Genomic DNA, 68,605 nt, shown 5'->3' with positions numbered 1-68,605 from the left:
CAGAGCCAAGGGAGGGAGGGCAGAGGGTGCCTCCCCCAGGGACAGGGTGGGTGAGGGTTGAACAGGGACCCCAAGGCAAAGGAGACACATTCCCAGCAGCCCCTGGGGAGGGCTGGGGCTGGGGCTGCCTCCCGCCTGGCCCAAGAAGGAGCAGGAAAGTGTCGGCTGGCAGGGCCCTGGCCCCGCTGGAACCCAGAGGTCAGCTCTCGGCTTCCTCCCTGGGATCCCGCAGAAAGCAGGGTCCCTCCCACCCCCCCGTGTTACACCATGTCCTTCCCTGGCTGGCACCCCCTGGGTGTCCAGGTCCACAGCAGAGCTGCGGCCACGAAGACGTCCACGGCTGTGTCCCGCTCTCTGCCACCTGGGGCTGTCCCTCTGCCTGCAGTGCCTCTCCGGGTCATCACCCCTTTCTTCAGGACTCTCACCCCAATTCTGTGCATGTAGCTGTCCTGTCAATCTTTGTACTTAAATGCAGTGCCCAGACTGCATAACCTTCAAGTCCTGTAAAACCTGGGTCCCCAGGGCAGGAAAACCTCCCCTGACCTCCTCCTCCCTGGCCCCCAAGTAGCTGAGTCGGCCTGTCTGTATTAGGCCATTCATTCATTCATTCATTCGAATATTAGGGAGCAGCCTCAGTGTGTGAGGCCCCTCTCTGAGGACAGATTAGGGGACAGGTCAGACAAAAATGCTGGCTCTTCTGGACACGCACCCACTGGGCAGCACAGGCCACTGACAGACTAATTACAGCTGCATGGCAACAAGCGGAACCCAAGGCAAGTGTGGGTTGTGCAAAGTGCCAGGCTCCGTGGGGAATAACAGAGGGCGGGGAGGGAGCGTTCGGGGAGGGGCTGCGGTTCTGAGCGGAGGGAGATCAGCGGTGAGCCGGGGGACACCAAGGGGGACAGGGGAGAAGGCTGCGGTCTGTGCAAAGGCCCCGAGGCAGCGGCCCCGAGGACTCAGGCATCACCATGGCGCTCATCAGACCAGCAAGGAGTCATTTGTCCGACTCCTGTGAGTTCTGTCTTCTCCACTGGGGCCTGTATTTGGTTCAGTAAATAAGTGGGCAAAGAATGAAGCTTTTTAGCACTTGGAAGGGAGGGAGGGGCTGGCGCTGCTGCATGGGGCCCCCTCCTGGGACACCCCTGCTGCTCGCAGGGTCTGAGGGGGGCAGCTTCTCCAGAGATGGAGGGGCTGGCATGAGGGAGGGAGAGCAGAGCAGGAAAAGAACAGGGAAGGTGCCAATGTGACCCCTGGGGTGCAGCCTGTGCAAGCCCCGTCCCGCACTCCAGAAATAGCCATGAACTTGGGACATGAAACAAGAACGTGGGGACCCAAATAGTTCTGCCCTCCTGGCAGGGCTGAGTGAGGACCAAGGTGGCGCCTGCACATAGTAGGTGCTTGTGGGAGACCCCGCCAGGTGCCCAGCAGGTATACCTTGGTTTGAGGGGATTCAAACCTGTGGCCTGAACAGCGAAAGACTGGAAACACTTCAACCCAGGATGTGGACAGCAGCGTCCACCGCACACCACAGACCACGCTGCCACATGGAGCTCCATGTGGGTGCAGTGAGGGGCCTTCAGGTGTATGTCAGGCAGAGAGGCGGGCGCCTGGCAGAGCTGGATTTGGGAGAAAACAGACATTGGCAAGATGCAGTGCCGAAGCTGCAGGCGCAGGACACCTCAGGAGAAGAGAAGCGAGCAGGGGACGGGGTGGGCAGGACTTTCCACTTGAAGCCCCACGATGTGGCACAGAGCAGTGAAGTGCAGATGGGCGGTTCCCTGCACCAGGTGCTATCGCTCTCAGTAGCTGGGCTGCAGCTGCCGGCAGCTGGGGAATCTACTAGACTGGGGTGCAAAGGAGGCAGGGACCACGGGGCTCCCTGCTTGGTGGGACTGTCTGTCCATCTCCCTTCTCACGGAGCCAACCATCATGGCCACCTGCCTCCACCGAAGAACAGGGCGTGTCCCCTCCGCCAGAGAGGAAGCGGTAGAGGCCGCCCGCAGGGTGGCAGGTGGAGGCCTCAGGGAGGAGTCAGACGCTCTGCTGGGAGGCGAGGCGGAAGTTAGAAAGGAAGTCGTGAAGGCCGTGGGCTCCTGACGACAGAAGCAAGTGTGTTGGGGGCGGAGCACCATGGAGAGGGGAGGAGATGCCGGGGTGCTCCCAGTCAGCCCCTTGCTCCCAACTCCCAGGAAGCTGCTCTTCCAAAGCCAAGCAGGACGTGGGGGTGGAGGTTAATGCATTTGTCCCAACCTGGACTCCTACCCACCCCACTAACCTCCACCCCCTCTCCCCACCACACCCCTGCCCTCCTGCCTCCCTGCAGTTTCCAATCTGGCCCAGTGTGTCCAACCCCAGGGCCTTTGCACGTGCTGTGGCTTCCTCTGGAAGCTCGTCCCACTGTTGCCTGCTGGTACGACCTCTCTAGCGAGGCTTTTGCTGGCCCCACCTCTCACCTGAACCCGCGTGGCTCTTCCCCACTGTCCTTCACGAGTTCATCACCTGGTGATTCTGAGACTTGTGTTTCTAGACTGGAGTTACCGTGAGGGCACCAGCCTCTCAGCTTCCTCCCTTTCCCTGCTGCACCCCAGTGACCAGCACAGAGGAGAAGCTCAGTATTTGCAGAGGAACAGACTCCTTGGGGCTCAATGGGCTGTCGCTTAGGGGCAAATCCTTCGTAAATGACAGAAAACCCAAGTCAGACTGCTACGGTGAGCAGAATAATGATCCTTCCAAGGCACCTACGTGCTGATGCCCAGACCTCAAAAATACACTGAGTCACACGCAGGAGGTAATTTGCAGATGTGATTAAAAACACGAACCTTGTATATAGGGAGATTATCTTGGATTATCCAGGTGGGTTCAATTTAATGATGAGCCCTTAAAAGCATAGAAACAGCTGGCCAAAAAAGGGGCAACAGAAGGGAAAAATGGGGGGATTTGAAGAGGGAGAGGAATTGACCCACTATTGCTGGAGAGGCCACATGGAAAACACGAGAAGAAATGTGGGCAGCCTCGAGGAGCCCCCACTGACAGCCTGCCAGGCATGAGGACCACAGTCCTGCAGCCATGAGAGCCTGAATCTGCAACCTGAATGAGTGGATTCTTTCTCAGAGGTTCCAGTAAGATGCACAGCCTGGCCAACACCTGCATTCCCACCTTGAACCCCTGAGCTCAAGAGCCAGCTGGATCGTGCTCCATTATTTGACCTACAGAACTGACATAATAGAAGAGAATTGTTTCAAGACTCTAAGTGTGTGATGAGTTGGTACTAACGTGATAGAAAACAAATACATTGGTTTAATGGGAAGATAATTGACTGGTTCCCACAGATCGAGCTTCAGGAATGGCTGGATCCAGCACTTAAAACACGCCATCAGGATTTGTTTTTTCTGCTTCCTCTGCTCTGCTGCCTTCTAAACCAGACTCATGCTCACCTTCCATGGGGTCATCCTGGCAGCTTCATGCTCTCACCCCCTGCCCCCAGCTGAAAAGGCCCTTGCCTCTCCCTCTCTGCCCCCAGCATCAGGCCCACTGTATCTTCTTGGCTGTAACTGGGCCACGTCCTCACTCCCGACCCAATCACTAAGGCAGGAGCAGGCAAGGCTGTCAGTGGCCAGGTCTGGGTCACGTGCCCACCCTGCCCATGGGGACAGAGCTGGATCCAGACCCACCTGAGACCCAGGACAGGCGTAGGGAAGGGCTGATTCCTCAGGGGGACTCTGGGCACAGGGAAGGGGCCGGACCTCACAGAGAGTTTCCCTTGCTTGGCCTTCTGGAGGTGAGCACGGTGCAGGGTGACCTGGGCAGAGGAGCCTGAGACACCCCCAGCAAAGGTGACCCAGAACCTCCAAAAATTCCCACCAGCCAAGCCCCACAGTCTCCTGCCCCAGGGCGGGTATTCCAGACTTGTGCCCTGGCTGACCGGGAAGCTGGCATGCCCAGAAGCAGGCTCGGCTGGAGCAGAGTAAATAAGCCGATATTTATACCGCAGCCCCATCGGGGACCACGGGGCTCTGAGGCAAATATGGTCAAAAGCCAATTCCGCGGCCCTGGGAGGGGGTGAGGACGTCCCAGGAGGAGTGGGGTCCCCGCTCCATACCTCCTGGGTGCCTCTCTCTCCCAGAGACTCAGGTGGGGGGCAGCTCCCGCCTCTCATCCACTTACACCCAGGCCGGCCCCCACTCCTGCCCTCCCCAGGGCAGCTCCAGCCTCGTGGGGCGCACCTCTCCCCTTGGCCCAGAGAGCTCCGCTGCCTGGGTATGCTGCCCCCCGGGCATGGTGAGCAGGGGTCGGGGAGCCCAGCACCAGGCAGAGTTGTCGGGAGGATGCAGCCGGGAGAACCCAGGCTGCCCCAGGAAGAGGAGGGGGCAGCAGGCCAGGGGAGGGGGAGAAGCAGGAGGGATGAGAGGGGCTGGAGGCAGCCCCCCCACTGTGACGCTCAGGCCCCGGGACCCTTGAGGAAGTGAGAACAAGGGAGACAGCTGCGCAGCCAGGGCGAGCTAGCGGGGTCAGGCCGGGCGGGGAAGCAGCGCAGAAGGGGCCCAGGATGGCATCTCGGGGTGGGGGCAGCAGGTGACGCGTGAGCCAAGAGACCTGGTGCCTTTGGAGCCAAGAGGCGGCCGGCCACGGGCATGGGGAGGGTGGCATCTGAGGGGGGCAGGCCAGTTCACACGGCCGGGGGGTAAGTTCCAGGGCAAGCCCCAGAGGCCTCCATGCCGGGAGCAGCAGGCCTCGAGCGGCCTTCCCGACAGATGAACAGTCACGGGGACGCGGGACCAGGCGGGGCGAGGACGGCTGGACCCCGCCCAGCCCGGGCCTCAGCGGGCAGCCGGGACGCTGCTGGAGCAGACATGGCTCCGCCCTGCCGGCCGTGGGCGCGCGGGACAGCAGCCCCGCCGCAGGCTTCGCCCTCCGTCCGCTCGGCCCCGCGGCGCACAGCAGAGCCGCGTTTCGAGAAGAGCAGAGCCGCCTTCCAGCCTCCCCTGCCGCTCCCCCTCCATACACGCCGTGGATTATCTTAACGAGCTCCTTTACTCGGGGCTCCCCCCGCCGCCACCACCTCCACAGCGTCACCTTTGTAATCGAGACAGTGGCTTTCTCTCTAAGGATCTGTAGGTGCCCCCGCCCCGGGGTCAGGGTCCCGCGGGAGGCCCACGAGTCACCTGGCCTGATGCATCGGTCCAGCCGGCTGATGGGCCGGGCTCTGGAGGGGGTGTCGCCCCATCACCGATCTCCAGGCTGCTGTGCCCCGGCGTGGGCACGAGGCTGGGGGGCAGGGCTGATAAGCACAGCCGGGCACTTATCGGCCCCCACAGGAGCCGGGAGGTATCTGGAGGGCCAGGTGCCCAGCCCACGCAGACACCGGCCCCGGCAGCGGCCTTGTTTTTCTCGCTGTATCTGGATGGTCCCCAACCCAGGGCCCGGGGGCTCCCAGTTTCGTGTTTACATTTCTGGGGGACAAACAGTGTGACTCAGCAGCTAGGGCAGGGACAAGGGGGGCATGCCTGTCTGGCTTTGGGGTGAGGATAGGGAGGAGCCCTGGGTGGGGGTGACCAGAGCAGGGCAACAGGCAGCCTCCAGATTCGGGGTTCTCTGGCCAAATCCTGACTCTGCTCCCTGATGTCAGGCTTGGCTTTCGGGTCGTGAAGTGGGTGCAGCCGCAGGTGTCGAGCCAGGGAGAGAGGAGCCCCGACGCGGGCAGGGGCAGCAGCCTCAGTGCCGGGGAGCAGGGAGGGGCTTCTCGTCTCACTGGAGACTCAGGGACCTTCCTGAACAGGTGGGACCCCGAGAGGCCACAGGCAGGCGGGTTCCGCAGGAATGGGGTGCCCTCACCCCCACCTTCCACCAGTTGGTGGCCCTTTCCAGCTGCAGTGTGACCAGACGCTCCAGGCGCTCACTCTGCACCAGGCCTGGGCGAGCGCTCCCCCCGGTCACCTCCTTCCGCCCAGGGCAGCGGTGACCTCGCTTGCGGGAGTGAGCCACAACTCGGCCAGGACGGGCGGTGGTGCGGGAGCGGCAGAGCCGGGGGCTGAGCTGCACCGGGCCCCACGGCAGCCGGGCCGGTCACCTGCCCAGAGGAGGCGTGCGGGCCGGAGAGCCTGGCCAAGGCCCTTCGCCTCCAGCTCCCGGAGACCAACATGGCCGGGGGCAACAACAGACCCGGGCCGGGGTCAGTCACTTCCAAACAGGCCACCGCACGGCTCAGCCACCCCCTGTGAGATGGGCCGTCCACCAGGCCTTCCGGAAGGGCTCCTGAGGAGGACGGCCCCGCACACGCGCCCATCGCCTGTCCCTCTGGAGGCGCCCCGGCCCCAGGCCCGTCCACCCCCGAACAGCCAGCCCAGAGCACTTTGGGCGTCAGGCCCTGCGATGGCCGCTCCCCGGGCCTTAGCGTGCCCATGGGGGAGACGCGCCAGGCCCACCCCTGACGCCGAGTCGGGAGCCCGGGGGCCTCCGCGTCCGGTGTGTGAGGGGCGCGCAGGCAGCAGACCCAGCCCGCCTCCTGGGTGACGGTGGGGGGCCGCGGGCTCCAGCAGCCATGTTGTCCCACGACCCGGTCTCGACACAAGCCACGCGCTAAGATGGCGCCATGGGAAGCTGGAAGGGGCCTGCGCTCCCCATGCCCGGAGCTAGCAGCCCCCGGGCCGCCCACTTTGGGCTTATTTCACGTGGGAAAAATAACTTGCCACGAGCCAAGAACTACTGTTATTTTGAATTTTCTGATGTGCGGTCACTCGGTATAATTCTAGGGAATGCAGGCCCTTGAGTTCGTGGATGTCCAGAGTCTTGGATGCAAGTTAAACCAGCTCAAGCAGAAGGGGAAACCGACCAGCTCTCGTGACGGAAGTCCCAGGCTAGCTTCGGGCAAAGCTGGATCAAGGGGCCCCCGATTACATCACCCAGGCCCTGTCTCAGCTCTTTTCCCTTGCGCTGGCTGCTTCTCTCCACAAGCACAAATCACCCCCCACCCCCAGCAGCCGGGTTTATCTGTCCTCAGCATGGCTTCCTTGGCCGCTTCCGTGCCCCTGCGTCCCAGCAGATCCAGAGCTGACTCTCCTCGTCCCAACCGGGTCTCGTGCCTCCCCCTGAACAGTCAGTGGCGTGGACATGCTGATTGCTGGAGCAGGAGAACCGGGGGACCGAGGGTGGGCAGGGCAGCTCCCCAACGGACATCCAGGGGCTGTTACCCGAGGAAAGGGGTGGACACTGGGGAGGCAGGACCTGCGGGTGCCACCCGGGAATCAGCCTCACCCCTGCGAGGAAGAGCTGAGGCTCAGCGAGGGCCGTGGCTAGGTGAGCCCCCAGCTGCCTCCCAGGTGTGGGCAGAGACACGGAGGTGACATTGTGTGGCCCCCACACTCCCCCACGCTGAGATCCCCGTTGGGGTGGCCTCAGAAGTGCCCTTCCTGCCTCTCAGGCCTCAGTTTGCTCACCTGGAAGGTGGGATGGGAAAGAGGCTTGAGTGAGGGAGGCAGCTGGGCTGCCAGAGCCCCTCCTGATGGGCTTCCCCACGCACGGCAGCCACGATCCCTGCAGGTCCCGCGGCCTCGGCCCGTGCCCAGGCTCTTCCCGGCAGCTCAGACGGCAGCAGCTCGGAGGACCCTGGCTGCCAGGCACGATGCTGCGCGCTGAGGGCCTTCACTGCCCATCCCCATGTCCAGAGGAGGCAAATCGGCTGTGCCTGCAGGGATTTCAGGGGCAGCCAGGCCTGTGGGGGCCCACACTGCCCCTCAAGCAGACTCTGCTGGGAGCCCCACCAGCAGGCAGCCTGGAAGGTGATGCCAGGAAGCTGGGCCTGGAGCAGGAACGTGGGGCAAGGACGCAAAGGGTAGGGACCCCGCATCACCGAGGCAACAGGAGCACCATCCCACTGGGGAACACTCGCCCCCTATGTCTCCCCGAGGGAGAGGGAGCCGGGGTGCTCCCGGTGCTCAATCTGGTGCTGACCGAGCTCCACAGCCAGAAGGAAAAGCCTGGAGCAGCAGGTGGCAGCATTCTGGGGCAGGGGGCCTGGCCCTGTCACGCACCCCCACCCTCCTGCCCACCTGCCCCCCACCCTCCTTTCTTCTCTGCAGGAACTGCCCGGCCCCATCTCACCTCCCAGCACCACCACCAGCCCGGCCCATGCTGATGGTGTATCTGTGCGTGTGTGTGGGGTCTGCTCACGTGTGTGTGCACAAACATGTGTGTGTGCACGTGTGCCTGACTCCCTGGGTGTGTGGGAGCAAGACGCAGAAGGACCAGGGTCAGAAAGGAGACCCAGGCAGGGGAGGAAGGAGCTGGGGTAGCCCCGCCCCCCATAAGGACACAGTGAAGGGACAGCATGCGGATGCCACCTTGTTCCCCTTCACGGGGAGGTGGGGAGTCGGGGCGGCCTGCAGGGGGCTGGGCAGGACTGCCCACATCAGGCCATGCCCTTCACCTCCAGGCAGCTGTCCCCCAGGGTCTGGGCAGTGGGCCCTGCTTCTCAGAGTCCCCATCTGGGCACGCGCCTGGCCAGGCAGCACTGCCCTGGTGGCAGGTGGTCGCTGTGCCCTCGCTGGCAGGGCGTCTGTGCAGAGGCCAGCATGCCGCCCCCGGCCTCCTGCTCTCTGCTCAGGGCGGCCACTTCAGAAGTTCTCTGGTCCTGGGTCTGCTGCTGTTCTGAGCCTCAATCCGGGGACCCACAAGGATGTTTTTGAGGCCTCCCAGCCTGTCCCAGAGGCTGCCACTGGCTGATAGGGACAGGAAACACGCCGGCCTCCAGATAACCCTGGCAGCGCCCACACCCTGCCTGGTCCCCCAAGTCCTTATCGGCTGCAGCAAATGTCTCCTGAGCCAGGAGCCTCACACTGGCCTCCCTGACTCTCCAGTGTTTGCAAACTAGACCCAGCTGGCGGGCGAAGGCAGACAGGGCTTCCTGGGAAGACAGGAGAATGTGCTGGCACCATCTCACCTGACTTGACCCCGGAACCGACCCTTCCCTTGGGCTGGAGGGCCCGGACTGCCCAAAGGGGGGCAGGGGTGAACTCTGTACCTGCCATCTCGCAAGGCCGCATCCCCCTGGGGCCGCATCGCCCGCCTCCGGGGTCAGGGTCTCCTCACCCTCACAATCAGGCCGTGCTCAGCCTGCCCGTCGGGCGAGTGCACGAGGCCTGGAGTCCACGGGCGTCTCACCCCATCCACCACCGCCCTGAACTCCTAGCACTCCCTCCCAGGCGCCCCCAGTCACGCTGGCCTTGCTCCACGCAGCTGCCCCAGGGCCCCTGCGCTGGCTGGTTCCTTCAGCGCTGAGCAGCGCCTGTTTGCGTGTTTGCTGCGTCTCCCCACTAGATGACCAACCTGGTCTGTCAGCACGATCTGGCCACCCCGGGTCCTGCCAGGCGCCCGGGGCCCGCTTCCTGGAAGCAGGGAATGAACGAGCAGCTGGAGGAGCGACGATGCCCTCTCCAGCTCCGAGCTGCGGCTCCAGCGGAGTTCTGGAAGGGGCTGGGGAGACCCGAGGTTGGGACCCCTCGGCCGCAGACGGGGACCCTGCCAACGCAGACCTGGGCCCACCTGGCTGCAGCACCCCAGGGTGGCCGGCACAGGCACCTGCTGCTGTGCCTCGGCAGCCTCCAGGGCGTCCTCTTTTCTCTCAGCAAACTGCCCCCTAGACCACAGGGCGGTGGGGGAGCCGCAAACCCGGGTGCTTGCCGGGCTGGGCGAGTACGCAGGAGTGGGGCCCCGGTCCTTCCCGCCTCAGTGGGGGGTAGGGGGGCCGTGTCTGCCCTGTCACCGGGTTCTCTAGGCACCCGACGAGGGGGGATCCAAACCCCAGCTCTGGAGCTAGGAGGGCGGGTGACAGCGGGGCCCTGGCCCGGGCGGGACTCCCCACGACCGCCGAGGGGCGCGGATTCCCCCGTGCAGAGAAAGACAGAGCCACCGCTTTAAAGAAAACAAGTTTTATTTTTATAATCAGAACATTCTAATAAAAATATTATTATAATATTAGCTACCTTTATTTCCTGGGCCTTGACTCGGCACCGAGCGCCGGCGAGAGGCGAGGCGCGTGCGGGCGGTCGCCCCGAGACCTCCCGTTTCCCTGAGGTAGGTCCGCAAGAAGCCCCCAGCTCCCCGAGCGCTCCGGGCCCGCCCCCCACTCCCTTGCTGCCCCGCCGGGAGCCCCACGGAGGCCTGTCCGACCCCTCGCCTGCCCCCTCCACTGAGCCCCCAAAGGCGGAGGGCGGGTCCCTCAGCTGGGGTGCACACGGCGGGGGAAGGGCAGGAGGGCACGCGGGGTCTCGCGATCCTGCACTCTGACCCCACCCTCCCGCGGCCCCGCCGGGCTGGGGGCTCCTGTCGCCTGGAAACACGCCCCGCGCCCGGGGCCGGGGCGCAGGCATCGGCAGAGGGGAGTCTCTCGAAGTCGAGAGTAGGCTTTGGGTTCGGGGCGGCGGGGGTCTCCACTGGAAAAATAGACTGAAATTCTGAAATCGTGTTCGTAGCAAAACATTAACGATAAGGAAACGGCCGGGCGGTGGCCGGCAGCCCCCGTGCCGGGAGCCTGGGGGCCGGAGGGGGCCCCTGCTCGCTCTCTGGGTTCTGGGGAGTTAAGGCACCTCGGGGCCGGGGGGCGTCGGGGGCTGCAAGAGCCTCTGCCGGGCGGCGGCCGGGACAGGGCGGGGACGGCGCCGAGCAGGCTGGTGGTGGAGGCGGCGGGGCGCGGCTGTGGGGCTCGCGGGCTCCCAGCCCCTCCACGCGGCGAGTCCTAGAGCGAGAGGCTCTCCGGGCCCTGCACCCGGCGGCCACGCCTCACTGCATCCTGTCGGGCTGCAGCTGAGGAGGCTGGTACTGCACGAGGGTGGCGCCCGTGGGGGCCGCGGCGGGCAGGGCCTGGGGCAGGGCGGCCGGGTAGCCGTAGCCCACGAAGCTGGCGGCGCTGGCGGGCGAGGCGGCGTACGGGTACGGCTCGTAGGCGGCCGGCGGGTACTGGGCGTAGGCCGGGTTGGCCGGCGGGTACTCAATGTAAGGCGAGGACAGTGACGGGACTGGGGTGGCCGGGATCACCACGCTGGGCTGCACGATGGCTTGTGGGTAGATGTAGTGGGGAGTCAGCCTGTGGGGCGAAGCAGAGAGGGTGGGTCAGAGAGAACAGAGCTGGGGAACCAGAGCAGGCCCGGGGTGGAGCAGAGGAGCCCAGTGCGCTGGGTGGTGCCCTCGGGCTGCCCTTCCCGCCGTAGATCGCCTCGACAGAAGCGGGGTTCCGGGCACACTCTGCACGGGCTCCGGCCACAGGACCTGTGCCCCGGCGGGTCCCGCTCCCTGCGCGTGCCTGCCCAGCTGCCACGGGCTCCTGCTTGCCCGCCAGCACTTAAATGTCTCATTCTCCCTGGCACCCGGGGGGCCCATGGTTAAACAAGAATTGTAAGGCAGAAGGTGCAGAGCATGAAATCAAGCTCCTGGGCCCGTCTGAGCAGGGGTCCCTGAGCCACAGCCCCGGTGACAGGTGCTGAAGCTGGCCCTGCCAGTCTAACACCCGCCAACCAACAGGGGACACGCCATGACTTCCTTGCTGGCCTTGGCTGCGGCCCCAGCCACAGCACGGGGGTGCCAGGAACTCCGCGAGTGACAGTGGACGATGGGACAGGTAGCAGCACTGAGACGGCGGCGGGGAGGGGGGCGATGTGGCCTGAGGCCAGCCCACGTGCCCAGGGTCTGAGCGACCCCCTGAGGCGTGAGCCCAGCTTCCGACAGGAGCGCTGAGTGTGGAGGGGAGCAGCCAGCCCGAGCCCCACAGCGACACGGAGGCGTCAGCCTGGGCGCCAGGAACCCTCCGCTGGTCAACCCCACGTGCTGCTGTGGAGACCCATCCCAGACAGGGAAACTGAGGCTCAGGAAGACGGCATCGGCACGTACCTGCTCTGCCCACCAGCTGCGGGGCAGCCTTGCGCTAGCAGCTCACCCTCCTCTCTGGGCCCCACAGCGCACAGGTTCCAGCCGGAGCCGTGGCCCAAGCAGGCTGCTTGGGGTTGACCCCATGGCCACGGGCATCGTGTCACCCCTGCCCTTGTGCCTGAGTGGGCTGCACAGGACAGAGACGCCCTGGAACCCCGACATCCCCCTCCACCTCTAAGACTGGCCCAGGACCCCCGCCTGCCCCACTCCACGGAGACGCTGCTGGGAAAGCCGCAGGAGGGCACTCCCGGGCCCTCAGCAGGTGCAGAGACGAGCACGGCGTGTCGGAGGGCAGTCGGGCAGCAAGCTGGCCACAAGGAGGCCCCCACAGCCCCATGCCTCCCTCCACGCCGTTGGGAGACCGTCTGAGTGGACACAGCACCGCCCGGGCGGACGGTGACGCCGGGTGCAAAAGACTCCAACGCGGATTTACACCCGGCCCGGGTCGCTGACGAGGAATCATAGGACACTGCCCCTTTGCCGGGTTCAAGAGCCGACGCCCTCCCAGGTGCGCCATCCCGCATGAAGGGACGGGAGGGTGGCCGGGTCTGAACAGCTCTACGAGGTGCGGAACTAGGGGAAGGGGCCCTGGTCACAACAGCCCCAGAGCAGAAACAACCCGGTGTCCACTGACTGCGAACAGCTCAACAGACGTGTGTGTCCAGGCTGCGGAACATCACTCAGCCACGACAAGGAAGAGTCAGATGCCCGCCACGGGGGCAGACGTCACGCAGGACGCGCCCAGCAGACACAGGCCACATGCCACGTGACCAGCATGGCCTGTCCAGAGGAGGACACGTGGCCGCGGCCGCGGCAAGGGTGAGGGCACCGTCTCTGGAATAACAAAGTGCTGAGTCAGGGGGCGGAGACGGCCGAGGACCGTGACCACGCTTCGTGCCTCGCACTGCGGGGCTTGATGGTGTTTGAGCCCCGAGAATGCACTCTCTCGGGGGCGGGCCGGGAGGGAGCCTCCTGGGAGCGCGCAGGGCTGGAGGCACCCAGTCTAGGTAGGGCTGGGGGCAGAGGACGGGCACTGCGGAGCCCAGCGGTCCAGCAGCAAACATTTCGGGGGGAATCTGGGGCACACCTGGCCCACTGCCCAAGGGTGCCCCATTCAGATAGCTCCTACACCATCACCCTCACCAGTCTCTGACCTTCCAGGCAGCACCCCAGCAACTTCCATAGCAAATACCCCTGCAAGCAACCACTGCTGTGTTGGCCAGCAGGCTGGGGGCCCCCAGGACCCTGGTTCAGGGGCTGCAGTGCCCACTGCCCCGGCCCCCTGCTCTGGGCTCTGCCTCATGTGAACAGGTGCCCCTTGAAGAGAGTCAGACCTGGATTCAAATCCCACTTTGGCCCCCCGAGCTGTGAGGGTGTCTGAGGTGTGCCCCCCGTGTCTGAGGTGTGCTCTAGACCCACACACGGCGCTGAGTGACCCACAGGCCCGGCCTCACGGAGTGAGATTCCAGGAGAAAGAAGCGGCTGTGAGCTGGAGAGCTGGGACTGGGGGGTGGTCAGGGGAGACTGCTTGGAGGAGGGGGCACCTTTACCTAGCTTTGAGGAGACAGAGCGGCCGTGGGCAAGAGGCTGAAGCCAGAGCAAGCCCATGCTGTGGGGGTGAGAGGTGGTGGCCAGGCCCCCACGCCACCATCCTGTCCTAGCTGCCTACAGCGCCTCCAACACTCAAGGCCATTCCCTGTGTCTGCAGCTGCCCCTGCCTCCCCTGGAGCCCACCCCAGGGAGGCCCTCTGACCACCCTCCCTGGCCCCCACTGGACCTCACGGGAGCTGGGGAGGGCCTCACCCAGGGCCCGGAGGTGGGAGGCTGGGCACAGGCCCCACGCCAAGGCCGAGGAGCAGGCAGAGCTCCACGCGAAGCACCCACCACGGGGCGTCCAGCACGCCGTCCGGGTATCCTCTGTGCCCCCACCGCGTGAGCCCCACCAGGGTCCCAGCACCCTGAAAACATTCCTTAGTGTGAGGCTACAGAAGCTCTGGGCCCAGAACTTCTCAAGTGTGGGTCTCGGACCCCAGGACACATGCTAAAAAGGCAGACCCCCTAAGGACTGTGACGGAGGCCGGAACCTGCCTCTGCCAGGCCCCTGACACCCTCCTCCCAGCTGAGGCGCCCCGGGCCCTTGCACCCCTGCCTCAGGCCTGGCCCTGGGTGTAGCACGGCCCCGGCTGCCACTGAGCTGCCAGGGGACACTGAGGCCAGGGCCGGCCAATCATTTTCTTCCTGGGCAGGAGGGGGCGACCTCAATTCCTGACCCATGGGGAAAGTGGGCGCCTGTATCTGTCTACCTACTTCCCTCAAGCAATCTGCCTCCCACGCGGGCTGCGAAAAGCCTGGAACAACTTCCGAAGCCCCTCACAGCCACAACGGGCGCTGTCGCGACCCCATCTCCCGGAGGGGAGGCTGAGGCTCACAGAGGCTCGCGTGACATGGATCACTCACCACAGGGGCTGAGTAACTCTGCCCCGCCCATCTGCCCCCACCGTCCCTGTGCCCACCAGGACTGGCCAGGACCCCCCGCACCCGGGGGACACACACGGACTGGACCCCAAGAGGAGGCACCCCAGACCCAGCTGAAAACACGGCGGGAGCAGGCTCTGCCGCGGGAGAGGCCGAGGACGGGCAGACAAGAGCAGGTGGACCAAAGCACTGGCTGGGGGGGAGGGGAGGAAGCTGCAAAGGCCCAAGGGGTGCCCCCGCCCCCACACCTGCCCCTCAGCTCTGCCCCCGACAGAAGATGGAGCGTGAGGCTCAGCTTCCTCATTTGCACAAGGGGCCCTGCAGAGGTAACTCAGGCAGCCAGGACGGGACGCCTCTAGACCCGAGGCTCTCAGGCAGAGCAGCCGTGCCCCAGGGGACACCGCGTGCCTGCGGGGGCCGGAGGCGGGGACATTTCTGGCCCTGACCATGGCGTGCTGGCACTGGCAGGGCACGCACAGGACGGAGGACACGCACGGAGAATCCTCCAGCACCACCTGGGGCAGGGGCCCGGCCAGAGGCAGGCGAAGGGGATCTCTCGGGCACATGCATGAGCACACGCGTGCACACACCCGTGGGGTCACACTGAGCTCTCCAGTGACAAAACACCCCTCACACCACAGCTGGGCCTGCGCCCCCCCGCCCCTGCCCCCAGCCTGCACATCGCGACAAGCAGAGGCCGCCTGGCACTGGGGACGGGCGTGTGTGCCCGGCAGGCTCCGGCACACGCCCACACCCTGGAAAGGTCAGGATGCCTCCGGCCTCCATGGGCCTGCTTTTCAGGTCCCTGGAAAGGCCACAGCCTGGCAGCACTGTGCCCACACAGGGTGCCCAGCCAGGGTGGCAGCCCCTGCCCCGCAGCTCATGCCCACCCATCTCGGGGTGCTCCTCACTCTGACTCCCTGGCTTTCCCTCCTCCTCCCTCCCCCGGCCTCTCCTGGCCAAATCTCCATCCACCCACCCCCGACACCCCGTCTGCCTTCCCTGCCCCAGTCTGCAGCCAGAGGCACCTTCCTACGGACGCCCGGGAGACCACGCCCCTCACAGGCAGAGACCCCACTGTCCGAATCAGCCCAGAGCCAAATCCAAACTGCTCCCCACCCCCCCACCATGGCCTCCCATAAAACCAGGCTTTAACAGCTTCCACCCTCCTCACGCCTGTCAGCCAGGGCTCCCTCCTGTCCTGCAGACTCAAAGCCCTCTGCACCCGCCGCGGGGCCTCTGCACCCTTCGTGCCCTCTGCTGAGAGGGAGGCTTTTCCTCACCGCTCAAGCCTGACCTTTGCTTCCTCGGGCCTTCCCTCACCGCCCCGGTCAACACCAGCACACCGAGCCCACCCGGCCTTGTCTGCTTCTCGTAAGAAAGCACCTTGCAGTTCACCCTCTGAGCTGTGGTCCTCCCTTGGCTCTGACCTCCGGGCTCCAAGCACTTAGCGTGGCCTCTGCTGAGGGCCGAGGGCCTGACGCTGGCCCTCCTTTGACAGCCGTGGTCAAGGCGTCCCCTCCCCAGGGCCACCGGCTGCTTCCTGGGCCAGGAGTGGCAACTTCGCCTGGAGCAGCGGCTGGGACAGGGGCAGGGGTGGGGGGTCCAGTCATCTGCAGCTGGGGAACCCCTAGGGAGGCAGAGGCTGGTGGCCCCAGCTCAAGGTTGACTCTGGCCCCTCCTAGACGCCGGCGGTCTTGCACCGCCTCTGAGGGCAGGGCCGGCCCCGGTGCTGCCTCCGGGATTTCACACCGTGCACCCCAGAGAATTCGGCAGTGTCCGTACATACCCCCATGTTGGCACCCGCGGGAGGACATGAATACCCCCAGCAGTTTGGGGTGGACAGAAAGTCCCCCTTTCCCGGGCCGCCGTCCTCGGCCGCGGGGAGGCTCGCCGGCAGACAAGGCTTGGGGGTGAGAACCTAAGGGGACATGAGGCCCCGCTCCTGCTGGGACAGGCACCGCCATGACAAGCAGGGCTGGGGTCTGAGCCCAGCCCTCTTTCCTCGCAGCCCACCACTGAGCCCCACTTCTGTCCCGGGGAACACGCAGCCACAGGGACGGCCTCGCCATCCCCCGAGGGCTCAAGCTCCAGCTCAGCGCCTGCTGGGGTCCCACGTTTCCTCACCCTCCACAGAAAACCCTCTGTCCCTCCACCCAGAGGCCGGCACTCGTGCCCGACGGCCCGTCTCCCAGAAGTGCTAATGCCACCTTGCGCGCAAAGCCCAAGCAGAGGGTGGCAGCGGGTGAAGGTGGCACAGACAGGCACGGACGCCCACGACGACCGAGGGGCTACAGGCTGGCCTGGAGGGCCACCGGGGGTGCTGTGAGGCGCAAGCAGCCGGCCGGCACCCACCGCTGAGAGGAGGCAGGCGAGGTCGCCCACACGGCCAGGGTGAGCACCACACAAGAGCACCCCGCTGACTCAGCCAGATGCAGAACCAGGGGCCCGGGACGAGAACCCCACGTTCAGGCCCTAGATTTGCCTCTCCAAGTCACGTGGCCTTCTCCGGCCCGTTTCCCCAACTGCAGATGAGGGGGCCACAGGGCCCGCAGAGCCACACTGGGGTCCCCGGAGGCCCCCGGGGCGCTGGGCAGCAGGGTGTGCAAAGCGGCAGGCAGGAGAGGGTGCCCAGGCGGGCTGTCCGCACGCTCAAAGCAAAACTCTCAGAAAAGAAATCGGCCGCGACACAGGCCTCATTTTCTGAATGCAAAGCCACCTCCGAAAATAAAAATGAAAAAAGCAAATGAGCCATTTTCACTTTTTCTGATGTCTGGAGGCCGCGCCCACGTGCTGGAGGACCGGCGCCGGCTGCCGCTCCAGGCTCCTGGGCGGCTGAGGACGCAGGCCGGGGGGCCCGGGTTCCGGGAGGGGCTCGGGCTGCGTCGGCCACCAGGCAGCTGGCAGGCCCAGGACAGCACCAGCACTGACCCTTCCCAACCCCGTCTTCCGCTCCCTCCACACTGCACCCCACACCAGCCTCGTTTAGTCGCTGCGGACAAGCCAACCTTCCCCGCTCAGGCCCAGAGTTCCAGAACCTTCTTGGACGCCTCTCTTTCATGCATTCTCGAACACAACTGAAATCCCGCATTTCTCACCTTGGAGCAGAGCCGCAGACCCCACGGCCTGCCTTGGGGGTGGGTCACTGTGGGGTCCCCCAGCCAGGCCGCCTGGGGAGGCTCTCAAGACTCAAGTTCCTCCAGCCCCCTCGCTCAGAGCCCTTCGCCACTCGGAACAGAACCCCGAGAGCGGGGCCCTGGCCTTCCGCCAGCCCGGGCAGCTCGGCGCCCCTGCCCCGCACAAAGCAAGTGGTACCCATTGGAAGGACGGACTCCGGACAGTTCCCAGCACAGCTTCCTCCTCCCCCCACAGGAGGACATCCCTGCACACGGCACAGCACCGTCCCATCCACGCGACGGACAGGGAAACTGAGTCATGAGGACGCAGGGCCTCCCTGCACACCCAGGAAACGTGGTGACACACACCCACGCTGGCCCGTCTGTGCTGGGCTCTGCCCTGACTCAGGCCCTGGCCCCTGGGCCCAAGGCTTGGGGTCCCCCCAGGAGCTCATCCTCGGAGAGGAAACCGAGACCCGCCCCTGCAGGCTGGTGTCTGTTACAGCCTCCAGCGCAAACAACAGGTGCGCAGGCCGCTCGGGGCGGCCACGCCAGCCTACGCCTCGCCCCAGCGAGCTCCCAAACAGGAAGCCACCACGGGGCGTGCAGGGCCACCCCGACATCAAGCAAAAACAAGTCACGTGGTGCCATACAGGGACCAGGGCACCACTTCCTCCCAGCCCCTCCCCCAGCCTCTGACCTCACTTCCTGGCGTACCCCTGGGGTGCTGGTCCCCCATCACACCGATCCCCTCACCTGGGTTGATCTTTCTACTCTGCGTCATGATTGCATGATAGAAATCCAAGAAGGTGCCAATCCAGTGCAGACATAAGGGGGACCCTCCCCTAGAGCCCCCCAGGGGTGACATCTCACGTGACCCAGCAGGTACAAGACTGGTCACCTGACCCGGGCACCCGTCTATTAACGAAGCACCAGGCCTGGGCCGCCACCACCACGTGCTAAGTCGCTGGCCTGTCTCGCTGTGAGTCTGTGTGAGCTGCAGGACACACCGCTAAGAGGCCCGTGCACTGCCGGGGGCCAAGCAGGACTTCCTGCCCCACTGCCCGGCTCACTGGGTGCAGGACCACCTCGGCCAAGAGCGTACAGGCCGATTTCCCACGCTGGCTTCCTCTCAAGCAGGTGCCCCGAGGTGGGTGCCCTTGTCTTACTCAAAGGATCCCAGGTGCAGGGCCTGGCATACAGGTGCTCAACACACGCCCTGTGAATGGAGGGTCCTGGGAGCAGCTCCTTCCTCCCTGCCCAGCCCTGCACACGCCACGCTTGCAGAGACCCATGTGACGCTGCCACCTCCGGCCAGGCCCTCTGCCTGGGTGACACCCCCGCCCCATGCACATACCGTGACCCAAAGACAGGGCAGCAGGGACCTTCAACGGGCGGTGTGGGGTCCCGTGTGGGGTCCCTGAAACTACAGGCCAAGTGGGGCGTGCACATGCTCAGAAGAGAGTCCCACAGCCCCTGACCTGCCCCGAGGGAGGGGCTGCCTCGTAGACACAGGGAGGGTGTCAGCAGCATGAAGGCGCCCAGGGCCTGCCGCCACAGGGCACAAGGGCGGGTCAAATCTCCAGTATCCTGGGGCCCAGCTCAGCCCTGAGAGGGGGCCGCATCAGCGTCTCTAGCACAGAGGGGCCGACGGGCCAAGAGGAGGGGCAGGGCCTGACCCCTGGGGTCCTTGCTCCAGTACATGTGGACCTGGCCCCAGCAGCCCCTAGACCCCCGTCCTGCTGTCTGGGACCCTGGGGCCTGGCTGCAGGCCTGGCACACAGCAGGGTGCGCAGTGAATGGGCATGGGGCCCACTGCTAAGGTCCCTGTGCCCAAAGCAGCAGCTGGACCTTCAAAAATAACCCGAGGAGAGGCTCCAAGTACAGCCAGGCCCAGGCGTGGACAGGCACCCTGGCCACCAGGAGGCCGCTTCTGCCTGGATCCAAGCCCCTCCAAACTACTCAGCGCGGCTGCCTGCCCCAAGCTGCTGTGCCCCCGGGGCCAAAGAGACCCTCCACTGAGGGCCGATGACCGCGCTGGCCTCCTGCGACAGGCCACCTGTCACCAGTCACACAGGCGTCCCAGGACTCAAGCCTCGGCCCCACCCCCAGTTACAGCACAGGGGCCCGTGGGCCACGCTCACTGCACTCGACGGACACGGGGCGGGGGAAGCCGCGCAGAGAGCACAAAGCTTATAGCGTCTGGGTGAGTTTCTGTGCTGACGCCTCGGACCCACCGGGGAGAGGGCCCAAAAGCGGGCCAAGGCAGCCAAGGGGCCAGAGGCCCGGCGAGATCTGCCAGGCAGGAGAGGAGTTAACTGGCTCGGAGACCCTGGCCGCTGCCAGCCTGAAGCTGACAAAACCGACCGCTGAGTCAGGCTGGCCGAGCCCTGGCCCAATTGTTTGCAAAGACAAAAGGGATGGTGACGACCCGGCTGGTGCTGGGGCACCAGAGACAGCTGACCCCGGCAGCCAGGCCGGCCGGCCCTCTAGAACGGCACCCGGGGCCCTGCAAGGCTGGGTGGGAGGGGAGGCCCAGACAGGCTTCGGGCGCCAGCGCTGGCGTGCGGGGCAGGCCCCCGGCTCCCCGTCCCTGCTTGGGTCCCCAGCCCTTGGCAACCAGCAAATACAAGTCACAGGCCTCCTCGTCATCGCGGCGGGTATCGGGTGGCCGGCCCGCAGATTCGGTTACAAAACACTCGCCTGAAGTCGGAGCACGCGGTGGCAAAATCCATCACCCGCACGGGGGTGGCTTTCAGGGGACCACGAGGGAAAGGTGGGGGCCCTTCCCACCCGCCCAGAGAGCAAGCGGTTCCGGAGCCAGCCCGCCCAGGTCCCCACGCCAGCCCCGTGGTCACCCGACAGGCTGCTGACCCTCTGAGCCTTCCCTGGCCCGTGTCCCCTCTGCGGCGGGGACGGAATCTGTGCAGCCTCACTGGGCCGCTGCGCGCGCGGCTGCACACACTGGCCCAGGGTCAGCGGTTCTTGTTCCTGGTGTCTGCGCGAGGGCACGAGACGCTCAGGAGGATGTGACTGGTCAAAATGGAGCCAGTGGGAAGGGGGCAGAGTGAGGACTTGAACCCAGACCCGGCTCCAGAGCTCAGGCACCGGCAGCCACCCTGGGAGGCAGCTGCCATGGACCCAGCGGGGCGGGATGAGGCTCCTGGTCCTGTGCAGCTGCCCCAGGCCTTGCATGGACTCTGGGGACGGAGCCAGGCTGGCAAAGAGGAGGAACAGGCTTCTCAGGTTTGGCTTGAACACCAAAAAGGAAAAAACTGGGGAGGCCACAGGAAGATTAGGCTGTCCCCAAACACTTCCCGAGACACTGATGCAGCAGAGCTCAGGGCAAGAAGGCCACCCCGGGGCTCCCTCTCAGGACAGGTCGAGCTCGCACCCAGCTGCCCATCTGGGCGGAAGGCGCTATGTGCCCTCAGATGGCACATGGCACGGCTGCAGGAGGGCGACGGGGCGCCCTGGTCACCGGCCAGCCTGCCCTACTGGGCCCAACCTGCGTCGGCCCTTGGTTCTACTGCCCGAGACCCTAGTTCTATCTATGGCACATATATGTGCGCACGCGTGCACACGCACACACGCCCCTTGAAACACAAAATCCACAGCCCAGGATAGAACTCTGAGAGTTTAAGGAGGACCAGTGTCCTAAAAGGACATTCTATGCATAGTTTTATGACGGTCCCCCCGGCCCCCAGAAGAAATCCCCACCCGGTCAGCATGTCCCCAAGCTGAGGCGCAGCTGACATCAATCACAGGCCGGGAAGTCAGTCTGCATGGCAGGCTCCTTTGTGCCCCTGGAGTGTGTGTGTGTGTGAGTGTGTGTGTGTGTCCTGCCCCAAGCAGCTGCCAGGCCTTATTAGATCTTTAAAAAAAAAAAGGCAAGGGGGAGGGGGCCTTTTTCGGAGGAGGAGGGTGGGCCGCTGCTCAGCCCGTCAGACAAAAGGCCCAAGGCCGGGCTCGAGCCAGGACATCTGGCCCCAATCCCACCTCACCTGCTGCAGCTTTTATAAACGTGGGACCCCAGGTGGCAGGGACCTGCTGCCGCCCACTGTTGGGTGCTGGGGCAGCAGAGGGGTGCCCCAAGGATGGCCCAGAACACTAATTCCCAAGAAAGCCAGCCAGGCTGTCTCTGCGCCAGCCCCAATTCACAGGAGAGAAACTGAGGCACAGACAACTGCCCGATGGGGGTGGGGAGCCAGGATGTGAACCCAGGCAGGCCCTGGTGCTCACCCCCCATCTCTCTGGGGCACAGCCTGAGCCAGGCCAGAAACTCAACCCATCTCTCCATTCTCCTGGCCTGCCCCCAAATGCAAACCCATTTCAGAGGGGCTGGAGAGAGTGACCGTTCACACACGCAGTAAAGGGGTTGCAAGGGGTAGGGGCGCGCAGGCTTGGGGTCTCAGGTGGAAGACTCCCTTGGACCAAGGGGCACCCACACTGGGAGATGCGGGAAGCCCACGGCCCTGCCTCATCTGGTCTGCAAGGACCCCCCGGCTGGCCACACCCACTCACCCATAAGTCCGCTGGATTAAGGTGGGGTGCAGCTGCTGCACACCGACAGCAAAGCCTGAAACGAGAAAAGGTTTCCAAGTTCAGCCTCATCCAGGAAAGTAGAACCCCCACAGCCTAAGCAAAAGGGATAATCAGCTCCCCCCCATCACATGAACCCCACAGCTCTCGGCTGAAGCAGGCCGAGACCCAAGGGACCCGGTGGGAGCTGGCCTGGGGCCCAGGGCCAACTTCCTCCCTCCCTGCTCCAGGGGGGCAGAGGGCCTGCTGAGGCTCCCTCTTCCCCGGTCCCATCAGCCCACGCCAGAGGAGCCAGGGGGTCCCCTCCCAGCAGGGGACAACTGCTCCCCAAGCCGCCTGCGCTCCAGGGGGGGGCCCCCCCACCCACAGACACCAAGGCTGCACCAGCTGCAGGGGAAGGGCAGCCGTGCTCACCCGTCTGCAGGCTCCGCGGCTTGGCGCCCAGATAAGCCAGGTTCACGTTGGCCTTGCGGCCGTCGATGTTGGGGTTCGGGTCTTTGCAAGCCCTCTCAGCCGCCGCCCGGTCCACCATAGTCACCTGGAGGCGCACAGAGCGTCAGGAGCGTCCCAAGGCGGGGTACCCCTGGCAGGTGCCCTCCAGCCCGGCCTGGGCCTCCGCAGACCTGCCCCCGGACCCGGCCCCTCCCCGCAGGCCGGGAACCCTCCCTGCTGGCAGACAGGGAGGCGTCTGCTCCCCAAGGGGGGGGCGCACCCCAAAGGGAAGCGAGGACCCCTCAGGGGAGGGTTTAGAGCCACTGGGGGTGGGAAGCGCGCCTCCAGCGTTCTCTCCAGCGCAGGCTCACCCGGGCGGCCCGCGGGAAGTACGGGGGGGGGGGGCGAGAAGGCCCCCACCTGGCCCTCGGAGGAGGCCTGTGCCCCCCACTCGCGTGGGCCAGGAGCCCCACCTCCGCAAGCCGGCGGGGGGGCGGGGGGCGGCCTGCGGGGCGGGCGGGGGGAGGGGCGGGCGGGGGAGGGACGCCGGGCCGGGGGGGCGGGGGGCACGTCCGGGCGCGGGGGGGGCCGGCGCGGGCAGCAGGTGCCGGGCCGGGCGCGGCGGGCACTTACGAAGCCGTAGCCGCGGGACTTGCCGGTCTGGCGGTCGGTGATGACCACGGCCTCCTCGATGTCCCCGAAGCCCTCGAAGTACTTCCTGAGCGAGGCGTCGGTGGTGTGGTAGGGCAGGCCGCCCACGAAGATCTTGGTGAACGTGGTGTCCCGGTGCGCGCCGGGCATGGCGCCCGGGGCCGGCGGCCGCGGGAAGCCCGCGCTCGGGGCGCCCGGCGCGGGCTGCAGCAGCATGGGGCGCCCGCCGCTACGGGCCCCGCGGGGCCGCGCTCATGGGGGGGCGCGCGCGGGCAGCAGGGGCGGCTCCGAGCCCGGCCCGTCCTCTCGGCCGCTCCGCGGGCGCCGCTGCGCTGCGCTGCGCTCCCGGCCCGGCGCCGCGGACACTCCGCGCGCCGCGCCCGGCCCCGGGCTTTGTAGCCGCCCCGCCCGCCCGCGCGCCGCCCCGCCCCGCCCGCGCGCCCCGCCCCGCCCCGCCCCGCCCCCGCGCGGGGGCCGCCGGGAAACGTAGTCCGGGAAGGCCGGGGCGGGGCGGGGCGGGGCGGCCGACTCGCCCACTGAGGCCCTACTACGTGCCCGGCCCCGGGAGCGCGCGGCGGGAAGACGCGGCTGTAAAGGGCTCAGATCGTAGATCGCGTTTCCGGAATGGGGCGCGGTGTCGCGGGGTGGGGGGAGGCGGCACTGTGGGGGAGTCTGTCTCTGGGGCTGCCCGGGCCAGGCGGCTGTGGACGCCCAACAGTGGCAGGAACGTTCCCCGGGGCCTCCCGCGCTGCGGGGTGGGCGGGCCTGGGCGGGCCCGGGGTGCCCCAACAAGCCACATCGCCGGCCCCGACGGGGCGCGCATCCGGTCAGCGGCGCGCAGGGTGCCCAGCGTGTCCCGCGCCGGCCTGGGCGGTGGCTCCAGGCTCACCACCTGCTGTCGGGGGTTCCCCAAAGCCGTGGGCGCCCCTCTGGGGAAAAGCACGCCCAGGGCGTCGAGTCCCCCGTCCCCAGCCGCAGAAACAGGCCCCGCCGGGCCTCCCCGGGGTCCGGCGCGGCCACGAGGAATCCACAGGACCCCGGGCCCCAGCCGCGGGGGCCGGCTCAGGCCTCTGCGCGCCCCCCAGTCCCCGGGGCCAGCCCCTCCGCCGGGACGCGGCCGGGAGAGAGCGGGGGCTCCCCCCCCACACCCAGGTCTCCTCGGGGGTCAGGCTGCGGTGTGGGGCGCCTGCCTGGGGTGGCGCCGGGCGGGCCGAGGGGCCCGGGGCGGGGCGGGGGGCCTGAGTCCTTGGCTGAAGCAGCAGCTCCCGCCAGACCCTCGGCCCGACGGCCGCACCCGCGCGCGCGGATCAGCGCCCCCTTCCCGAGGCCCGCCCAGGCCCCGCGGCCGAGGCAGCCCCGGGCCCGCAGCAGCCCGCGGGACCCGCCCTCCGGCCGCCCCGCGCCTCCAGCTCCGGCCGCTCCCCGGCGGCGCGCGGGTCTGTCCGGGTCCTGCCCCGGCGCGGCCGCGGGCGAGGACAGCGCGCCCCCGGGAAACTGAGCAGGGCGCCTGGCCTTGCTCCCCGGGGCCAGGGGGGCGCCGCCGCGGAGCTCGGGCCAGCCGGGCCCTGCGCGCCCCAGCCCTGACCGACGAGGCGGGGCCGCCGGGGCCGGGGCGGCGCCCCCAGACTCCCCGGGAGCGCGCGTGGCCTACAAGTCCCAGCGCCGCCCGGGCGCCCCGCCCCGCCGCGCCGGCCCCTCGGCCCGGGAGCCCGCGGGGGCGTCCGCGCAGCACGTGGGGTGCGGGGGTCCGAGCTCGGCGGCGCCGGGGGGGTGCCGGGGGCGCGGGGGGGGGGGCCGGGCGCGAGAGGACGCGGGGCGGGGCAGGGCGCGCGGCGGGCCCTAGCCGGCTGGGGAGGGCTGGGGAGGGCTGGGGAGGGCTGGGGAGGGCCGGGGCGGGGATCCCCGCGTCTTCAAACGCGAGGCCCGGCTGGGGCCCCTGGGCTTTCCTCTCCAGCCGCCTCCCCGCCCGCCGGGTGCCCTCGGAGCACGTGCCGACGCCTGCCTGAGGCTCAGCCGTTCAGGCGGCGCAGGGGCCAGGCCAGGGTGGGGGTTTAGGGTGCACCCCCACATGCCGCAAGTCAAAAACTAACATTCCCCGCGCCCCCATTCCCCCCACCCCAACTTACAATTTAGAAGGAGAGAGACAGCAGATGAATATTAATTTTTATTTAGGTCAATTGTTCCAGGCAGGTGCCGAGAAGGGCGCAAGCAAGAGGGGCGGGTGAGGGCCGAGGGGGCAGGAAGGCTCTGGGAATCGGGAGCCTCGGGAACAGCCCAGGGAACAGAACGCCAAGGCGCAGAGGCAGGGGAGGGCTCCTCGAGGGCCGCTGCTCTGCTCCCTGCAGTCACCACGGTCAGCCCAGCCTACAGAGGGAGGGGACTTGTGAGTGGGGGGCAGCCGCCAGAACCCGGCGGCCCCTGAACCAAGTGCAGCAGGTGGTGGGAGTCAGCCCACTCACAGCGCCAGCTGGGGGCTCCCCGCCCCAGCCCCCTCTCAGGTGGTGCCAGCCACCCCACCTGCAGCCAGTGGCCTTAGTTCCTGGAGGCAGCGGAAAGTGGTTCTGGGCCTTGCTGGTGACCGTGCAGCGAGCTCGTGACTGCACCTGCGCCGGGCCCAGAGACAGGCTGCTTGTGCCCGAGTGCGCTGAGGCCAGGGCCCCGGGGCCCCTGCACCCTAGCACTGGCTGCGACTCACTGCATGTCCGTCCCGGGGCTCGCCTTGGATCTCCAGGCCGGCTGCTTCCACGTGAGCTTCCTGAGGCTTCCATCTCTGACTGGGGGGCCCTTGGTCCGCCGCGTGTGTGACCGGCTCCAGGCTCTCCGTGGCAGGCTGGACATAGTCTCCCAAGGGCAGCTACTGCTTGGACTCTGGTCTGGGGAGCACAGACGACATCGCCACAGTCTGGCCTGTAAACGCGCCCTCTCACTTAGCTCTCTTTGTCTCACGCACTGTAAATAAACCCTGTGATTGTTGTTTTACCCCTTGTGCACGCTTTTGAGTCATGACCCACTGTTGTAATTGCTCAGGTGGGGACCCAGCAGCTGGGCCGTCCCCTGGCCCCCACAGCTCGCTTGGTTTCAGGCTGAGGCTCAGACCGGTTCCCCCAAGGCCGCTGAGGGCAGTTGATGTCCAGCCAATCCCTGATTCCATCTTGTCTTCCCCATTTTATTCTTTGCACGTGGCCTTGTCTCCCTGTTTTGAAGATAGGGCAGGTGGGACTCAGAGCGCCTAAGTGAGGGGACCCTACATGGAAGTCTGTTGGGTTTTCCCGAGCACATCAGCTTTTTGCTAAAAGAGACAGTGGCAGCTGATACAAGTGCCTCATGATTCTTTCTGCCCTGAACATAAATGGGGTGTCTGGAGCTGTGGCAGCCATTTTGTGGCCATGAGGCAAAGGCCAAGGAACTCTGACACCAGTCGTGATATCACTAAACCCGTGGGATAGTTGATAATGTCTGCAGGTATTTTTGGTTGTCACAACTTAAGGGACTGAATGCCACCTAGCAGCCATGCTGTGGAGGCCGGGGACGCTACTAAATATCCCACGGTGCACAGGACAACCTCCTGCAATGAGTCAAAGGCTTCACTTTTGACAGATGCCTTGGTGTTTAAGGTGAGTGTTAAACGCTCACCAAGTGTAAATTCAAGACTGCCAAGCTATTGCAGATGTAAGATGTGCAAAAGATGTTTTCAATTGTTTGCTGTAAACGGCACATGTGGGAGGGTGGGTGTGGGGCATACCTGACAGACGTGCAGCCTTCAGCAGCTGCGGGGGGCGCTGGGGCGGGGTGGGGCGTGCGTCCCTGGGAGCCGCTAGTGTGACCGACATTTCCTAGCAGCCAAATTTACATAAGTATGAGCAGGTGAAATTCATTTTAATACCCAAATATTATCATTTCTTGGTGTGATCAACATAACAATTAGAATTTACATTCTTTTTGTGTGAAGGCTTTGAAATCCGCACATTTTGCACTTGTATCTCCGTTCTGACCAGTCCCACGTAGGCCTGGAGAGTTCCAAGCGCGAAAACTGGTCTGAAACGTCCCTGTTTGCCCCAGCGCCTGTCCGGACGGAGTCTGTGCACGTTTGCAAGTCACCACTTCACAGACGAGGGCACGGGTGACACCGGGGCGCGGGGAGGTGAGGGAGTGCCAGGACCCCTCTCCAGGCTGCACGGCTTCAGCGACCTGCCTGCCGGTACCCACCTGGATGTTAAATCAGGAGTCAACCTCAGAAAAACTGTCACCTTCAGCTTTTCCTAAGGAGCCATCGATCTTTCTAAAGATAAAAGTGCGTGATTTTTAAGAATATTCTTCTAGCAGGATAATAGATGCTCCAGTCCATTTTTTGTGTTACAAGCTTAGTAACAACAGCCAAGCGAGAGCCAACACCTTTCTTTTTTTTTTTTTTCCACATAGAAGAACTGGGGTGCAGGCCAGAGGTGCGGGGGTGAGAAGATTCACCAGAGACAGAGTGGGGAGCAGGACAGGCAGACTGACTGAAGTACACTGCTGAGGGGAGCAATGGGTGAGACAGGAGGGTCTGCCGCGCTGCGTGGGTCGGCTCCAAGGCCAGGGATCGGGCTCAGGCTGTAGTGGTGATAACGCTGAGGCTCAACCCTTAGGCCCCCAGGGAGGCCCCCACTCTTCATTTAAGAAGTTGAAGTGGGTGGAATTGAACACAGAGCTTGCTGCCGGGTCCTGGCCCCGGGGTCGCTGGCGCCATCTGCTGGCTGTGTGGAGACACACCTCCTCTGGGAGACTCCTCTGGCCAACCGCCTCCAAGCAGTGGGGAGTCCCCTGCAAAAGGAGCCTCCCGCGGTGGCCACCCCTGTCCTGAGGGGACAGTGGCAGCGGGAGTGGAGACTTGGGCTTTTATCGTGGGGCAGCCACACACTTGGCAGATTTTACTGAACACCGATACCCACCTTTTTCGATAGCTGCTTTCAAGGGCTCCCACTTAACGGGTGAGGTCCCAGAGGCTCAGAGAAGTGTCAGTCCCGTGCCGAGGCCTAGCTGAGTCCGAAGAGAGCCCAGCTCAGGCGTGTGTTAGCTGTGACGTCCCTCGGGTACCTCAGATGTCACTGCTAGTGTGACCCTCCCGGGGGGCGAATGCAGGAATAGTTATGACAAGTATTCGGGGCAGCTCTACAAGGTGACTGTCGGGACCTAAGGACTCTTCCTAGACAGAATGGAGGTAACAGGGACAGAGAAGGGGAGCGGCCTTGGTGGGCACCCTTCACCAGCTGGGCGTCCGGGCCTGCCGGGGGGCTCTGGGGTTGTTCCTCCTGGTGAGCCGGGCACACTTTGTTCCACCGAGTGCCACCCACAGTGTCTCTTGTCCAGGCCATGACCGATGACGCCTCCCCTGCAATGGCTGGGCAGGCAGTGGTCAGCAGGCCCCCTTGACCGGAGCGGATCCCACAGGCAGGTGGGCTGTGGGCGTGCGCACCCCGGCACGTGAAGCCATTTCCACGCTGTTCCCATCATGTCCCCCAGAACACGGTCACACAACACGAGCTGGAGGAGTGCAGCTGCCAGGCCCAGGTCCAAGGCCCCGGATCCACGAGGACGCCAGCATCACCTCCCTGCGTCATTCTCACCATGGAGAGGACCCGTGGCCGCACCCCCAGGGCAGCGGGCAGGTGGGGGCCGGGCCTGGGGCCGGGGGCGATGTGTGCCTCCCCCCAGACCCATCTGCCTTTTAGGGAAACAGGAAATGCTGCTTCAGGTCGACAACTCCCGCAGCCAGACAGGCGGGTGGGCAGCAGGCTCGCGCCGGGGCTCCGGGGCTCCGGGCAGGCAGGGAGCGGGGCCCTCCATGGGGGGTGGGCACCAAGGCCCAAGTGGGGCTTAGGGCCAAGTTTTCAATTTGCCACTTCCGAGAGCTGCGCCTTCGGGAACGGGGCCAGGAAGACCCGTCGAAAGGTTAGAGACGTAGTGATCTTCTCAGACCGAGCCAGTCTCTAGCCTGCGAGCAGCTGCCAGACTGAAGCTGGTGAATCCACTCCCACCTGAAAGGAAGGAGCAGCCGAGGTCACCAAACCTGGGCCTCTCTTAGTCTTTCCCTCTGTTTCCCTGACACGTGCACATCACCTCACCCCAGGACCGATGCCTCAGAGGAAGGGAAAAATTAGCTGTAATTTGAAAATTCTTATTTTCCTAGTGCACCTGAACGTATTTCTCGAAAGTAAATCTTAGGGCTAAAAGCCAGAGTTGAGGGGTCTGCTTTCATTTATGATCCGATTACCAAAGTTAAAGTGCAGGGAGTCTTTTCCAGTAGAATATTTTATTTTCATTGATTTTTATGGGCAGCCAAGACACCTTACAATACTTTCTAGACCAGCTTTTCACACAGCAAGACAGTTCACATACCAGTCCCACAGTCCAGCCTAAGCAGCATCTGGTATCACAGAATAGAAGCAGCACAGAAGTCAAATGTTAAGCTGAATTGCATGTGCTATTTGCTAAACAGGAATTTTCAATCACATGAATCAAAAGAGCAATACCCCGGAACTACCACCGCCGGGGAATGAGTTATACAGCTGCTGCCCATGCAAGGGCTGGGGCTCCTCCAGCCTGAAAGCCACACAGACGGCACCCGAGGGCCCTGTCCCTCGTCACCGAGCCGAGTGCACAGGGGTGGAAGGTGGGACAAAGGAGGCAGAGCACACAATTCCGCCCGCCTGCGCGTGGAGGGGCCGAGACTGTCCCGCCGGACCGCAGAGGTGCGCCCGGGCCGGGCCCTCTCCTGCGCTTCCCACAGCGCATCCGAAATCTCAACTCAACTCCCTCAAAGATGACAGGCAGCCCGGCCACTTGCGAGCTGATGGGAGGGGAAGGGGAGACGGACACAGAGAGCCTGGCAGCCATCTTCAAAATATTTTATTACAAAATACAGTACAAGGTTCACAGAATGTTCCCGCTCCCTAACACGTGCGCTGCCGAGGGAGGCGCTGCCGAGCCAGCTGCCGCCATGACGACTCTACCTTCTAGAGTCATGTCATCCCTCAGAGAGTGCCCAGCAGCTGTGACGGGCGGAGACGGCAGTCCCCAGGCAGGGGTTCGCTGCTGCCAAGACACTTCTCCCGGGGTTGAAATCCACGGCCACGGCTGCTGCCCCACCAAAAGCTGGGGCCCAAGTCCGCACGTCGATGAGGCAAGTGGAACAAAAACAACTCGGGACGCCCGGAAGCCTGGGCCACTACTTCTTATTCCTGGGCTTCAGCTCCTCAGCGGCATTACGCAGGAAAATGTAATTTTTCTTTTGAGGATTATAAAATTCATGTCCCTAGAAGGAAGAAAAACCCAATTATCTTATTATTAGAGAGAAGAAGTCAGCATTTTGTGGGCACTTTTTAAATATCAAGTTTTGTGCCAGGTGTCTGAGGACTAGTTCTGTGGGGAAAACAGAAGTAAAAGTTGATGGACAGAGATAAAAGTCAAACGCGGAACAAAATCTTCAGTCCTCAGAGAAAAGATAAGAACTTGGTGCCAAGACCAGCCAGTGGACCGTCTCTCAAGTCCAGCAGAGGGTGACCTTCCACACTGGTCTGTTCAGTGCTGAGCTCCTTTTACCTTTGCCCCTGCTGCCCCAAACCAAGCGGCCGGCCGGCAGTCCTCAGGAGAGGACCAGATGCCAGCAAGGAGACTGGGGCGTCACGGGGCCAGGGCAGGGGGCAGGACGAGGCTCCAGAGATCCGGAGAGAGGGGTGCAGTGAATGTGGGGCCAGCAGGTGTGCTGGTGCCCGAGGGAGGTAGAGGACGGCTGGCAACAGTGGGGAGGCCCGGATGTGAAAGGCCATGAATGGCACCGACCATAGGGAAAAGGAACGGCAGCCAGAGGGAGGGACCGTGACGGGACACAAAAGACTTGTGGAGAGCAGAGTGTGGGCAGGTAAGCAGGGGCCTGGGTTGATGGAAAGGCCTGCACAGGGCAGGGGGAAGCGCCTCTGGGCACATGCTGCTCCTGTACTTCACATCATGCTTCACTCTAGGCCTTGACAGAGCGAGATGGTTCCAGAAGTTCTGCTCAGTGATGACCATTAATTCTCTAAAAGCCGAACCACAGCTTTTCCAAACAGCAAGCTCGTGACATTAATCACATTTAGTCATGGAGATAGCGATCAATCCGTGAGCTAAGAACGGAAAATTCCTGTCATTTAAAGACCGTCAGGTAATTCCCACTGTAAAGTGGCACCAACTGCTCGGCTGAGTCTGTTTTGAGTGGCACTCAAGGAAATGACGTCCTCCCGCCAGGCCACTGCAATGCCCCTTGGGCTGAGCCTGTGAAGAGCCCCCAAGAGGGGCCCCAGCAAAGCCTGGACAGCGACCCCACGCCCCACCTGTGCCTGCTGAGACAACTCGGCAGGGAGAAGGGAAGCATGGCGACGCATCATCATGGGCGAAACAGCTCTAAAAACCTGCGTGCAAGAAGGCGGCTAAGAAGAGTACAGTGTATGTATGGCTCCATTTACGGAAGATTCCAGAAAATGCAGACTCATCTACACTGCAGAAAGCAGCTCAGTGGGGGGGGGGGGGTGTGTGGCATGGGGGGGTGACAGTGATACACATGGAAACTTTGGGGAGAAAAATGTCAGCTCAACTGTGGTGACGGTTTCATAGGTATATACAGTCACCGAAACCAAGCAAATCACACACTTTAAACGTGTAGATGTTCTGCACTAGTTATACCCCGGGAAAGCTACTCAAAATGAGGGGGAGCAGCTGCATGGGTCCCAAAAGCAAACCCTCAGAGAGCAGGCAGGCGCGCAGGCCGAGATCTGGCGCAGGTCGAGCACCTGAGAGGCCTTGCTGAAAGGGCCAGGAACCTCGAAGGTGGCAGCCAAGCTTGATGAGTGCTGGCTCCCCTGAGGAGAATCCAAGGTGGCTCCGAGACTATGACCTGAGCGTCTGGACCTCAATGTGCTCCAAGCAGGAAGGCAGTGGCAGCAGCAAGCCCGCAAGATGCATGGAGGGGCGGGCAGGAGCCGCCCCTAGCAAGGGCCCCGGTGCCACAGCCTGCTAGGAGGATGGGGGCAGAGGTCTGCAGCCAAGCTAGAAATGGAGCTGTGAGCCCGGCTGGCCCAGGAATGCAGGTCCAGCCGGAGAACTCATCAGCCTGAAGTTGGGCGAAGGCTGGCTCACGAGATGGTTGAGGCTGGAGAAGAGCAGCCAGAAGAGGAGGTTGAGGAGCACTGAGGGGGAAGAAAACAGGAAACAGAAATGTCGGCAAAACTGAAGGACACAGTTTTGTGGAGGGACGGGAGGACATGAAAGGAAGCCTCTAGACCAGACATGTGAGCTGAGACCCTGCCCATAGCTCCAGGCCTGCAGCGTGCAGTGGCCCAAGCAAGGGAGATGAAGTGCCCGAGTGTGAACCATTCTTGACGAGGCCAATGCCTATGTACCACCGTGCAGGGCCAGGCCCCAGAGAGGGGGCAGGGCAAAGGCGTGAGGTTTCCCTGTACAGGGGTGACCACCGAGTCCCTGCTCCGTGCTTACAGCCCGCTACCGCTGTTCTCCTTTGCCACAGGGCCAGGTGACTGCCCAGGACACACGGCCACTCGGGCTGGGCCCGGCCTCACAGGCGGCGCCCTCACCTTGGACCAGTCGTAGCTGGAGGCATACGCGAAGATGTTCCCGTTGTGGTTGAAGCAGCAGGCCGATATCGGCTGGTCCAGCTGTTCCGAAGTTTTCAGTTTTGTTCTGGCGTCTTTGTCCCAAAAGCTGAATCTGCCATCAGACCCCACAGTGGCGAGGGTGCCATGCACAGGATGGAATGCGATGCCATTTACCTGCAGGGCGGAGAGGCACAGTGAGAGGCGGGAGCGTGAGAGAGAATCAGGTTCCTGAAAGTACTTCCGGTGTCTGCTGGCAAACAGCAGTCCCGGCCTGGTGTTTTATCAGAGAGGGGCCACAGGCCACAGGAGGAAGCAGCCAGGCTCTGTCTCCCATCACGCACACACAGAAGCTGCTGAGCTGCTGTGACGGAAGGCACGGACCTCAGGGAAACACCTGGCTCCTTCTCAGCAAACAGTGGTCTCGGATCCAGTGCGGCACAAGCTTACACGCCACCACGCTGGAGGAGGAGGCAGCACTCGCCCCAGGTCCAAGCTCATATTAGCAAGAGAATGATTAGTCGCACGTTCACGAAAACAGCAGACAGACACCCGCCTCGTGCGTGAGCGCTGCGACAGCCCTGCCCGAGCCCCGCGATGAGTCAGCCGCCACCTCCTCGTTGGGTTTCTAGGCGTGCGCAAGGCCAAGTCTCAAAACTTACCGCGTAGATGTCCTGAGGGGCGGAAGTGTTGGTTCCGTTGGAGCGATGACATTTAAAGGTAAAATTATCTTTGGCACTGGAAAAAAAAAGACCCAATTAAGTTATCCTTTTTTAAAAGGGTCTCAAGTGAGAGTGTGCAAGTCATCGAGCCCACTTACGGGTTTGGGGGGTTGATGTAGTGAATGGCGACTCTCCCCTCGATACTTCCCAGGGCAAAACCAGTCGGCTTGTTCTGTTTGTCTTTAAAAATGGCCACGCAGCGATGCTACAGTGTGAAGGGAAAAGGATATGATCACTATGGAAAATACCAACAGTTCACACCGGGGCGGAGCGGAGGCCGACGATTTCGACCCCACTTCTGGGCCTAGAGGAACCACAGACTCGATGCAGACATGACAGAGGAGGGACTTCTGGGCCAGCGAGTGTCACTGTCTCACTCCTTAGCGCCTATGGCCTTCGGGCTACGGCTTCTTAGGGCCACTGGTTCTCCCCGCCTCTCCACCACGACACAGCTGCATGGTAGCCCGGTGTGAAGCCAACAGCAGCACCTCGCAACACCTCGAGGCTGGTGCCTGGCCCGGGCTGGCAAGATGAAGTAGACCAGCAAGGTGGCATCAAGAAACGAGAAGTCACTGCTGGTCAGCAGGGCCTGGCCAGGTCAGAAGCGTGGCTACCAGAGCGTGCCTAATGTGGCAACAAACAGATCTCGTCACACTAGCAGGGCAGAAGAGAGCCTGGAGGTTAAGGAGGTAACAGAAAGGGGAAGAGGAGTGAATCCAGGATTTCTAGGTTTCTGACTCAGACAACACGCAGAAGGAGGTGCTGGTGACAGACTGGGAGCACGTGGGGAGGAGCAGGCAGGGGTGACAGGAAGGCAGGTCAAGGTCACTCTGGTCGCCCGCAAACACAACAATCTCAGGCCAGCTCCAGTGCTGGGGATAAGGCAGCAAATCTGCTCTTGCTGAGTTATGTTCTAGTCAAGACAGGGTAAGGCAGAGTTAATGGCTGTGGACATGGGCCTGAGCTGCGTGGGCCCAGTTACTTGCGACGCAGCCGAGCACGTGTCCCTGGTTGAATCCGAGACGAGGAGCCCGAGAATAGAGGGGAACGAAGTGTACCTTAGACTAGGATTTTCAACCCCTCACGGTTCAAGGGGTAACTGTATGTAAACGTGCACACAGAAGACGCCCAGGCGCGTACATACAGTTTGGGAACCCCCGAGGAGAGGTCACATTTGAGTAAAAATCTTCGGACGGCGGCGCTGGTTCGCTGCGGGACACTGACTGAGACGTGGGGACGCACGACGGAAGTGAGGCGGCGGTGTCCTTGTCGGGAGCACAGAGGTGAGGTGTGCAGGGGATCCAGCTCCCTTCCGCCAAGTGTACGTAAGCCACAGCAATGCACGAGAGATGAGACTTTGCTCAGGTAGAGAGGGCAAGGCTCAAGGCAGAGGCCTGGGAACCTCAACTTTCAGCAAGAACCAGCCAAGGAGATGAAGCACGGCTCAGAAACTGACACCCCAGAAGCCCAGGACAGAAGGTTTAAGAACATGAGGACAGAGGTGACAGGAGTTGATCAGCATCCAATGGAATCACTGACAAGGAAGCCAGGATCAGCCACGCCAAAAAGCCAGTTTCAGCGCCATGATGGGGACAGCAGTCGCCATCGAGGTGAGAATGAGTGGGCTGGGAGGTGAGGGAACCAAGAAAGCTCACGAGAGACGCTGAGTGCTAAAGGAGAATGGACCCAGCAGTACTGGAGGAGGGTGTGGAAATCAGGGTTTCTTTTCTGGGATGTTAGCCTTGAGCTGCTGTGGTGCCAGGGGGAGCTCGAGGAAGGAGGTACCAGAGCACTCATGGGGATACCAGGAAGATGCAGGAGTGCCTCTGTTAGGAGCTGAGGGCTCCCGAGCAGGTGGAGGGCACGGCATCCCAGCACATAACTGGTCTCCAGAGAAGTCTGAATCCAGCCACAAGGAAAGGGGGGGGTGGGGGGGAAAACGTAGGCACGGGCAGCACACCAGACCCAGCAGGGGAAAGAGGAGGAAATTCCCCAGCCACCCACGTGCATGTTCTCCGAGCAACAGCTAGTCTGATGTGCCGACACAAAGCCTGAAGGAGTGGTACTGTGGACTGTGAAGAGGGTGAAGACTGAAGAATCTAAGAAACTTGGAGAAGTGGAGACCGAAACTTGGTGATCCGGGCTTGGCTGAAGCCAGAAGCAATGAATTACACTTTAGTTCTTGAAATTCAAAGAGAAGAAACTCATTTCAACAAGAGGTCACACGAAACAAACAAAACAGCCCCAGACCAGAGCAGCAGCCCCTGTAACGTAGAGCACCCAGTCCAGAGCAGCGCGTGCTTACTCACTGGACACCCAGGAGCTTCCCAGACACTCACCGCCGTGGCAGACAAGGTGCTTGAGAGTATTACCAGCTTTCATGTGTGGAACTGTCTGCTTAGACAGGGCCAAGCACACGCTGGCTGAGCTGACCTGCGACTCACCTGATGCTTCAGTGGGGATTCTATCCTCCTGAACTCAGAGGGCTGATTCTCTAGCTGGTAGACGATCAGTCCCCTCTCTGCAGTTGCCACCACAGCCATAGGATAGATCTAGGGAATGAGCAAGCAGAGACCTTCTTAAAATGAAGTGTACTTTTTAAAAATGAATACCAACATATTAGATCAATTTTTTTTTTTTTTTTTTTTTGTGGGACCCTCGCCAGCAGCCGGGGAACGAACCGGCACTGCAGAGGCTGCGGGCAGCCTCACAGCCCAGCGCTCAACCGTTGAGCCACCAGGGGAGGCCCCATGTTAGATCAATTTCTTAACAACAAAAATAAATCTGATTTTTGTCAAGTTTAAAAGTCCAGTAACATGCTTCATGAAATACAAAAAACTTAAAAAATCATATTTGAAAACAGAACATTCACATATTACAACTTTTTTTTTTTTTAAATAAAAAAGATGTGAATAGGGCCTCCCCTGGTGGCGCAGCGGTTGAGCGCTGGGCTGCAAAGCTGCCCGCAGCCTCTGCAGCACCGGTTCAATCCCCGGCTGCCAGGGAGGGTCCCACATGGCGTGACAGACCTCTCCTGCCGCCCGCTGCTCCCCTCAGCAGTGTATTTCGTAAGTCTGCCTGTTCTGTTCCCAGCTCTGGTTCTAGTGAATTCTCTCACCCTCCCGCGCTTCTGACTATACCCAGTGCTTGTATGAATAATTAATTAAAAAAATGTGAATATTCACAAAACATGCCGAGGGACACAGGAGAAATGAAAACCCAATGACAACCGCTGTGAGTGTCAAGCACATTTTACTTGCATCCCGTGTCTGAGCAGCGCATGTGCACCCGTGCGCTTCGACAGGATCCTGATCCTTTACTCAGAGTGAGGGCAGTGAGCCCCGTGCACAGCACATCCTGCCCCCGTCCCTCAACAGGCTGGCAGCTAACACCCCATCCACATGGGCCTGCATGCGGCCACTGAGCCCTGCCTGTCTGTCAGGCACTAGTTCATGTCCCATGTTTCCCCACATTAGACTGTCAGGGCAAAGACCATCTGCACCTTTATTTTCCTCATAACCAATTCTGAAAAGTGGAATTACTGGGGCAGCAGTGCAACTGTAGCTTGAGACCACGTGACAGAGAAAGTCCTTCAGTTTCTCTCCCATTCAGACACAGTCCCCCCACCCCCATTGAGCAGCAGTTACTGTGAGTTTCCTGGTCACATCATGATAAAGCGTCAAATGATGATGGGCTCGGCTGCCTGCACATTTTCAAAGTGGAAAGGAGATTATAAAACCTGACATCTTGTACTTAGTAATTCTGGACTAAATGCAGCACAAAAATCTCCCACTATAAGGTGTCTGAGGCAATGGGAAATAATTCCCTATATCTGTAATTAAAGTTTGAGAGGTTTATAGACTATCCTCTAACTGCAAGATGGTGTGTATGGTAAGAAACGCTTTCCTCTTTTAAGAAAAGAAAATACAGAGATTCCTTACCACGTCAGCACAGTAACACCTCTCGGGGAGCTGCAAAACCATCATAGGATTTGAGGATCGTGTATCCCAAAACTAAAAGAGGGGGAAAAGCCAGTAAGTAGAGGCCATTTGGAGCTTCAGCCCAAACCGTGCAGCAGTAGCATCAACTCTGGGAGGGCGAGCAGTCCGGCCACGCGGGCCTACCTTCAGAGTCTTATCCCAGCTCCCGGTCATCACACAGCTGTAGTTGGGGGCTTTGATCCAATGTATGGTTTTAACAGGAGCTTCATGCTTTCAACAAGACAAAATCAAAACAGATCAAGGTAAACTTAACAAAATGTTACACTTCAGTTCTTGCAACTCAGAAGAAACTCATTTCAACAACAGGTCACAGGACACAAACAAAACAGTCCCAGACCAGAGCAGCAGCCCCTGTAACGTAGAGCACCCAGTCTCATCTAACAGGCTGACCGCACGCCCTCCGGAGGGGTAGCACAGACGTCACTGGTAGGGAGCTCCCGAGGCTTCACTTTTCACTCATATGGTGTGAACCAAGAGTCCGGGAGGTAGGTCCCGCACGTGGTGTGGTGGTCGCTAGAAGCTGCTCTGACCCGAGCAGCCCCCGGACTCGACGCTTCTCTCCTACTGCTGCCCTCACACCCTGCCAGCCTGCTGTCCTGAGCACACTATAAAAGCTCCGCGTGTGGGGGGAAGGTCCCCGACTCACTGCTGAATCTCCACCCTAACAACAGTGCCTGAAACCTAGCAGGCATCTGAAAAGTACTGCTGAATGAGTAAGTGACTCCACACAACTGGTAGAAGGTATGTCACACCTGGCTCTGGAAAGGCGAACGTGAACGCTGAGGGCCCCGTGTAATGTTTGTCTATTTTACAGAAGCTGTCAGTGACTCTGCCGCTGCCACCCTCATCCACAGGCCTGTGACCCTGGACGGGCAAGGTTCTCGTGCTGAAGTTCCTGACAGAGACTGAAGTCTACCCGAGCTGGCAGAGCCAAACTGCATTTCTGTCTGTGATAAAGAATTCTTATAACTAAAGAACCCTCACGACTCAGGGCGCTCGCCTTGGCCCGCTGTCCGCAGGCTGTCATTACCTGCGCAATCTGGATTGCCTGGTTACTGTTGAGGTCCCACATCTTGGCAGTCTTATCACAGGATGCTGTGAACACTTTGCTCCCATCCTACAACAAAATGGAGACAATCTGGCATTCTAAGAAAATATATAATTCTACCTATATGGACAATGAGAAATCAGATTGGACATATTGAAGCAGGTTTTTCTTTCCAGTTTTTACTTTACCAATATCTGGGGGCCAGCGTTTTTCCAAAAGATACTATAATATGTAAACTGGGTGAAGTAATACAAAGGGCATTTAAGTCCTACAGGGAACCCCAAGTCTCCCCTATCACTGACTCTAATGCTCCCCTCAGAGGCAGCCCTGGAAGTCTTTGCATATCCCACATGCACCTCTAACTTCAAGGGCCACAAACATCTTTTTTGTACTCTGATCAGTTTCAAGTCTTCACAAAAGTCACAAGAATATTGCGACAAAAACCTTCACCAAATTCGTTTTTGTGTGTGTGTGTGTGTGTGGGACCCTCGCCGGCGGCCGGGGAACGAACCGGTGCTGCAGAGGCTGTGGGCAGCCTCACAGCCCAGCGCTCAACCGCTGCGCCACCAGGGGAGGCCCCAAATTTGGTTTTTATACCTCAAAGATCATGCTGGCTCTTTTGTGCTCCTGTGCCTTCCTCTCCTGGAAAGCCCTTCCCACCGTGCTCAGGTAACGGATCATAAGTTCTCAGATGCTGCCTATTCGCCCCTAGGAGAGAGGCTGTCAAGTGCAAGGGCTCTGGAGCCAGCAAGGCCTGGGCCTGGGCTCTGCTGCTCACTTGCTGTATCCCTTGGGCAAGTCGTGTCACCCACCACTTGGTGACGGGCAGCACGCTGGTCCCTTTGTGCAGATTTACCAGCTGTCACAATGTGCCACTGTCGGAAACTCTCATGTCTATTTGTCCTAAGTAGTCACGAGTTCCAGGAGCACAGGATCTCCCTGTCTTGCCTAGTGGGACTGTCACACATTCCCCAGTGCTTAGCACACACTATGTGTCTGATAATTATCTGCCAAACTAAATAATATACTTATTACTACTTTCACTTCCTAAGTGAGGGAACAGATTCCAATTAATTAAGTAATTTGGCAAAATCAAAAAGCCAGAGGAGACAGAGGTAAAACTTGAACCTGGGCCTGGACTGGATGAGACAATGCTCGAAAAGCCACACCTGGTTCCTGTTCCTTGTGAGACTCGGCAATTCTTCTCTTCACAGCCTTCTAAACTCCCCGTCCCCTTCTCTGCTCCCTCCCACCCAGTGCCAGCACCTCCTGCCTCCCTGAGCACTCAGCTGTAGCAACATCTGCAGGCCTGTATTCCCGTCCCCCACTAGATGGCGGCACCCGGGAGACCGGCCACTCCGTAATGTCCGGAGGAGACAACTCCCATATAGTTAACTCGATTTCCTACCACACTTTATATGAAACTACAGTTATGATCCATTACCTCAGCAGAAAAGAAAGACAAGCAAAATAAGTCAGAAATATTTTAATCTGTTTACCAAATCGTTACTTTTGCACATGTAAATTCAAACCAAGTTCTACCTATAATAAATGTTATCTATCACTTTTCAATCTGCTTTCATAAATACACCATTAGTCTCCTAATCACCCACAGGACGGGTCAGGAATACATTTTGCAAATGACAAAGAGGCCTTACAAAAGAATCCTATCAAAGTCAATGATTATTATGGAAATAACTCACTCATAAACCATTTCAAAATATTTATAAGCAGCATCCCTTCATTTTAAGTTAAAAAAGGTCACATAAATCCATAGTGCAATTTAAAAATGGTGTAAAACAGAGCAGACTGGCAGCTTCCCCAAGTTAAACATGCTTATTACCACATGACCCGAATTAAGACACCGCAGAAAAACGAAACGTGTTCAGAGAACCATGCACAGGAAGGTCTGGAGCCGCGTCACTCATCATGATCAAAAACAGAACAACCCCACCTGCTCTGAGGGAGAATGGCAAAAAAGGGCGACACTCCAGACAACAAGGCGCCCCAGCACTGAGTTGGAGGGACCAACTATGCAGAGTGGAAGAGGTCAGACTCCAGGCGACAGACAGCGGCAGAACCCCACTGACACGACATGACCCGGGGGCAAAAAACAAGGGGGTGGGGGGGGCACACAGGGCAGAAGAGGACCTGGATCTCGACATCATTTCGATGCATTTCTCAAAACAGACAATTACATGCTAGTAAAATTTTACTCTTCCAAATCACAGTTTCCAAGTTTGCCGGAAAACATACAGACAAGGTCAGGGAGAGGCTGAGGCTTGCTCCCCTCACGAACAGCACTGGCCCTGCCTGTCAGGTCTATTGTCTTCTGGCTTCTGCTGGGTCCAACCACCAGAAGAGGCGCTGGGTTGTCCCTCCCTAGCCCCTCCTCTGCGGTGGGGGTGAGCGGCTGGAGCTGCAGCTCTTATGACCCTGCCCCTGGTTCTTCACCTTCCCTGTGGGGGTTCTTTGCAAAAGATCCCCTCATTAAACTCTCCTCAATCACCAAAACAAATGGAGAAGCTCAGAGACACACAAACTTGGAACATGTTTGCTTAGATTGGGAATCTGGGAAGAAAAGAGAATTAAAAAGACCCAAACCACATCCAAAGTTTTCCAACACTAAAAACAGGGTGGACTCACGTCGCTCCAGCAGACGCCCAGCACCGGCCCCGTGTGCATCTGCTGGGCCTTGGGGATGGTCTGCCCGCTGTCCTGGACCTCCCAGCAGCGAACCTGCAAGAGGAAGGCAGGTGGATGCGCGTCTGTTACAGGGACGGAGCGGGGTGACCAAAGGGCGTCTCCACCCGATGGTCTAACCCCAAGAGTGAGGCAAGGGAAAAGATATGCAAGCAGCTCTTTTCCTATTTCTAAAATAAACCAATTCCATTGTTTATACTAAACCTAGAGATAATTTTTTAGCACATCTGTAAGTCTACCTGTCTTCTAAAGTAGAAGGTCACCTTTCACCATTCAGAGGAACTTAAATTTGTCCGCCGAATAATTTTATCTTTCCTGATTATAGAAGTAATGCAAATAGAACAAGAAAATAAAAATTACCTTAGTCCCACCACAGTGACAGGTCAGTGTTCTGTCTTTCCATGTGCACCTGTTTTCTTGAAACTAGATTGTACAGTAGCTTCACCTTTGTAATCGCAGCTTTCCCCAGTTACATTACCAGCTGCCAGTAAACACACTTCTGCCATTCTTAGCAGCAAATCAATTGAAATCTTCTCAGAAGCGCTATTTGGAAAGCTCACTTGCTCGACCACGACCACCTCCGACTCCCCTGCTTTTTGTGCAGTTTGAAACCTTTCCTCAAAACTTCTGAAGTGGCATTTCAGACAGACCTGCCATCACTTCCCATCACCATGGGAGACTGTGGTTTCTTTAACTGACAAACATGAAGACTTTTAAAATTAGGTGATTTTTAGCCCAGATCCCAGGTCAGGCTATGGAGACCTGCAGCATTTGCCACCTCAGATGCAGGACCTGGGCCAGGTACTTCTTTCTCTAATAAGCCTCCTCTCCTGCTCTATCAGGTGAGATGACGGTGAGCCAGCGCGTTACTGCAGAGCTGAAGGCCTAGGATGGCTTCCCTGAGATCAACTCAGGGGTAGACACCTAAGGATTTCTGATATTATTGCCAACCACCAAGAAGGGCTGTGCCAATTTACACACCAACCAGTAGTGCAGGTAAGGTCTCAGTTTACCTTGGCTGGCACTAAGCACTCCTTTTTGAAACCTTTTTTGTTCAATTTGATAGAAAAGAAACTATCACGTAAATTGGCTTTCATGTGATTACGAGTGTGGCTGAACGGTTCCATCTAACAGGCACTTGCACTCATTTTGTGAGATGCCTTTTCATATCCTTTGCTAGTCAGAACTGCTATTTAGTCTTTCTTCTAGAGGGGTTTTTTTTTGTGAGCAGAAGAATTGGGGTACAGGCCAGAGATGCGAGGGGTGAGAGGATTCCCCAGAGACAGAGTGGGGAGCAGAACAGGCAGACTGACTGAAATACACTCTGAGGGGAGCAGCAGATGAGACAGGAGAGGTCTGCTGCACCATGTGGGTTGCTCCCTGGCCGGGGACTGAACTCAGATTGCAGTGGTGACAGGGCTAAGACTTGATCCTAGGCCACCAGGGGGGCCCTTTCAGAGTTTTTAATCTTCCTTTTTGCGTACTTTGTTTTGCTTACTTTTCAGCCACCATTGTAAGTATCATGTCCGTACAGAATTTGTGCAACACATATCTAAAGTAGGAAAAATTGAACACAGGCCTGAAGAACGTTTCCGGGATGCCCGGACCGGGAGTTATGCCCGCCATCGTGGACAGCCCTCACGCTCAGTGAACACTACTCTTGATGTGAGAACACAGGGCAGAGCGCTGGCCCAGAGCAGACTCTTGAGTGATGCACATGATCATGCCGCCCTGACAGAAAACAGTGTAACATCAAGTAATGCCTGCCATCTCGAAGGGGCCACACCCCCTAAACTGGTTTCCTTTAAAAAAAGGCCCTGCATAAGCCTCCATGCCGCTTGCTTTGTCCGCTGGAGGAGGATGGAGTCACAAGGAAAGCTGCCCTCGCCCACTCAAGGGGAGGAGAGATGCCCAGGGAACAGGCCTCAAGGCTCACTCACATCGTTCGCCCAGGATCCTGCAATGAGAAAGTTGCCGGGCAAGGTCGGCGGGCTGAAGGACAGACAACCGATGCTATCGTCAGGAGAGGACGTCACTTCAATGTCCTGAGGGAGGGGAAAGTTGATGTTAAGTATGTGCCTTGTCACAAATAAATAAAAATTTCTCCCTCAATATACACGCCATGGTAGAGTCTCCTTGTGCTCAAGAGCTAGCTGCACTAAACCTTTCTCATCTGACCAACAAGGGGAGCAAGTAATAACAAGGCAGTGAAATGCCAGCGCAGTTGGGGCGAGAAGCAGCACCAGCACTGGAATGTTCAGAACCTGCTCTCCCAAGGGCAGGCTCTGCAGCTCACGCTTCCCGAAATTCTGATTCAACAGCTGAAGGCTGGGTCTTGGGAACCTACAACTTTAACAAGAACGCTGGGTAACTGCAGTGAGTGGGGATTCAGGTGGAACAGGACACCGGTCCAGGGGGCCGCTCTGGGCTCCGAGGCCCCAGGAAGCTGGCTGGCCAATCTCATAGTGGAGATCGGCGCCGCAACGGGCCTACCTTCATCGGGTTGTGGTTATCCGTCGTCGTGCTGCCAAACATGCTGGTCCCGCCAGTTCCAAAACCCGAGGTTGTTCCAAACAGACTCATTTTGGCCCTAAAGAGTGGACAACGGTAAGGAAAAAACATCACCCAGAGTCAGCATGAAGGTAATGAAGTCACAGGAGGGAAACAGTTTAAATGACTTGATCCAGGCTTCTTTCTTCCGGAGAGATCTGAACGTGAGATAAGCAGAGTGGTGCTTTGCTGTTACTTTAAAGTAAACTAAAATGTGAAAGAAATGGTAAAGACAGGAGCGCGAGAAAGAACCAGCATCAATGCAGGAGACTGCAGTCTTTTTTCATCACTAATTAGACAATAAACCAGCTTATTCTTTTGCTAGACCCACGGAGCTGAGCACAGGAACATGCCAGCAGAGGGCCCATCCTCCCAGAGACCCACTCAGTGAGCGTTCACTCTCCTTTTACCCACTTCTGCGCTCTGATTTAGGGTAGTGGCTCTCCATGAAGTTTCCTGGAAAAGCAGCTGATCCTGCCAGCGACTCTGTAACTTCTAGGTAAGAGGAGTTTAAAAAGTAATCCATGAGGGTCTGCTTGGGCACCAAAAGGTCTGGCATCTATGTTCTGATCATTTGCCATCAAAACCCCTTCACTCTGAGCTTCTTCCCAGACAGCACAGTCCAGCAGCCCCGCCAGAGCTGCATGTGCCACTCACCAGAGCCGGGGCCCTAATCTCACCGGACTTCACTGCCCCGCAACACACAGCACAGCGACACCCTCTCCAGAGCTGCGCCGAGCACAGTGACCGCCTGCAGGAAGACTGACGTGCGTACAGGGAACAGCCAGCCCTTCCCAGGAGGAAGTCTGCGTGTTGTGACTTCCCGATGACTGATCGCTCGACGCCACATTTTCGATTCTGTCCTTGCTTAGCAGATTTGCACGCCCGGATTCACTGGTCAGTCACTGCTCCCGAAGGAGCCTGGCAGCGGCAGTGGAGGGACAGGGAAAGCGGGTAGCATCTCTAAGGACAACCCAGATGGGGAAACTGCAAGGAACTTTGGGAAAACATTTGAGTTTTCGGAGCATCACTAAAAGCCAGCACAGACACACAAGGTCAGAGCAATAGCCGCGCGCACATTAACAGCTCCGAGAGCGGCCACCTCTGCCTCCAGCCCAGAGCGTGTCTGAAAAGCCCGGTATCTGAGCGAAGGGAAAGGACAACGCCAGGCACGACCTCTCACGTGGCTCTGGGCGAGTCCGAGCCCCGATCTGACACACAATATCCACCGAGGAGAGGGACTGAACGAGGCGGACACCCTGTGCTTCCAGCAGGTTCCTGACAGACGCGCCTTCCCTTTCTCGCCCTCCGCAGCCGCGGGGTCCAGGGAGCAGAGACCCGCTGAGAGAGAGACCGGGAGCCTCCAGGCCCCCGAGGCCTGCGCGTCTCTCTCCCACCTGCGCCACCTCCTCCCTCCCCCGCCCCACCCACCCCGGCCCCGGGACCCCTCTCGGCTCCTGAGCAGTGCGGCACCCCCTCCTCGCGGCACCCCCTCTGCTAACCCCTCGGGGGCCCCCTTTGAGCCTTCAGGTCCCCTTCAAAAGTTTCCTCCCGAGAGCGCTGCCGGGCAGCGGAGGTGGTTGGCACCGCGGCGCTGCCAGGCAGAATGTTTTTAAAGCAAAACCCGCCTCCCCCGCGGCTCGCCCGCCCGCCGCGCACGCCCGCCTCGCTGCGCCGCCCCGGCCGCCTCCGCCCCGGGAGAGCCCGGGAGGGCCCGGGAGGGCCCGGGGCGCGCGGCTCCCGGCACAGCGCGGCGGGAGGGCGCACAGGGCGGGCGCGGGGCGTCGTGGGCCCCTCGGGGGCGCCCCGAGACGCGCGGGGCGCCTTCCGCAGAGCGGGGGCCGGCCGGCTCCGAGGGGCGCCGGGCGAGGCGGCAGCCGACCACCCCCCGCGCCCGCCCGCCCGCCCGCGGCCCCGAGCGGCGGGGAGACACCCGGCGGGACCGCCCGCGGCAGCCCCGGCCACTCCCAGGCTCGCCGGCCGGGGGCATCTCGCGGCGGGGCGCGCTCGGCGGCGCGGGGCCTACCTGAGAGTCGCGCCGCGACGGGAAGCCGGCGGCGGGAACGCGGCGGGCTCGGGGCGCGTGGCCCGACGCCGGCGAGAGGAGGCGAAGGCGAAGGGGCGCGAGGAGCAGCCGAAGACCGCGGTCTCCTCGCCGACGGATGAAACGGTCCTACTTGTTGCGGAAGCACTGCGCATGCGCTCCTGTATCACTTCCGGTGCCGTCCGGAAGACGGGGAAGTAAAAGACTCCGCCTCTCGCGAGGTGAGAGCACATGCGCAGAAGCGCTGTTGACGCCGATAGGAAGTCCTCCTGCCAGTAGATTGCGGATTGGCTGAAAGTTGATCGGCGTTAAGCTGCACCGACCGCCTTGCAAATCCGCTCGCCGCCGGCGGGGGGTGCGTGGCTGTTTTCGCTTGTGAGCTGCGTGTCCAGCAATATTCTGACCCGCCCGTTATTCAGGCCCGAGTCCATTCTTCGAGAAGCTGACAGAACGTTGCCCGGAGTGCGGGGAAGCGGGTCACGGGGCTCCCGCCTGGCCCCCCGGGCGTTCCCGCTCCGCGCTGGGGGTAACGGGGCCAGACTTCCAGGGCGCCCCGGATTAGGTTCAAACGAAGTAACCCGCTTGGAAGGCTTTTGCTAAGGGTCGGGCTCCGTAGGAATGTCACCACGTACCAACAGTGAACATATCGGCATTTCAGCTGGTGCTTTTTCCCCTTTCAAGAACGTCTGAAGGGAGAGGAGGAAGGGCGCCCTCGAGGCGCCGCGCACGCCCCGCAGCTGCGGCTTTGCTCGTGAGCGTGGTCTGGTCCCAGCCACAGGGAACCTTACACTCCCTGGGATCTTGTTTAAAAATGCAGATTCAGTAGGTCCAGGGGGCCCAGGAACCAAGGTTTCTATCAAAATCCTAATTGGTATTGTTGGGCCAACAATTATCTTTAATTAAAAAATTTGAACTAGGCTTTGTGATCAGCTTGGCTGCGAAGATGCACATACTTCCTTGGGTTCCAATCACATACTTGGGTTCCAAAGCTATGACACAAGTGACTTCCCCTCCAGGGGCGCTCGTTTCACACAACGGTCCCCACCACCCCTTGTCTTATCTCAGACTCGCCCACCCCATTTCTTTAAAAAATGACCTGAAATATTTTCAAGAAACGTCCACCGGATGGAGGAACTGAGATGAGAGTGGAGCCTCTGCCAGCAGAGGGCGTCCCTGGCTTATTTTTAACACGATTCATTTCTTGGGCTCCATGACTTCCATGGTGAAGGTGTTCAAACAAAACTGTTCCAGAAAACTTGATTATAAAGACGTTCTGTTGAAACTATTTCTTAGTACCCATGTCCATGTGGTTTAGCTTTCAAAGCAGCTGTTCTCAGCACCACAGACCAGAGCTGCACCAGACTATTCAAACTGAGACACACTCATTAAAGGGAATTTAAGATGGAAAATCTAAGTGTTTTTCTTTTTACCTGTTTTGTATAAAGTGCAACATAGTTTTTCTCACGCAATTGTGACTTCTGAAATCACTTAGAATCACCACAATGACAGTTAAATTTCCCAGAAACCTGGGGAAAAGCAGCTTTTATTTTGCAAGGGTGACTATGAGCCCTTAAGGAAAAACCAAGATTCTCTGAACACCTTTTGTTGCACCAGGTGTTATTCGCTTTAATTACAAACAGAATCCAATCCCAACAGTCTTTCTTGGTTAAAATTATGAAAATAGTAGAAATAAATGGAGCAGCTGATGGTAAAGGATCTGTTGTCAGTTGCCCTTTTGAATAGCTGCCTATTTTAGAGTGATTCTTTCTAGAAACAAATCCTGAGAATCAGAATTATAGATGTTTCCCAAATAGCTATTAATATTAAATTTTCATCTATTTCTAATAAAGTAAATTCAAATTAGTGTATTTTGCTCTCCTTCCATTTTTATTTCCCCCCCCCAAAAATTTAAGTAAATTGATTTCTAATCATAAACATGATTTTATCCAAATTGAACATAGTGTCTGGTCTCTTTCAATCTACTTCAATGACTTAGATTTTTCATATCTTTCCATGCTGACAGTATATTCTAACCCAGACACTTTACGGCTTAGTCATTTATTTCTACATCAGTCATTTTCTCCTTTACAAAACTGGTCAAAGTTCAATGACATTATTAGATGTTAAGGGAGGACGTACGATACAAAGCCAAAGAAAATCTGTGATGTATAAAAAGTTCTTAGAAGTTTTGACAGTCTCACAAGTCAGTCAAACAGTGTACCAGAATGTTCTCCAAACGAGTGACTTGGTTCTGTGTGACAGGGAACAACATACTTGCTGCCTTCACAGGCCTGGCACCAGGCTCGAGTCACACTTGGTGGACAGAGCAGTGCAGGCCTCTCCTGAGCAGGGGTGTTAGGCCACACCAGGTCCTGCCTGGTGAAGGAGGTTTGTTTGGAGCCTGACTCTCAGGTCTAAGTCCCTGTGCTCCTGCTTAGTCGCTATGTGACCTCACCAGGAAAAGGCACGGAGCCTCTCTGCGCCGCTGCTGTCACTTCCGTGAGATGGGAATGATAAACAAAGCACTGAGCTCTTAGGGCTTCTGTGAGAATGAAATGGATGTTTGCAAAACACCTAGAAAAATACCTGGCACACATAAAGTACCTTGCTAGTATTTTCTTGTACAATGACATGATTTAACCCCATCACAGAGTTTTGAGCAGGCTGGCTCTGTGGGGGAGCGGCCTCTGCAGTCATGAAGGCCTGTGTCGGGAAGACCCCTCGGGCTCAGTTCTCTGCTGCAGTCATCTTGAAATTCATAATCACTTTGACAAGGAACTTGATGCTTACATTCTGATCTGGACACCTGCTCCCAAGGCAGGCAGTGTGACTGTCCCTGTTGGGGCATGCTCAGTGAGGGGGCTTTGAACAAGTGACATCCTCACTGTCCTCCCCTGTACAACAGAATGATGACCCCTGAGCCCCCAAGTTTTGGGAAGGGTTGGTAAGCAAATGTGTAGCTGTGATTGGCACATGTGCGTTCTCAGGTATCTTTTACTGACATATACCTGGATAAGCCCACTTTTCTGTACTTCTCTGATAAATACATATTCTTGCTTAGAATTACAAGAAACTTTGTAGAGCGGTTGAAACTACATAATATAATCATAAAACTCATCTCAGAGAAGATTAAAATCGGTTCTTGAACAGGAAAGATCATATCTTTATTGCCACAGAAGGGCTTTATTAAAATTTAAGACTTCTGCAAATCTTCAAACTGAAGTTCTTTGTTCTATCACCTAGACTAGCCTAGAAAAGCAGTGAGGCGACTTGAACTGGCAAGAGAACTAATAAAAACCTAGAGAAAGTTTTCAAATAAATAATATTAATAAACAGTATGCTCAAAAACAGAGTAAATAGAGCACTGAAGACCACATTAACCCAAATGTTTATTCATAATTTCACCAATGAATAAATGGGGCTTGGCTCCATACTACAAAGGCAAAGGAAAACAAAAGAAACTTCTGGACACTGTAATTCATTTACAACATCTCAAATTTAGGTTATTATTAGTTTGTGTTACTAATAAGATGCTATATGCCTTAATGTTAGTTATACTGTTGAAATGAAAACATTTTTGTAGACTTTAAAGAGTTTTTTCCCAAATAAAATTTTAAAGTTAAAATAACATATATCCTTTATAATTTACTTTAGGACATAGATCACAGAGGACAAAATAGAGCCCTTTAGAGAAAAGTACCGCATAACATTTGTTTTGATAAAAATAATGGTTAAGGGAGAATTATTTCATTTTACCTCTGGAGGATTAAGAATATACATACAACAATATCTACTACTGGAAACAAAACCAAAGAAAAGCCTCTTGTGATCATAAGTTATGTTGATGTTCTTAGATCCATCCTCCGAATTTTAGCTTATTGGGTAAGTATACTCTAGAGAGATAATCTGATGATAGGCAGGTCAAGGCTTGGATTTCTGCCTTCATTTTAGAGTCTGCCATTATTTCCATCTGTCAATAGAAGTAGATACAGTCATAGCAGAGGCCTTTCGTCCAGCCTGTCAATACAACAAATTAGTCAATCTTGACTCACTTTACTTTCCAAAACCCTGAGGAACAGCCAGAATATTCTAGAGCTGCAATAGCTAAAAATAGCAGAATATCTGGTATGGGCGCCTTCAATGGCCAGGAATGATCAACATCATTCTCTTGTGTTTATCCCCCATAAATTCAGATGCAGCTCTAGACAATGCTCTATAACTGCAAGGATAAAAACACATCAGCTGATCTTATCCACTAGGATTCATAATTTGATATTTTGACATGATAATGGTCAAAATCCTTTGGGGGTAACCTGCCAAATATATAACCTGTTGGTTATGTAAAATTTTAAGGAGGATATTTTCATATACATTAGTGTGTGCATAGCCAGCCACTACTAATGTAAAAGACTATAAAACATTCAAAACTTGGATTTTAAAGAAAAACATACTTCTTTTCTCCAAAATGGCTGGCAGGTGACATAGGGTCTCTTCAGGATACTGTCAAGTTTCATTTGGTCCTGTTTTGTCAATGGAATTAAAGTCTCTTTAGATATATTTAACCTGGAAAAAAATAGATGAAAAGCATCAGTAAAAGCTAGTGTTCCTTTAATGTGGAAATCACATTATTTCATTTGTATTTACTGTGCTATTTCAGGAATCTCAACATATAAGAAAATCAGTACAGATTCACTTTTTGAGTCCATGATTTTTGGGGATCTTGCATGGCCGAGACCAGCAAAATTTCAAGTTCATTCTGGAAGTTAGTTCTCAGCTGTGTTCCTTCATGTCACACTCAGGGAGGAAGACAGGCAGATGGACATTTGTTAAAAGGTGAGTGGTTACAGTGCCACATCACATAAATGGACACCAGTGGCTCAGTGATGGGGCCATGATGCCTCCAGGCCCCACTCCTACTCTTGAAGCTGTGAGCTCCATGTATGTGGGGTTTTAGTCTCCAGAGAACTTAATTATTTCTAATTCATTGAGAGCTTTCTAGGTCTTGGAAGACAGTCTATCACTTTTCACTTACTCATGCATGTGTACACACACACACACACACACGTATACAAGCATCTATCTAGTTTCAAATTTTAAAAAGTAGAATGCAATCTTGTTATGTGTTTTAAAAACAGAACATGATGGGCCTAGGATTTCTGGCATGGACACATTTGGAAGTCACAAATCCTGGATTTCCCAGGAGAGCTCCAGTTTCAAATAGTCTTTCTTTTAATGTCCCCATAATTATGATCATTTGCCAGTGGCAGCTCCTGGATAGGGTGATGGTTTGATGACATGGAGGAGAGACAATTTCCCTAGAAGTCACATCTGTGTGGTTGCCATACTGATTTTCTTCTTATACTATATTTGGAATGAGCAGATCATTTATCTTGAATTTGTGTTAGACATGATCTTCGGACAGATTACTCCTAAAGGATTTTAACATGACACAAACATTAAATTGATCAAAACTTTGATTCACTCAAAACTTGAATGTTTTCTTTAGTGCCCTTACTTTGTAAGAAATGACAATCACTCAAAACTGTTCACATTCTGTATTCTGGAAACAAGCCCCTTTCACGACTGCTTAGAGTAATCCAATACACACATTTTGAGTTCATTCTCACAGGCCAATTAAAACAACCGAAGATACTTTAAAACCTCTACCGGCAGAGACGAGCAGCAGGGCAGCCACTCCGAGGGGCAGGGGTTACTTGCTCTCTAGGGAAAGCAAGAGGCAGCTGGTGCCTTGAAAACGCGCACGCCCTCTGACCAAGATTCCGGAGATCCAGCCCTGCCCTGGGCCAGCAAAGCTGTCAGGACCACTCCAGTGTCCCACGACAGGGGTTGGCTGAGTAAACATGGTACACCCAGTCCTGGAACTCAGAAATATGAGACCTGAAAATGAGGCCGTAGAAGAGAGATGTATTTATTGATGTAGAGAAGTGACTCCACTGTGGTGTGAGAACAGCAGGCCGTAAAGTGATATTAGGGTAAGAGCCTGCTTTTGTGAGAAAGTTATGGTTATGCACAGAACAAATCTAAAGGTAAACTGTTCATCTGAGGTGAAATTTACCTTGCTATTTAATGATTTTTTTCTATAATGAACTATGTATCACACTTGCCAAAATTTAGGTTCCCAAACTTGAAGTAACCTTAAAATTGGATTTTTAAGTGAAATTAAAATTTTAAATCTATAAAACAGATTCATATGACAAATGATTTTGTCAATGATTATCATTAGATTCAGCGTCTCATACTTTCTAAGTTTAAAAAAATTACAAAATATTTTAACCATAAAAGCAGTCTTCCAGGTAGCTCAAAGCCCATCAACCAAGTTCATTTAAGTATTTCAGTCGTTACAACAGACACTGATGAACTATTCAAAACTACACAGCCCTGCATCACAGCGAACAAGAGAGACGAGAGGCTGAACGCCCGGCCCAGGCCTTCGAGGCGCACTGCCACACGGCCCGCACGCCGCCACGTGAACACCCTGTCCCGCCGAGGGCTGACCTTTTAATGTCAGAAGGGAGGAGGCCGAGCCATCTAACAGCTGGAACTGTGAGGTGATGGGCTTCAAAGGACATAGACTAAAAGAAAGAGCAAAAGCATATTGGTAAGGCTAAAATGTAGAGGGTGCCCCTTGTTTTTCCTTCTCAGGAAGGGCCAATACTAAACTGCCCACAGGAGTGAGAAAAAGACCTGCAGCTTCGCTAAGCTGGGCTGTCAGTGAGGGGTTTGAAACCGTCCTGTCACGTGGGTGTAATCATTTTTTATGAAGTAAAACTACCAAGGAACCTCTCTGCTCTGCACTCACTGTGAGAGCCCATGGTCTAGCCCCGGCTCCACTGTCCTTTCCATCTGCTTTAGGGCGCATTCAGCACCACACCGAACTTCCCCCTGTCCTGGCAGGGCCTGAGCTCTTCGTTCCCAGCAGGCTCCCAGGGGGTGCCGAGACTGCTGGTCCCTGGTCCCACACTTTTGAGAACCACTGACGAATGGCACTTGCAGACTGACTACAAGGGTGAAATTTGATTGTCTTTCCACTTCTCCTCATGGCGGGAGAAAAGGGAGTTAGGCACGCCAGAAGTCAAGGCTTATCTGTAATTTTCAGAGTATACTGGCCAATAAGATCGAGTGGTTACCCTGAGGTCCCATGGTTACGGGTCCGAGGGGAACAATAATGCCTCTTGCCCACAGCCAGGCCCACTCTGTTACCGTGGTCACACTGGTCACACCGGAAGCTGGAGTCACTGCCACAGAGCAGGCCCTCGGCTAGGACAGCAGCTGCCCTGGTACATGCTGGGCGCCCTCAGCCTCCTAGGGGCTCATAAGTAAATGAAGAGATCTCCCCGAAGAATATAAACCCTCTTGACTGGAAAAGGAAAAATACTTTCTCCCACTTACCATAGATCCATACTTATAGATGCACATGATTTCTATGCCTGTGAAAAGAAAGGTACCTTTAAAACGTCTTGCAATCTGTACTCTCAAATTATATCTAACACCTGTAGTTTTTTATTTTTGTGGACATTACCAACGAGAAACATAAAGTTCTGCTTAATATAGCAAAAATAGCCACAAGTCGCCTCACATGATTACTCACTAACCTTAATCTAATTGTATTATTTTAAAATCTTTTATGGACATGTTCTAAGAGCAGAAAAACACAACTACAATTTGGCTTAAGTTTTTGCTTCAGAGTTCCAGCAATAAATTACCATGTGGATCAGCATCCACGAGCGTGAAAACAGGAATGTGAAATGTGTCCCACAGCTTCTTGACTAGAAGCCTGGTGTTCAGATCAGGGACTCCTTTTCCCTGAAAGCAAACTGAAATTACTCACTTTAATTCCAATGGAATGATAAAACTATAATCTTATTTCATTAGTAATTTAAATGTGAGATTCCCTCATCTTAAATTTTACTGGTGAAACTGCTGTAGCCTGTGTGAAGTGTACGACGCATACAGCAGGGTGGAAAGGGCCATCAGTATTCAAATCTTTCACGCAAACGTCTCAGCCCTTGGAAATAAAGCTGAGGAAGTCTGTCAGCAGAAACAGATAATAACGACCCTGCATAAAGACGCTCACTGTTGTTCCACTGCTAACAGTTATCACAAGACAACGACAGAGGGGTGCACCGCCCAAGTCTCCAAGACTAGGCACGGGAGGCAGCAGAGCACGGAGAGGTCCAGCTTCTGGTCAGGCAGCCCTGGAGATGCGGCTTTGTCACCTCTTAGCGGCAGGACCTGAGCTGCCTGCCCCGGAAGCGAAACCACCGTGCTGTTGGGGCTCTGCGTGGCACCTCCTAAAGCTCTTCTGGGGATTGAGTAATTTAATCACCCTAAGGCACTTAGAAGAGTACCAGACTTAAATGTAGGATTTAACAAGCCCCACGTGGTGAAATAACACATGAAGTTATTAAAACAAAAGAAAAAGCAGTGTGCAGAGCGTTATAACATGAGCGAACAAGCAGCATGCCACGCGGAGGAGCGAGGGAAGCAAGGAGAGGTTGAGAATGGTGTTCCCCTGAGTCTGAATTCCCTGACAACCATTAGCGGGTCACACTGGGCCAGTGTCCTGGTCTTGGGAGCCTGGGTCTTCTCTTAGGAAATCAGGCTCAGCATGCCTGCCGCAGCGCTGGGGAGGACAGAAACGTGGAGCTGAACTATCTGAGTCCAAGTTCTGGTGTGGACCGGCATAGGAGTGTGGGAAAATACCTTCCTGCATCCCCGTCGCCTCTTATTAAAGTGGGGCGATGACAGCACCTGCCTCATAAGGTTGTCGAGAGACTCTCCAAGCTGACACAGCACCAGATGCAAACGCTCAACGTGTGGGGTGGCAGGGCCCTGGTCACAGGAGCACACGGGAGGGGTGAGCACTTTTATTCTCTCCTTGGGGACAGACATCACACGTGTGTGGTAAGCAGTCAAACAGCATCAGTGGACATCCGGGCACAAAGGGCCCCTCCCCAGCCTGACTCTCGTCCCCAGCTCCCCACTCAGAGGCAGGCACTGGGGTTGGCACCCAGGGGTCCCCAATGTCAGGGGACACTGCGACAGCACCGTGTGTGGACAGGTGAGGCTTAGCAGGCAGCATCAAGGAGAAAACCAAGGTAGAGAGATAGAATTATGTGTGACTTTTCCCTCTCGAAATGCACAGTCCATAACCAGTGCCACATGGTCTCTTCAACCTAAACGTCTCCAAAGCGCCAGAACCAGTGGGACGCAAACACCATGGGCTGAGCAGAGTCCCTGCCCTGGCTTCTGGCCAGCCCAGAGGGCATGCGCTCTCCTCCGAGGGGCAGGGCGTGAACAGGGAAGAGGACTGCAGCAGTGAGTGGGGGGACAGCCCACAGGGGCACCAAGCGGGGCTCAAACATGGCCTCCACAAGGTTGCAGGCCGCATGTTCATCTCAACCGTCACTCCAGCTCTTCAAACCGGGCAGGCGCCACCAGGGTGTCCTGCTCCCACTTCAGGTTCCGGTTTCTAAGCCCACTCTCAAAATCTTTCCTCCACAGCAGAAACAGAACAAAGGAAGACACAAACTAAGCCAAAGAACCCCTAGGAATCTGGCAGTGGAGCTGAGGCCACCAGAGGGGAAGCGTGTGGTGGCAAGCAAAGGGGCCGAGTGGACTAAGGCGGAGGACTATGGGGGCTTTGGAGGTGAGTCTGAAAAGGGATGAAACTGTATCCCTAAACCACAGTGTTGACTTCACTAAAAATAATACAAATTTAAAATCTTCCCTCTATGATGAAGGGAGCCTTCGGCCACTGTCCTGCAGCCGTTACAGTTACTCACGTTACTCCAGCACGGTTGGCTGGGGCTCCGGGCACCTGAGCCATGTGCCTCACTTCTCGCAGCTGGAGGTCACCAAACCGGTCCTTTCCTCTGAAGCGTTGCTCCTGACTGCGCCTCCCCCCACCCACCCGACCCGCCCGACCGCCCCGACAACCTGTTCCAGGCCCATCTGCTCCCTCGCCACATCATCCGCAGGCTAGCGGGCCGGCTGCCCAGCTAGGCCTGGCCTTCCCTTTCTCACCAGTTCAGGAACTCTCGGTAGTGCCCGAGCTTTCTGAACTAAATCAGGACATCTCTTTGGGACGGGCCAGGCCTTCTGTGATGCCTGGCAGCCTCTCTCCAGGGCAGCTCTGCTTCTCCAGGGCCCTCTCCTCACCACTTCCGCAAGCCTAGCCACAGACATTGCTTTTACTGCTAATCTAGTAACTCAGAAGGATCTTAAGTAGATGAGCTTTTCTTATATGGCTCTATAAAAGTAGAAGGCCAGACAGCGGCCATCACTAAATGATGGTGGTCTTGGAACTGTGGTAAAGGTAGGAAATGTACCGTAACCATGATGCAAGGAGACATTTTGTTGCAAAAGTTGTCATCTAGCAGGCGCTGAAATGTGGCATCTTTTTCTACAATTAATAGAAATTTTGCATCTGTAATTAAATCTGTGAAGTTAAGGCTGATAAACTAAAGGCAAGAATATTTCATTTTAACCACAAACTGAATACTGGTGCCACTTAGGTCAATCCAAAATCATGTATTTTTATCTTTAACTTCAAATATAAAAAGATGCCTACTCAGGGCCTCCCTGGTGGCCTAGGGGTTAAGTCTCAGCGCTATCGCCACTACAGCCTGAGTCTGATACACAGCAGACAGCAGACCTTTCCTATTGTGCCTGCTGCTCCCCGCAGCAGTGTATTTCACTAGATATGCCTGTTCTGCTCCCCATTCTGTCTCTGATGAATCATCTCACCTCCTGTACTTCTAGCCTACACCCCAGTTCTTCTATGCCAAAAAAAAAAAAAAAAAAGATGCCTACTCATATATTTAGACATCTGTCTTTCCTACTGGAGGGTGAGGCCCCACAAGAATCCTGAAGAAGGGGCCGTGGTGTGTTCATCTTGACCACTACAGGGTCTGACTTGTTTGTTACACATTATGAAGATGTGGCTTACCAAAGCAATGAATGAATGAACATTCTAGAAGTTTAAATTGTTTTACCACTCAAAGGATACTCCGAATTCCTTGAACATTAGAAGGCACAGCAACAGCCTAAGTTAACAAAACAAAACTGCCTTTATTTTAAATGAAAAACAAGTAAAGCCACATTTAAATTTTATCACAAATCTACTTTCATTTTTCTCTGAATATACCAGTCATCAAAATTTATTCCTCACTAACAAAAAGAACAACAAAAATTAGTAAGAAGAGATTTACTCCTTAGTAAGAAAACAGACTCAAGACCCAAGCCACTTCCCAGCAGGTGAGAATTTCTTGGAAACTTTGTGGAAATGGGGTTTCAAAAGCAGAGGGCAGTGAAGGCAAGACCTCTGCTTCCTGACACTCTCCTCCAAAGGGTCTATGGGCCTTTCCAAGCTGCCGCGCTAGTCCGGTCCTGCGAGCTTTCCGTGCACCAACGCCTCGCAGACAGTTCTGTACTGAACATCTTCATTTCAGAACCAGAAACTCTGAATGAAGATTGTATAACTAGCCATGCCAAATGATCAAGGCTCCCTCCACCTGAACACAGCCACACATGCTTACCAGGCGCATGTTGTGCGTGTTTAGCTCACTGCGACACTTGACAATTGGCAAGTTTTGCAACGAGTAATATACGAGCTCCCAAAGCATTCGTCCTTCAATTTTATTTTAAAACTGGAAGCTCTAAACTACAGCAAAGCAGGAAAAAATGCATTTCAAAAACACAGGCCCTGGAAGGGGTGAGGTCGTGTGGGGACATGGCTGCTTACGGTCGCTCCGCAGGGACAGTTCACCTTGGTGCCGTCCTCCTCCAGGTACCGCAGGCTGCCCGCGAGCAAGCCTTTTGATGTCGATAACTGAGAAATAGCAGACAAGTTTGAAAACTTTTTTGTTACTCTATTTTATGCTACGTTGTTCTTCCTGCTCACCTGTCTAAAGTGTGTGTGTGTATGTGTTTAAGCTTGGATTGGGATTTAAGAAATATAAAAGGATGTTTAAGATGACAAATATTTTCCAATTCACATGTTTGGTTAATTCAAGAGACTATATTGAGAACAGAATCTTTAAATACATATGAGAAAAATATAGTATCATAAAGTGTCGAAAGGACCAGAAGGCATTTATGCTGCTTACAATTTTATATATTTTGTTTTAAAATAAAATTTTTGTATCAAATGCTACTTACGATATGCAGACTCCTCCTTGGCACTTTTAACATACAAGAAATGTCATTGATAATATTGTCCACAACGGTTTGGTTACCAAAGAGTTGGCTGTCAGTGTAATATATGTCCCTGTAAAATAAAATATATATATATATATTCCTAATTAACCATACTCTCCTTGCCGATGGCAAGTACTGTGGTTTTATTTGAAGAAAGCTTTAACTAGACAAAACACAATTTACAAAGAAACTAATTTCTTAACCCTAGTCTCTCTTATGGAGCATTTTAAAACCTATAATGAAAGTTAATCTAATTAGACCCCAGGCAGCATTTTTAGGAGCTTTTTACTGGAACAATACATTTACCTTTTGGTTGCATAAGTGTTGCTCTGTGCTAATTTATAAATCATGGACAATATTTTGAGAATTAAAGCTGTAAAATAAGATGCAATGAACAAGTTACTCATCATGTCACATCCTAATTCAAAACATACTTCTATCAAAAATTGACTGTCCCCAGCTACTCGCCATAACATTAGAAAAAAATCTTTCCAAAATAGAAGTGTTAAGTACGAATAACAATTATCTGAAGAATCAGATAAAATTCATTGCATTACAAACAGCAAAAGTGAGACAATACTTTTTCACTGCAATACTTTTTTACTTTGCAAAATTCCATAAATTTATTTCAAATACACAGGTGGTCTATTAAAGAACAAGTAGAATTATTTAAATAGGAATAAGTAAAACCTAGAAAGTAATTTTTTATGACTAAAAGCAAAGAAAAATTAATTTACCAAATTTTTTAATTGATTTTGTTGAATCACTTCTTATTTTTCTCATGGTACAATGAGATACCATCTGAAGGCCCACAGAATCTTCAAATCTGTCATTTGTTCAAAGCAAGGGAATAAAATGAAAAATAATTAATTTCTGTACACTGAGAAATATACACTGAATGCCCCTTGCTGCACATCATTTCAGTCCACATTTCTTCTCCATGTAAGCACTGAAGCTTTAGGACAACCTTGACTATAAGCTTAGATAGCTCCAGGTGGTAATTAGATGCTTAGCATTGTGACATATAGACACTAGAATAAAGCAAAGAAATGAATGAGGGGCCTCCCTGGTGGCGCAAGAGGTTAAGGTGCTTCATAGCACCGCACTATGAAGCAATCCGCAGCCTCTGCAGCACGAGTTTGATCCCTGGCACGTGGGAGCAACCCACATGTGCAGCAGACCTCTCCTGACTCGCCCTGCAGCTCCCCTCGCAGTGTATTTTAGTCAGTCTGCCTGTTCTGTTCCCCACTCTGTCTCTGGTGAATCCTCTCACATAGCCCCCCTTCCCGCCCCCAGCATATCTGGCCTGTACCCCAGCTCTTGCATGCATAAATAAATCTTAAAAAAAAAAAAATGTGTGTCTAAAATATACAATATATATCTGTATTTCTTCCCTGGGAAAGCTTTTGGTGTTTCATATTTTAAAATTATTTCACAATTTTATTAGCATTTTGATCATTTTAGCCATTAAGTTACTTAGCAGTCACTTAACAGTTACTCAATTTTAGAAGCTGTGAAATATTTTCTTTCTGATTTACCTTCAATGTTACATCAGAATTTCTACTGTTGTTAAATTGAACTGCTGAGTTTTCCCTGTAGGTGGCAGCAGGCACCAGGCAGAGATGCCCTGTGTCAACTGATTCTAGATTTGATGAAATGCTATTTTGAAACTGTAATTCAAAAGTTTAGAATAATTATATTATTCATAAAAGAACATAGTGACTAAGATGCCTCAAAAGTACTTTTATTCTGTTTCTGTAACTCTTACTAAAGATTATTCTTGCAGTGTTTTTCATTCTTGGGTGGGAAGATTCTACAGGCTGAGGATATGAAAAAACAAACCCGATATAAGCAGGTTTGGGAACTTTGACAAAATTATTGGCTGGTTTTATCCTTCTTGGTCACTGATTTGGGGAAGGTGGAGATCCTTTGAAATGTGCTTTATGCTCCAGATATATTTATTTTGGTCTCCGTATGAGGATGGTTTGTGGCTCCCTCAGCAAGTGGTTCCCTTCAAGGCGTATAGATGAGAATTCCACTGGTTATATTTCCCCCTGTTGGCCAAGCTCAGAGCCCTTTTTGAACAGGGCTACAAGACCTGATCACCTTGACCTCTAACTTCTTTTGGTGCTCTGTTTTTTGTCCCTAGCAGGTTTTTTTTTTTTTTTTTTTTGCCTTACCTTTCATACTTACTTCAAGTTTATATCACCTGACTGTATGGTATGTATTTTGTAAACTTCCTTAATCCTTTTGCCAAGGTAAAGGCAATAAAAAGAATGAAATCCAACTAGAATGCTCACTTGAATACATTCACATAATGACAAAGATAGACATTGAAAATAAAAATGCAAAATGCCCACTTTATATTTTCCCAGCTTGATCTGTTGTCTACTGTGAATGCAGGTGCTTTATTTCTCGCCAAGCTTGCGATTACTTCTTGGATGATGTGTTCTATAGATGCAAGAACTTCAGAACTGAAACAAAACACCATGATTCAATCTTACTCATAAAGCAGGCTTTTACAATAATGCAACATTCCCCCAGCTCAATACTAAAGTAACTTTCTCTTTCATTGTTAGTTCTTTAAGACTAAGTACTCTATGTCAATAATCATCTCCAGTAAATTGACATTAGTACTGCATTAAAACAACAACTGTTCTTTACAAAATGTACTTACCTAGTGATTTCATTTGCTTGTCATTTTAATTCTCAATGACAACTGAAGTATCTCCCTTTTAATGTAATTTAGAAATGCATTTGTATCCACTCTTCACATAAACCTACTTTAAATACAAACTTGTTGACTTGAAATAACTGTTTTAATTTAAAATGATGTAATATTTGGGCTTTGAATTTAATCTCTTTCCCAAAAATGTGATGCAAAAATATTTTAAAAGAAACAGTTCTTGTTGTAGAGTATTACCCTAGCTGATCTCAGCCCCTCTAAATTTTAGTGATACAAGAAGAAAACTTTAATCAGTACCATGAAAAGAGCTGGCAGCGATCACAACACTGTACAGCAAAATATTAAGAATTAGCCAGTTTTCTGTCAGCCGACTTTTAATATCACAAGCCATCAGCTTCAAAAAATGTCATCCTGTTTTAAGTACCACGAGCCTATCGCCTTGGAAGGGGCTCAAATAAAAGCTAGAAATTGGGCAACATGCAGAGTTTCTAATTTCCACAGAAATTCAGAGCTGTCACAGAAAACACAGGTGCCAGACAGTGCATTTTAAAACTTTCAATGTCTTCGAAGATCAAGAGGTTAAAAAAAAAAAAGGAAAAAAGACACAAATAGCTCATTTTTCCAGCTTGGATGGCAGGGGGGAGCAAAAGACAACATGGCACCCAACTTTCAGATACGATCAGATAAATTTACATCTGAAACGTAAACAGCTTCCACTCCTTCCTGTCCCTCACCCGCCTGAATTCTGCCTCCAACTAAATCCTTTCATACAAATCTATTTGCTTGTGGGTTTTTCTCTTGGTTGTTTTGTTTTGGGCTTTTTTCTGGTAGTTGGCTTGGGTTTAAGAAAAAAGACGGTAATTTGTTTAGGCTGAAAAGCTTTGCTGATAAATCAGAAAAGCAGAGCAGGGAGCACGACTGGGGGTTCACGACGTCATGCGTCTTCGGGGGACTGGGGGGACTGGGGGGACTGGGGGGCTGGGGGGCGGCTGGGGGGGCCTGGGGGCGGCTCGGCCGCGTGTGCCACGGTCGGGGCCACTTGATCCAGTGGCCGGGCCACGCGCGTCCCTGACTGAACGTGGCTCTGAGAACAGGCGCCCTCGGGCCAGAGACCTTGCGTCGCTCCGCGCCCCGCTCTGGGGAGACACTGCGGGGTCGAGCTCGCGACGCCCGTCCGCCCCCCAGCCCTTCAGTCAGCACCCCCTCACCCGCAGTCTGGACACGCACAAACCCAGCCCGCGCCCCGCGCGCCGCCCCGCCGGGAGCTCAAGCACCCTGTGGGCCGGCCGCGGGGCGCCCTGGAACATTCCAGAAGACACAGGCAGGCAGGAGGGCGGGCGCGCCAGGCGGGGCTAGGAGGGGCCTTTTCCCGCGCTCACCCGGCCGGCCCGCCAAGGGGGCCCCTCTGTGGCCCCCACCCGGTGCTGGGACGGGGCACCCCATCTCCCCCAGGCGCCTCAGGCGCGCGCGCCCCGGCCTGTCCCTCGCGCCAGCTCGAGGCCCACGTACCCGGTGGCCTGGCGGGTGCCCCCGCCCGCCGGCTCCCCTCCGTCCCGCCTCAGGGCGGCCAGCAGCGAAGCCCGGTGCCGGTCCAGAACCTCGAAGAACGAGGCCTCAGGCCCCGCGGGCGCAAAGGCCATGAGCAGCGGCCCTCGGAGCCCCACACCGCCTGCCCGCGCTTCCCGCGCAATTGTCGGGGACGCCCCCTGCCGCCGCGCCCGCGCATGCGCACACCCCACCGGGAGGCCGGGGCGCATGCGCACCTCACAGATGCATGCGCACCGCACCTTCATTGGGTGCAGTGCGCAGGCGCAGGGCTCTCAGGTGCTGCCCCACCTGGGTATCAGTGGTGGGCCTTTCCTTGCTTGGGATGCTGTGCTCAGACTTTCTTGAAATGGTTTTGTCTGTCTCTCGTCTGTCTGTCTGTCTTTCTGTCTACCTACTTACCTGTCTGTCATACTGAGATCCTAACCAATCTGCAATATTGTTCATTTTCATTAACACAAATAGGTGTGGTCCTCCAGCTGTCTTCTAGGCACTGGACACAGCAGCGATCAAGGCAGAAGAAATTCCTGTCCTTGCTACTGCTGATGTATCAGTTTGCTACAGCTGCTTGCTACTGCTTAGATCAGCTTGAGAGTTTACAGAGCCCATTTCACTCAGTCTCTGGCTTTTAATTTTCATAAGCAACCCAGGAGGTCCTTAATGTGATCACGGTGATTTTGTGAGAGAGGACAGGGCGGCCCACAAGCCCAGGGATTCTGGGGGTTAACATGCCGAAAGGGGTGCGTCATGATTTTGGGAGGGCTGCTTTGGTGATGGGACGACCCCTCTGACCTCCGTTTGCTCATCTTTTGGGTGAGGGTGTGGCAGCAGGTGGCTGTCATTTATCATCCTCAAGGAGGAACAAGCAAATAAAAGACTTCTGAAGGCACTGAGCAAGTCAGTGACTTCAGTGAGACTAGTCTGCCAGGAGATGCCTCACTCCTGACTGCAACCCTCTGCCCTCCTGCCTCTGGTTCTCATGAGCCTGGGAGCTTCCGTACCACATAGGCACGCTCAGCCAGGAGCCGTGGCCTCACTCCATCTGACATGAAATGAAGAGTCCTGAGGTGGGTGGGGGCATTGGGAAGGGATCAAAACAGTGACGGGAGCAAGGCCATCATAAACCTGGCATTCCTGTGGGGAGAAGCCGCAAAGCACAGACTTGAAAGGGCCTGGCTAGGGCTCCCAGTGGGGCAGGCCACACCCTCCTGCCAGGCAGCTGCTCTGCGGTGCCCTCCCGGTACCAGCCTCCCCACAGGTCACTTCATGCACACGGAGGGCACCACCTCCACATCAAAGTCACCCGGCCCAGCCCCAGGCCACGAGAGGAAACCAGAAAAACACACTCGTCCCTAGCAACAGATTGCAGGTGGACAGGCAAATCGCAGGGCTTTCTTCCTGCAGGCCAGGGACAGAGTGGGCCCAAAAGCTGTTTGGATGCTGCGCCCAGTTGGGAAAATGAAAAGCTTTTCCCCAAGCCCCATGGGCGAGTCTATCCTCTAATCCCCACCTCATATCAGAAGCTGTATGGGACCCAGGGCCTCCGTTCATGTTGGGAAGAGCATGGTCACTCGGGCGGGTGAGAGAGCTGAGAGGAAGCCTAAACTCCAGGTTGGAGTAAATTAGCCGCCATGACTGTTTCTACATCTAACTGTGTACATGCGTGCACGGGCGCATGAAAAGGGAACGGCGGCAGGGAAGGATGGGCACCCATCCAGCAAGCCAGAGAGGAGAGGTGGTCACGCTTGGTGCATTTAAACCATACAGTTTCTTCAGCAATACAAGCAAGTTGCAACACATTGTAGATTCAGGGAAAAAGAGTAAAGAGAGTGTTAGAGTCATTTCATTATTTCTTGATGTTTTATAAGGTGTTTTTCTTATGTACTGTTGTCTTTTTAGCTTTGCTGATGCATGCTTCTCAGAAAATATTCAGAAGGTATGATGTCAAAGTGAGAGAAACTCCCCTCCCCACTGGCCCACCTCCAATTGTTTGGCTGCTTTTGCTCCAGACTCTGGATCCTTCCCACCTGGAATTCTTCCTTCTTGCCCCAAGGGATTTGTGCTTGCCCTTCCCGTAGCAGCTGGGAATGCTTTGTCCATTTTCTCTCCCTCCTCTCTGCTCTACCTCACCCAAATCCAGCTGGCTCATCTTCCTGTATCCTCAGATCTCTGGACATTTCTCTGAACTGCCCCTAAGGTCTTGGCCCCTGCACTCGCCCTGCCCCAAAAAGCCCATATTTCTCCTAAGCCACAGGAGAGCAGGGGCTGTGTTCCCTAGTTCCACTGTGCCTCACTCAATAGTGTTTGTTGAATGAATGAGTGAATGAATGACTCTTCATGGGATCACCTCTGTTACCTATTTGTAATATTTCCATCCTATGCATCTTTCCAGACATGCTTGAAGAAGCCTACTTTTTTGTGTGTGAATAAAACCCTACTCTATATTCTTCTGGCTTTGTCACTCCTGGTCATAGCAGTAACTGTAGTTTGCTGAGGAAAGGACATCAGGCCAAGTGATTCACACCCTGAATCTCATTTACCTCCCATTTACTAGGGAGAAAATGGAGGCTCTGTGAATTATACATACAATGACTGGGTTTCATTGAGATGCAAATGGCAAAGTGCTGACTGGAACAGTTTCTCTACTGTCAGTCACTTAAGATATTGCCTCAAAGTCAAGGTCATTTAGAGTTGGTGACTTGACTTGCTCATTTTTCACAGCCAGTGATTATAAAGCTGGATATATGATGTGAAGCAGATCCATAAAAGAAAGTTAAATTGAATTTTTATAAGATTACCAAAATACTTGTAAACCTGTGCATCATTTCACTATGCGTTTTTAGAGCAAGATGTACTACCCAACAGCAGCCTCTACACCTGACAACCCATGACCAACTTCACTTATGCCCACCTCCTTTTCAACCCTCCCTCTAGATTGTTTTAAAGCAAATTCCAGCTGTCAGATCATTTCATCCATAAGTATGTGAACATGTATCTCTGAAAAATCAGAACACTTTAAAAGTAACCTAGGTCTCTGTCTGGGTAGCATCATACCAATACTGTGGACATAAGCCACATGCAGCCCATCAAGCTGGCTAGGGTCACCAAGGTGCTGGGCAGGACCGGCTCACAGGGAGAGCACACACAGGAGTGTGTGTGTGGAATTCATGGATGACACCAGTGTCTCCATATACTCACCCTGTTGGAGTCAGCATGAGAGAATAGGACACTTCTCTGAACTTGGTTCTGGTCCTAGGTGAAGTCTGGGTGGACCACATGGCCCCAGATGAGAGACCTGTTGCTGTTAATAAACCTCTTATATGAAAAAAAAAGTTAATAAAACTAGCCTTAATCCTACTACTATACCAAAATTTATTGTTCACAATCATAATGTTGCCCATTTCCATCACTGTAAAAATTTCCCTAATTATTTTATAAATTGTTTTTATAGTTCTCAGCAAGGTGCGAAAAAAGTCCATCCGTGTAACACTGTTGGTTGTCCATCTTTTGACTCTCCTTAATTCTCTAGACTCTCATTCTTTTCCTTGCAATGCGTTTATTGAAGGCACATTGTCTTTTGTCCCAGAGGCTTCTGTATAACTAAGTTTGTGGATTTCATCTCTGTGGTGTTACTTAACAGGTTTTCCTGTCCTTGGAATTTCCTGTAAATTGGTGGTTAGATTTGGGCACCTGATTCTTTCTGGCTTGATTTTTTAAAAATAAATATATTTCACAGGTGGTTTGAAATATTTAGGATCTGTTATAACCTTCCAGGGCTTCTAAGACTGGGGTCGCCATGTTGAGAAGTTCGGAACTTGCATGAACCTCTCATAAACGGAAGTCTCTCATCAATAAGCCTCTTACATTAGATGGAAAAAAAAAATGTTAATAAATAAATAATAAAAGCAGTCCAGCCCAGGAGCCTTGGGGGATTCAGCCACACTCAGCAAAGTCCCTGCAGAATTCATAACCCCTTCGCAGCAGATCAACCCGGAGGAGATCCTGGGGGAGCTTCAGAAGCACCCCAACTCTGCACTGGGCACCCCAAACACTTGCAGGAGTAGGCCCTTAACCTGGTTCCCTCCCTGCTTGCTAGCACAGGGTGTTTTTTCTGCTACAACCCAGCCTGACTCATCCTCTCTGTTTTTTATTTCTTTCTTCCTCACACCCCAACTGGGCTGCTAATTGCTTTCCCCCTCACACCCCCTCTTTGGAATTGCTGAAGCTGTGACCTAGAGATACCCCAACACCACTGGTTTCAAGTCCTGCTCCAACCGGGAGCCTCTGCTTTATTTGAAAAACTCAGTCAACACTGAACAGACTTGCTTTGATTGAAGGAGACTTTAAAACTTTTAAAGTCATTCTTGTCCTCCCCCCTCTGCTGCTTCTTTTTCTTCTTTTACTGTTTGTTTTCCATTTTAGAGGTTTCTTGGCAACTGGTTTTGATAGAAAGAGACATTTTACAAAAGACCAGAAGGCATGTCGGGTGCTCAAAGCCGAGGTGATAAAACTGCTGAGGTATTTCCCTGCTAGTCGGTCCCTCCTGAGCACAGTGACAGCCACAAGGCCTTCTCCACCTGGAGCGACAGGCTCCGGCGCTTGGTGACAGCTGCCTTCACGGTGCCCAGAGCTCACCAAGTGCCCGCACACACATTGCTGGAATTTCACTGGGAAAGACAGATTATAAAGAGAAATCCAAATACATGACAAATTCAATAATGATGTGTTACCAGGAAAACAAATCCAGATGTTGGAGAGGGAGGGCCCGGGAGGAAACAGCAAGGAAGGTGGGCAGACAGCACCTGGCCTGTGAGGACTGAGGACAAACAGGAGCCAGTGCAGAGGGGAGAAGCTCTGGGGAGGTGGAGAGATGGAGGGTGTGGCCAAAGGGGGGGGGGTCGGGGGGTGGGGGATTGGACTTTAGTCAATGGCAGAGATTCCAGCCAGGGCGATCGGGGTCTTAGTGGGCCAGTGGGGATGTTGGGAGACATTTTTGGCCATTGCGCTTGGGTTGCTGCTGATGCCTGGGGGGTGGAGACCCGATACCTTGCTGCACAGACAGGACCCCTCAGCAGACAATGAGACAACCCAATAATCAACAAGGCCCAGGAGGCAAGAGCCTGGTCTAAAGGCAGCGGGAGGCCGCCGGTGGGTGTGGAGCAAGAAAACGAGGTGTCTGTATGAAGAAAGGAGCCTGCGTGGAGGGAGTGAGGGTGAAGGCGCGAGCCTGGGGCAGGGCCTGCAGAGTCCAGGACAAGGGCGCTGCTGGGACGGGGGCTGTCCCTGACGGTAGAGAGGAGGCAAATGTCTTGAGGATCCTTTTGCTAAAGCAAGCCGTGGGCGAACAGTGATGGAAACTGGCAACATTATGATTGTGAACAACAAATTTTGGTATGATAATGGGATTAGGGCTACTTTCATTATTTATCAATATTAACCTTTTTTTCATATAAGTGGTTTATTCACAGTGCCAGGTCTTCCCTCCTCCACCCCTGACAACCACCTTGTCACCCTGAGGCTTGGTCTCTTCTGGACAGTGGCGTCAGGTGGCCTGTGGCTTTGGCCACGACTTCCCTCCCGGCCCTGCCCACTTGCAGGCGCGTCCCCATGGCAGCGCGGGCCTCCGTGACGCTCTTTTGCCAAGTACCATTTGGCTGTGTGGCTGGACCACATCTTATTCACCCATTCATTAGCGGAGGACACTTAGGTGGTTTCCACCTTTATGTACGATGATGCCATGGACATTCCAGTCTGGCACTACGTGGACACACGTCTCCATTTCTCGAGCGTGTGCACACCTGGTCACGCTGCGGCTGTGGGGTTAGCAGTTTGCAGGCGAGAGCTGTTCTCGAGGTGTTGATGCTGTCACTCTCCTTGGTTATTTCCTTCCTCTTCCTGCCTCTCCCCTCCCCTCTGTGCCCTCCCCAGGGTCCAGGGTGCAGGTCCAACCATCACCACCTCCAGCTGTGTCATCTCGGGCAAATGCTGTCAACCTCCCAGGCCTCCACGTTCTTACCTGTGAAATGGAGCTACAGATAAAATGAGTAACGTCTGCAAAGCACTCTCGGTGTCTGGCGGCAGGCGCACAGGGCACTCACATCTTTGTTGCCACCGCATTTTGCCAGATGAGCTCTCAGCAGCTGCGGTGCCGTGGGCCTGAGCAAGTCCCATCCCCTCCATCCCTGGGTACCCACGACAAAACACAATCTTTTGGCCACTTGACGATGCGAGGTAGCGTCCCTCGTTGTCTTGATTTGGGCGTCAGTCACTGCTCCACTACAGACCCCCTTCGGGGCAGGCACTAATTCTCTCCCCGTGCCACAGATGGAGAC

At 56.0% G+C, this 68,605-nt stretch overlaps 3 protein-coding genes across 5 annotated transcripts; all 3 read right to left on the bottom strand.

Moving 5' to 3' along the window:
- Window positions 1-10,701: 10,701 nt before the first annotated feature.
- On the bottom strand, window positions 10,702-23,503 carry RBM38 (RNA binding motif protein 38). Of its 2 annotated transcripts, XM_037500780.1 has the most exons (4): window positions 23,115-23,503; window positions 22,464-22,587; window positions 22,032-22,086; window positions 10,702-11,077 (listed from the first exon to the last, which is right to left on the bottom strand). In XM_037500780.1, the coding sequence occupies exons 1-4, from the start codon at window positions 23,346-23,348 to the stop codon at window positions 10,774-10,776; spliced, it is 717 nt and encodes a 238-aa protein (XP_037356677.1). In that variant the 5' UTR covers window positions 23,349-23,503; the 3' UTR covers window positions 10,702-10,773. The 2 variants fall into 2 exon arrangements, with proteins under 2 accessions (XP_037356677.1, XP_037356682.1); XM_037500785.1 differs by lacking the exon at window positions 22,032-22,086 and having other exon boundaries at window positions 10,770-11,077.
- Window positions 23,504-29,898: 6,395 nt separating this feature from the next.
- On the bottom strand, window positions 29,899-45,922 carry RAE1 (ribonucleic acid export 1). The gene is made up of 12 exons (XM_037500771.2): window positions 45,803-45,922; window positions 43,720-43,816; window positions 43,167-43,271; window positions 41,170-41,262; window positions 38,506-38,592; window positions 37,599-37,685; window positions 37,416-37,487; window positions 35,919-36,026; window positions 33,573-33,679; window positions 33,415-33,490; window positions 32,735-32,929; window positions 29,899-30,423 (listed from the first exon to the last, which is right to left on the bottom strand). The coding sequence occupies exons 2-12, from the start codon at window positions 43,807-43,809 to the stop codon at window positions 30,337-30,339; spliced, it is 1,107 nt and encodes a 368-aa protein (XP_037356668.1). The 5' UTR covers window positions 43,810-43,816; window positions 45,803-45,922; the 3' UTR covers window positions 29,899-30,336.
- A 3,247-nt stretch (window positions 45,923-49,169) lies between these two features.
- Window positions 49,170-62,404, bottom strand: SPO11 (SPO11 initiator of meiotic double stranded breaks). 2 transcript variants are annotated; one of them, XM_054698420.1, is made up of 14 exons: window positions 62,238-62,404; window positions 60,403-60,516; window positions 58,780-58,868; window positions 58,349-58,415; window positions 58,004-58,112; window positions 57,588-57,674; window positions 56,853-56,889; window positions 56,173-56,282; window positions 54,545-54,718; window positions 53,545-53,644; window positions 53,231-53,268; window positions 52,337-52,413; window positions 50,272-50,383; window positions 49,170-49,790 (listed from the first exon to the last, which is right to left on the bottom strand). In XM_054698420.1, exons 1-14 carry the CDS (start codon window positions 62,366-62,368, stop codon window positions 49,671-49,673), a joined length of 1,365 nt encoding a protein of 454 aa, XP_054554395.1. In that variant the 5' UTR covers window positions 62,369-62,404; the 3' UTR covers window positions 49,170-49,670. The 2 variants fall into 2 exon arrangements, with proteins under 2 accessions (XP_054554395.1, XP_037356656.1); XM_037500759.2 differs by lacking the exon at window positions 54,545-54,718 and having other exon boundaries at window positions 62,238-62,401.
- Between the last annotated feature and the right edge of the window lie 6,201 nt (window positions 62,405-68,605).

The sequence above is a fragment of the Talpa occidentalis genome, unplaced genomic scaffold, assembly GCF_014898055.3.
Source record: "Talpa occidentalis isolate TD23 unplaced genomic scaffold, MPIMG_talOcc4v2.1 talOcc4.10, whole genome shotgun sequence".
Lineage (NCBI taxonomy): Eukaryota > Metazoa > Chordata > Mammalia > Eulipotyphla > Talpidae > Talpa > Talpa occidentalis.
This window is presented reverse-complemented; position numbering and strand designations above follow the sequence as displayed.

Coding starts and splice junctions, on each gene's coding strand:
- SPO11 (XM_054698420.1), bottom strand. CDS start 62,368: ATGGCCTTTGCGCCCGCGGGGCCTGAGGCCTCGTTCTTCGAGGTTCTG. Junction 60,517..62,237: donor GGCACCCGCCAGGCCACCGG/GTACGTGGGCCT, acceptor GTTTTGTTTCAG/TTCTGAAGTTCTTGCATCTA. Junction 50,384..52,336: donor CTCCCTTCTGACATTAAAAG/GTCAGCCCTCGG, acceptor ATTTTTTTCCAG/GTTAAATATATCTAAAGAGA.
- RBM38 (XM_037500780.1), bottom strand. CDS start 23,348: ATGCTGCTGCAGCCCGCGCCGGGCGCCCCGAGCGCGGGCTTCCCGCGG. Junction 22,588..23,114: donor AGTCCCGCGGCTACGGCTTC/GTAAGTGCCCGC, acceptor GTGCGCCTCCAG/GTGACTATGGTGGACCGGGC. Junction 22,087..22,463: donor GCCGCGGAGCCTGCAGACGG/GTGAGCACGGCT, acceptor TTCTCGTTTCAG/GCTTTGCTGTCGGTGTGCAG.
- RAE1 (XM_037500771.2), bottom strand. CDS start 43,809: ATGAGTCTGTTTGGAACAACCTCGGGTTTTGGAACTGGCGGGACCAGC. Junction 41,263..43,166: donor CAGGATCCTGGGCGAACGAT/GTGAGTGAGCCT, acceptor TTCCTCTTGCAG/GTTCGCTGCTGGGAGGTCCA. Junction 38,593..41,169: donor TGGGCGTCTGCTGGAGCGAC/GTGAGTCCACCC, acceptor ATTTTGTTGTAG/GATGGGAGCAAAGTGTTCAC.